The 72,089-nt window shown below is 34.0% G+C and overlaps 1 protein-coding gene, 1 long non-coding RNA gene and 1 other non-coding gene across 3 annotated transcripts; 1 reads left to right on the forward strand and 2 right to left on the reverse strand.

The window, feature by feature from the left end:
• Window positions 1–16,342: 16,342 nt before the first annotated feature.
• LOC148762390 (small nucleolar RNA Z266) lies at window positions 16,343–16,447 on the reverse strand. The gene has a single exon (XR_016026841.1). It is a non-coding gene; the product is annotated as a small nucleolar RNA Z266 (small nucleolar RNA).
• Window positions 16,448–18,823: 2,376 nt separating this feature from the next.
• On the reverse strand, window positions 18,824–20,609 carry LOC148762391 (uncharacterized). The gene is made up of 3 exons (XR_016026224.1): window positions 20,506–20,609; window positions 19,767–19,852; window positions 18,824–18,926 (listed from the first exon to the last, which is right to left on the reverse strand). It is a non-coding gene; the product is annotated as an uncharacterized LOC148762391 (long non-coding RNA).
• A 29,454-nt stretch (window positions 20,610–50,063) lies between these two features.
• LOC18598295 (NAC domain-containing protein 90-like) lies at window positions 50,064–52,230 on the forward strand. Its single transcript, XM_007027768.3, has 3 exons — window positions 50,064–50,384; window positions 50,884–51,176; window positions 51,482–52,230. The coding sequence occupies exons 1-3, from the start codon at window positions 50,219–50,221 to the stop codon at window positions 51,803–51,805; spliced, it is 783 nt and encodes a 260-aa protein (XP_007027830.3). The 5' UTR covers window positions 50,064–50,218; the 3' UTR covers window positions 51,806–52,230.
• The last annotated feature ends 19,859 nt before the right edge of the window (window positions 52,231–72,089 follow it).

The raw sequence follows: 72,089 nt of genomic DNA on the forward strand, positions 1-72,089 counted from the left end.
GAGATTAGCAAATCAACTTTGTATAAGGCAAAAAGTAAAGCTTTGGACATTATAGAAGGAGATTACAATGGGATTACTGTGAAATGATCTAGAAAGCTAATCCAAGGAGAACTGTTAAAATGTCAACTAAGCCACAACCACCAATTATGGTGGTTGTGATACCCAATATGATGCCTCTAAGTTTCAAGGGTTGTATCCAAGTTTTCATGCTTTGAAAGAAGGGTTTAAGGTATATTGCATACCAATAATTGGTTTAGATGAGACACATTTAAAGACTAGTCTTGGTGGTCATTTGCTAATTACCATTAACAAGGATGGAAATGAAAATCTGGTGTTAATTTCCATAGCATTTTTTAGTAAAAATCAAGAGAGACTTGGACTTACTTTTTGAAGGTATTGTTTGATGACATAGGGAATCCAAAAGAGAAAGAGTGGGTATTTACTTTTGATCAGTAGAATTGTCAAATAGGATAATTCTTTTTATCTTTATATTCATGTAATTTGTTTTGTTTTGTTTTTATTTAGGGTTTACAATAATCATTTGATGAATTATGGCCAAGTGTAGAACACTGTATAAAGAATTTGTATGAAAATTTCAAATAGAGTTTTAAATGGGAAGCATATAAAGATACTTTTGGGCAACTGTGAGTGCTTCAACTATAAAGGGAAGGGAAAAGGCAATGAAAATGCTTAAAAGGATGGACAAATGTAAGTCTTATCGATGGTTTATGAACAATACTCCTCACTATTGGACAAGATCAAATTTTTTCGAATTATATCAATGTTAGAGGGGATTAGGAGAAAGCCAATGAAAAGAATATATGTTAAGAGGGTGGGTATGGAAAAATATGAAGCCTAATCACTCTTACTATACAAGAAAGACTTGAGAAACGTAAGGTATAAAGTAAGAATTATTTGATCACTCCATCTAAAAAGAAAGTATATGAGGTGAACTTCAACAAGTCATGTACTATAGATTTAGCTTCAAGAACTTGTTCATGTAAGAGATAAAACCTTATTGGTGTTTTATGTAAACATGTTGTGGTTTGCATATTCATGAATAAGGAGAAGTAAAGGAATGTGAAGATGAATGCTACACCAAGAAAACATATAAACATACGATACATCCAATGCCAAGCAAGGATGAATGGACTCAAACCAATTTGACTCTAGTTGAAGCACCAATTGTGTTTCAACCTCGAGGAAGGCTTAAGAAGGTTAGGAAAAAGGCACCGGATGAGAATAGGAATCCATATAAAGTTTCAAAGGCAAATGGGCTAGCAAATTGTGATAATTGCCATAAAAAATGTCATAATGTTAAGGGCAAAAAGATCAATTTGATAGGGGAAACACCAGATCAAAGAAGAATGAGGAAACAAAGGGAGCAAACATAATTTGCAACAATAGTAACTATTGTTTCTCAAAACACCATATCTCATAACTCTATTGCAAATGTTTTGTCAAGCTCGTCCAATCCTTCAAAGGTAATATTGAACAAAACTATTTACTAGTCTTCTATTAATATACATCATAAGTGCATTTTTATTTTTACTTTTTATTTCTGTAATATCACTTTTAAGTAAACCAACTAAAAGGGCAAAAACATAAGCTACAACACAAGCTTTTTCCATAAGAATTGTAATTCTTACATATAAATTAAGATTATACTTATTCAAACAACAAAGTACTCAACTGCTCTTTCATTGGTTAAACAACCTTTTATTGCAACATGTCCATCATCTTCAATTTATCCTTTATCATTTACTTCAATGTAAACCATAAGATCTAAAGCTTCCAAAGCAATCCTTTATAAAACATATTTGATCACATCTTTTATTTTTAATATTCAATAGCTTATCTTCACTTTCATAGCTAATTTTTTGTGTTTAAAATGCAGTCACAACCTTTGACACCAACAACCAATGCAAGGAATTGCGAAGAGGTAGTTAGCTTTGATTAGCTTATATTTAGCTAACTGTGACCTTTTTTGTATAAAAGATGTGACTTTTAATAGTTGTATGATGTGTTTTGTCTACATGATTTGTATTAGCTAAGAAACTGAGTTTTTTGTATGTCCAAATTGATATTACTTACTTAGGATGATGACAATATTCTTACCCAATACCTGTTAAGGTGAATTTTGTATACATTTGATACTTTTAACATAATGCAAGATTTTATTTTAATTAATTGATTATGTGCTAAAATTTTAAGGTCTATAGAAGACTCAAGAATTGTTTAATCCAAAGTATCATTATTTTATGGCTTGCTTAACTTTGAAATATATATTTGTAATTTCAACCCAAATGTAATCTTGTGGGCATCTCCTTGCTTCTTTCAATAGTTATATATCTTAGTTTTTTAAGCATCACAATTTGCAATTTTTTGATGAGCAAATGCAAGTGATAAATCTAGAAATTATTGGGCTTTGATAATTAAAACAAGTTTATAACAATTGTTGGCTCCATTAGTTTTTGATGATAATAAAACATTCCCATTTATTTGTGTCTAATTCCTTTATTTGAGTGTGCAAGAAATTAATATATGAAATTAATTTAATTAACTCCTCAAAGAGTATTTTTTAAAGAAAAATAGGGATAAAATCAACAAGATGTAATTGAATAACAAGGAGGAAGCTTATTGGTGAAATAAGGAAGAACATTGGTTGACCAAATTTCAAATTGGAGAAATGGCGGGTTGAAGAGTTTGAGAAGCAGAACCAACTTAGTCAACCAAGTTAGTTGACTAAGTGCCCTCTACCAGAATCTATAAACCAGAAACAAAATCAACTTAGTCAACCAAGTTAGTCGACTAAGAGCTCTTTGTCTGCAATTTGAACCAAAGCACTATAAGATAGATTAACGGCTAGAATTCATCCTCAACTATTTCAAACGGCCATAAACTATCAAACTACCATAAGAGTTTCATCTCCAAGTATAAAAGGGTCTTCCAACAATGAGAAACAAGTTTTTTAGAAGCCTTGAATGAGATTTGAGCTGTAGAAAGTTGAAAAATCAGAAAAGCTTCATTGCAGTTGTCTGCACTTAAACGCCTACTCTTTGCCATTGTATTTAGCACTCAATCTTGTACCATTCAGATTAACTTGTGATCATAAGTACTTTCTTTAACTTCTCTTCTTGTATACTTAGAGTGAGGGAGTCACTCTAAGGGGTTGTTCAAGCTTGGGAAAGCTTGAATGTTATAGGTTGTGGTTGAGCCTTGGGAAACCACTTTGGGTTTTAGTTGAGCCTGTGAAAAACTAGTGTAAAGGTTTTGGCTGAGCTTGCGAAAAGCCATTATAAAAGCTTGGTGAAAGCTTGTGAATTTCACTGAATTCTTAGAGAATTGTTGGGAAAATCCTTGGTTGGATAATCAAGGTAGTAGATGTAGGTCTTGAACTGAACCACTCTAAATTATTATGCATCTTATACTCTATTTTTAGTTTCTTGAGTTCTGAAAATTAGTTTCACACCTTGTCAAGAGCCAAATTGTGCTATTCAGCCCCACTTTAGCACATATTAATGGGACCAACAATTAGTATCAAATCTAGTTCTCTATTATTAAGGCTTAACATCCTTTTGGAGGATTCAAATGGCTCAACAAAAATCAATAGTGGCTGAGGGACAATCAACAAACAGACCACCTCTGTTTGATGGCTCGAATTACCCTTATTGAAGCACTAAAATGTTAATCTATATTAGGGCTATAGATTATGAAATGTGGAACGTCATAACTAATGGATCCTTTATGCCCTCAACCGTGAATGTAGTGACAAATGAGTTAATGCTCAAGCCAAGGTATAAATGGACTGAGGCTGAAACTAAGAAAGTTCAAATAAACTTTAAGGCCATCAACAAATTACATTGTGCCTTGACCCCCACTGAATTAACAAAGTCTCAAGTTGTATAACAGCTAAACAAGTGTGAAAAAAATTTAGAATAATCCATGAAGGGACTTTTCAAGTAAATGAGTCCAAAATTTCTCTTTTAACACATAGTTATGAAATGTTCAAAATGGAGCCTGGTGAAGACATCACCAGCATGTTTGATAGGTTTACAAACATTACAAATAAATTAAGTCAGCTAGGCAAGCCTATCCCTGAACGTGAATTAGTTAAAAGACTACTTAGATGCTTACCAAAATCCTGAAAACCAAAAATGACTGCCATTAAAGAGGCTAAAGATCTGAACATCATCACTCTCGATGAGATTTGTAGTTCTCTTCTCACTCATGAGCTGGAGCTTAAGGAAAAAGAAGAAGAAGACCGAAAGGAAGCAAAGAAAAAGAAAAAGAGCATTGCACTTAAAGCCAACATCTTTGAAGAAGAGCTAGAAGAGCTTTCCTATGATGATGATGAAGAATTAGCTCTAGTTGCAAGAAAATTCAAAAAACTAATGAGTAGAAGAAATCGAAGGCTAACTAGAAGAGGTTTCAGGAAATACCAAGGTGCTTCATGGAAAATAAGAAACAAAAATGACTCCAACAAAAAAGGAGGAAATGATCTACTATGAATGCAAGAAATCTGGTCACTTCAAGTCCGAGTGTCCATTGCTGAAAGATGAAACCCTAAAGAAAATTAAGAAATCAAATAAAGCAATGGTGGTTGCTGCATGGTCGGACAATGACACTTCAAGCTCTGAAACTAATGATGAAAAATCTGAGGAAAGAGCAAACATCTTTTTAATGGCACAAGAGGATGAATCAGAGGTATCCTCATCCCCCTACATTAATTCTTATGATGATTTACAAGATGAATATGAATGCTTTTATGATGAATTTGAAAAACTTTTTTCAAAATAAAAATCATTGAAGAAAAAGGCTGCATTACTTGAAAATGATTTGGAACAAATCAAACAAGAGTTCACCTCTATTTTTTAGCAAAGAAATATTTTGCAAGTTGAGTTAGAACACTCAAAAATAGACTTTGAGTTTTAAAACAAGAGCTGGAAAACAAGTATGAAGCTTTGCAAATAACTCTTGATGAAAACACAACTCTTAAATGTTTGAAAAATGAATCTTCAAAAAGATATGCATACCATAATAAATATTCAGCTAAAGCATTACCTAGATGTTATAATTATGGTATATATGGTCATTTGTCATATGACTGTTTTAAGAAAAGAAAAGTGTAGAAAGTTAATAAAATTTGGATTCCTAAGGGATCCTTTGCTGCAACTAACACTCAAGGACCCAACAAAAATATGGGTACCTATAAAGAAAAACTGAAATTCTATTTTGTAGGTTGAGCTAGACTTAAAAGAGACATGTTCAAGAGCTCAACTCAAGAAGAAATAGCCTTGGTACTTGGATAGTGGCTGTTCACGGCACATGACAGGACATGAAATGCTGTTTGCTCAGTTGGATAAGAGAAAAGGAGGAACTGTATCCTTTGGAGATTATTCAAAAGGCAGAATCCATGGTATAGGTACGGTTGGTAAGAGTTCCCAAACTCAAATTAGTCATGTGTTGCTAGTTAAAGGCTTAAAGCATAATCTACTAAGTATTAGTTAATTATGTGATAAAGGATTTAAAGTATGTTTTGATTCAACTACGTGTGAAGTGATTGATATGAGTACAAATAAAATCTCATTTATAGGAAAAAGGTTGAAGAACATGTATGTAATTTTTCTTGAAGACCTAGATGTGAATAGTGAAGTATTTCCTGTTACAAATGCTGAGAATGATAGTTGGTTATGGCATAGGAGATTAGGACATGTGAGCATGCATACTATGTCTAAATTAATAAAGAAAAATCTTGTTACTGGACTGCCGGAATTGAAATTTGAAAATGATAGGATATGTGATGCTTGCGAACTAGGAAAACAAGTTAGAACATCCTTTAAGACTAAGAAAATAGTGTCAACATCTAGACCTCTTGAACTATTGCACATTGATCTATTTGGTCCAATAAGCATAACTAGCTTAGGAGGTAAATCTTATGGCTTTGTAATAGTTGATGACTATTCTAGATATACTTGGGTATACTTCCTTGCTCATAAGAATGATGCTCTACAAGCATTCTTAAGTTATTGTAAGAAAGTAGAAAATGAAAAAGGACTAGCCATAGTTATCATAAGGATTGATCATGGAGGAGAATTTGAGAATGATGAGTTTGAAAAATTTTGCAATGAAAATGGGTTGGATCACAATTTTTCTGCACGTAGAACACCCTAGCAAAATGGAGTTGTAGAGTGAAAAAATAGAACATTAAAAGAAATGGCTAGGACCATGTTATGTGAGAACAACCTACCTAAATATCTTTGGGCCGAGGCAGTAAATACAACAGCTTATATTCTTAATAGAGTCTCAATAAAACCCTTGATTTCAAAGACTCCATATGAACTTTACAAAGGTAGGAAACCAAATATTTCTTATCTTAGGAGTTTTGACTGTAAATGCTTTGTATTGAACAATAGAAAACAGCCCCTAGGGACATTTGATGTAAAGAGTGATGAAGCAATATTTTTAAGATATGCATTAAACTCAAAAGCCTATAGAGTTTTTAACAAAAGGACCCTAACCGTTGAAGAATCAGTCCATGTAGTTTTTCATGAGTCAAATGCTTTACAAAAAGAAGTTCATGATGATGATGATGATATAGAAATCCTAGAAAAACAAATGAAGGAAATGAGCTTAGAGAATAATAAAAATAATGAAGAAAGCTCATCTAGAAGAGAAAATAAAACTCCATTTCTAGAAAATCTGTAAAGAGCAAAAAATCAGCATGATGATCTACCAAGGAGTTGGAGATTTGTAAGAGATCACCCACAAGACCAAATAATAGGTTACATTTCACAAGGAGTTAGAACTAGGAAAGCAATTAGAGAAACTTGTGAGTTTTCAGCTTTTATATCTCAAATTGAACCTAAAAACTTTGAAGAAGCTGAAAATGAGAAAAGTTGGATAATGGCCATGCAAGAAGAACTTGATCAATTCACTAGGAATCATGTACGGTCATTGGTACCTAGACCTTCAAATCATCCTATTGTTGGTACTAAATGGGTATTTAGAAATAAAGTAGATGAGCAAGGAAATGTAGTTAGAAACAAAGCTAGGCTGGTAGCAAAAGGATACAACCAAGAAAAAGGAATAGATTATGATGAAACCTTTGCTCCCGTAGCTAGGATTGAAGCCATAAGGTTGTTGCTAGCTTTTGCATGCTTCATGAATTTTAAGTTGTACCAAATGGATGTAAAAAATGCATTCTTAAATGGATTAATTCAAGAGAAAGTTTTTGTAGAACAACCACCTGGTTTTGAAGATTTTGAAAAATCTGATCATGTTTTTAAGCTTCACAAAGCATTGTATAGATTAAAACAAACTCCTAGAGATTGGTATGGGAGGCTTTCAAAATTTTTAGTTGAAAAAGAATATGATAGAGGCAGCATCGATACTACATTATTCATAAAAAGATTCTAAATGATTTAATTATTGTGCAAATATATGTGGATGATATTGTATTTGGTGTAACTAATGAAGCTTTATGCAAGAACTATGCAAAGAAAATACAAGGTGAATTTGAGATGAGCATGATGGGAGAGTTGAAGTGTCAAGCCCTACTCTATAATATACTTGCCATGTCATTCATGTATTTGACAACATGTTTGCATACTTGAATACCTCGAAAAAATCGTCAAAAGTCAGTAGTGTACCTAGCGGTACAACTAAGTTGATTTAAGCCTCGAATTAGTTCAAATAGAGATTTTAAGATGTATTTGAGAGTTATTGAAGCTTAGAATGTCTTAATATGGTGATTCGGAGTTCGGGGATTGATTTAGAGTTAAATTGAAATTTTCATAACGTAGGGGTAAAATGGTCATTTTTCCACCCAAGGGCAAATTTGGGATGGTGGATGAAATTTTGATCAGGTTTGACTATTTGGAACATAATTTGAGCTTGAGAAGTGAAAAATTTTAATTTCGACAATTTTTTGAACATAAGGGCAAGAAGGTCATTGCACGTGTCCATAAGGACGTAATTAGAATTTTTAGAATTTTACACCACCTTGACACTTTTCAAACCCATGAAATTCATTTTATACTTTGGATAATTGAGGGATTTTATGTGGTGGAGAAGAAATGCTTAATTATTAAGTTTTATGTATGGACCAATCACATGGTGACAAGTGTCAAGCTTTAATATTATTGTATTTTCCTTTATAAACACAACTAAAACTCTCCCATCTCATTTCTCTTAGCCGGCCAAGGCAAGAACAAAAGGATAAAAGCATAGAACAAACCCTAGAGAAGAAAATCAAGAGAAAATTCATTGGATTTCAAGGAATTAAGTAAGTAAAGGTAAAATTTCTTAATTCTAGCTTGTGATCTACCTTTCCTATGCATTCTTTTTCAATTACCATGGTTAAAATTCAAGATCTCATGAAGGATTCATGGCTGACCGAATTTAGGGAGAGAAGATTTGATGATTTATTTGGTTAGATTTCAAGGTATCTTAGTGTTTTTAGTTGTTTGGTGATGTTTAGCATGAAAAACAAGCAAGAAATTTTATGCCCTTCACCCACACTCCTTGGTTGAAATTTTCAAGAGAGAAATTGGATAATGGACTTTGATGAATTTCATGCTATTTAGGTGTTTTTAGTTGTTTTATGATGTAAGGTGTAAAAATCAAGCATGAAAATTACATGTTCTACACTAAACCTTCAATGGCCGAATTTTACAAGGAAGATATTGATGATGGATTTTTGTGATATTACATACTATTTAACTTGTAATTGATGATTTGGAGTGTTGGAAGTGGAATCAAGTTAATTGGAGTTGAATTGGATGTATTGGCCAATTAACCGGTGTATAGATCGAGTTAGGCCAATACCATTTTATTCCGATACATAATTGAAGCTACGTAGAACACCATATTTAGATAATAATCTGAACATTTTGCATCCCATTTCATACATTCATATAGAGCCTAAATTAGTTTTATAACGGTTTAGTACAAATATAGTAAATTGCTTGTTGTGCATTATGTTTAGGTGGTAAAACTTTCGATAAAGGTAAGGAGATTATACCAGAAGACTGGGACTAGGAGTACTTCGACTCCCGATATTGTGAGTAACCTTATTATCGTCTTAATTATCTAAAGTAGTTTTTATTCGTTTTTGTGATTTTTTAGAAAAATGAGTTTAAATGGTAAATCCTTATGTTTTATAAGTAAAATGTGATTAAATGAAATGAGTTTTATAAATCATTTTGAAATTGAATGATGATTTTAGAAATTGAGTAATTGGAGACTGTTTGATCGTGTTGTAAATTTAAGGTTTGAATTGAATGGCTTATGGTGATATTGGTATGAATGGCTAAATTGGAAATTGTGTTGAAATTGTATAAACTGTTTGTTTTGCCTTAACAGGCTAGGTAGTAATATAATTGTCATGTCATGCTGTCAAAACTTTTATTGATTTGGTGGGATGTTGATTAGTCACTGCAGTGGTGGGTTTCCGTAGACCAGCCTATTAGAGAGGGGCACGGTAAACTCGGTTATAATTTACCTCGGTACGAGAGGCGTGGAGGGTATCTCTTGAGGTAAAGCTTTAGAGTTCACTACACGTTAAACCACCACGTAAAGATGAACTCAGCCAATGCCAAGGAACAGCTATGCTTTTAAATGTAAAATTGTGTTTTATGCGTATATGAACTTTTCTTTAACAACCTTGACGGACTCGGTTGGATGCCCCGATCAAGGTATCCCCGAGAATGAGTTTGGCACAAGCCAAATTGTTAAGAAACTCGTAAGCCATGTTGATTATTTGAGTGAAATGAAATTATTTTATTTAGTTGAAATGAGTTTGAAACGTTATGAATCATAGTACGATGAACTATTTTAAGTTGTCTCCATTTACTCGACTTTAGATATTTTAGATGATGTTTGTTTACTCACTGAGTTTATATAAACTCACCACCCTTCTTTTCACTCATTCCAGGATTAGGATAGTCCGTAAATAGTTGATTACGTCGAGGGTTATTATTGAACTCACCTCCTCAGAAATTGTAGGTCCACAGCCTTTATTACTTTTGGTCATTCGGGGGCCCACACGTCATTGTAAATTAAATTACATACTCTGGTTATCTGTGTTACTATATGTATGGATTTATTTTGCTTTTATGCTACAAAAATTATTTACACAGAGTTCTATAAATATTATTTTTTAAGAAAATAGAATATTTCATTTAATATTTTTATTTTATTCTATTAGTTACAATTTCACCCTAAATGAATGTTTTAGACATAAAAACTTGTTTTTAGTTATGAAATGTGTATTTTCCCCTATATATTATATTTTCAGCAGGTTTCAAAATTTTTAGAAAAAATGACCAAAATGCCCTTGTGAGATAGAAAATATTTTTATTTTTCTTTTGATTTGAAAATAGCTTATAATCTTTTAAAATATGATATTTAGTAATTATTGCTCACAGGGGAGGTGCAAAAACTGATATTAAGCCTTGCGAGGCTTCGGTTGGCGTTCAGGGTAATGAATGTCTATCGAGACATCGCGACGGTTGTCATAGGCTCGAGGAAAGTACCGGGTCGTGACATGAAGTACTTCCTTGGTCTTTAAATAAAACAAAGTGAGGAAGGAATCTTCATCAACCAAGAAAGATATACTCATGATATGCTCAAGAAATTTGATATGCTGAAGCTGGAATCAATTTCCACACTAATGAGTACATCTATCAAACTTGACATAGATGAAAAAGAAAAAGATGTAGATCAAAAGCTCTATAGAGGTATGATCGGCTCTCTTCTTTACTTAACAGCAAGTAGACCAGATATTCAGTTTAGTGTGTGCTTGTGTGCTAGATTTCAATCACAGCCTAAAGAATCACACCTAACAGCTGTTAAGAGAATTTTTAGATACTTCATAGACACTCAAGAATTAGGAATATGGTACTCTAAAGACTCAACTCTTAGCTTAGTTGGATATTCAGATGCTGACTTTGCTGACAGCAGAACTGATAGGAAAAGCACTAGTGAAACATGCCAATTTTTAGAAAAGATGCTTATGTCTTGGTCTAACAAGAAGCAAAACTCAGTAGCATTATCTACAACAGAGGCTGAATATGTATCATTAGGTAGCTGTTGTGCACAAATCCTTGGGATCAAGCGATAATTAAAAGACTATGAAATAACTATGCATAATATACCGATATATAGTGATAATACAAGTGCAATCAATATATCAAAAAATCCTATACAACATTTTAGGACAAAGCACATTGAAATTAGACACCATTTTATTAGAGACCATGTAGTGAAAAATGACATTAAAATAGATTTTGTGAATACTCTACATCAATTAGCAAACATTTTTACCAAACCACTGAGTGAAGATAGATTTTGTGAGATTAGAAGAAATTTGGGGATGGTTAATGTGAAAGAATTATAAGAAAATCTTTGGCTCTCACATTGAAAACAGAATGCATTTAGTCGACTAAGGAATTCTTAGTCAACTAAGAGTGGTCTGACATCCTTAAATAATAAGACTTAGTGAGTTTAAAGAAATAGGAGTAAATTGTGGTATAAATTTTGATTTACTGGGTGTAAAGAGGAACAGAGCAGCTGCCAAAGGTAAATAATCAAAATTTTAGAGGGAGATTTGAAAATATGAAGAAATAAAAGTAGGGCAGTTCTTAAAGGAAGATGAGAAGTTTTCTGAGCAATAACTACTGCCAACCTCTTCTCCCCTCTCCTCTATCCCGTTGCTCTAAAAACAAAAACCTAAATATTCCTAGTTGCCTCTAAAATAGACTCAGACCTTCAAAAATTTCTATAACCAAAATGGCTAGAACATCTCAAAGTAAAGAAGTATTAGAAAAGAAGAAAGGAAAAAGGTCAATGGAGGAATAAACTGGAACAGAAAGTCAGAAGAAGAAACAGAAAATCGTGCCTGCTTCAGTGAATGAAATAAACGAGAAACTAAGAGAAAAGAAGCAAAAAACATATAAGAAGAAAGATACAGAACCCTCACTCCAGAAAGGTATCAGTTCCTCTTCTTCTTCAAAATTTAGAAATAAGCTGCATGAGTATAGATTCAAGAATATAGAAAATGCACCAATCTTCTAAGGAAAGTTTATTGATTGAAAGAGTTTTGAGGAAAATGTAGAAATTCAGACCAGTCTATCTGAGTACTTTGATGAGCTAAAACTTAAAAGTTACAGCACCTTTAAGAATAGGTCATATCGTCCAAGTCTGGTTAAAGAATTTTACTCTGGCATTGCTCTGAAAGAAAAAGAATTAATAAATTCTGATGACTATGTAAAAGATGGCTTGAATGTCTATTTGAATGGAAAAGAGTTTGTTGTGACTGCTGGAGATTTAGGAAACCTACTGAAAATAGAGGGTGAAATAAGTGAATTTGAACTTCTAGAAAAATATGATCCGTCCTCACTGTGGGAAATCATCACTAAAAGGAAAGAAAAATACTCCTCTAAAAGTAATTCAGGTCTGATAATTAATCCACAGATTAGGATACTACATTACTTTATAACAGCAAATATTCAAGGAAGGAGTGGAAGTCTTAGCTACATCAGCCTCTAAGATCTTTGGTTAATGAAGCATGCTTTTAATGGAGTGTCTCTAAATCTGAGGAGATTTATGATTAAAAAAATGAGAAGTGCTTGCAGACTTGATAAGGTCAATCTGCCATATGGGAATGTGATTACATCCCTTGTGCAGAAGAAAGGAATATGGGCTAGAAGGTATGATATGGACCTGTTGAAAACCAAAGACCAAGCCATTTATTATGGAAGCTTAGTTAAGATGGGGTATGTGCTCGATGGAGAGAAGTTTATTAAAACCTTCAAAACGGATCCAAGAAAAGAACACAGTCTACCTGGTCAGCCTATAGAGGCTTCCTTTAGATTTTCAAATGAAGTGATTTTTAATTTGCTCATGAAGATTGATGGTAAGCTAATTGACCAAGGAGTGAAGTTACAGAAAATTGAAGATAAAATTACTGAGTTGGAAAGCAAGCTGAAGGAGAAGGAAAACATGGCATCTAAACTTGTGGCTGCAGACAATTCTACCATATCTAGCATTGCACCTGCACAGTAAGGTGCTGAAGGTTCAGCAGAGAAGTCTGTCCCTCATATTGAAAGTTCTGTCACTCAAGCTGAAGGCTCTACCTACAAGTCTACCAGTCATGTTCTACAAACTGAGGACTCCCCACAAGGAGTTGATCAACCAGCCAAAACACCCTCCCTTAAACCTCAAAGCAAAAATGACTCAAAACCAGATACTGAAGTAGCTGGTGCAGAAACTGAGAAACATTAGGCCTCTTCTCCAAATTCAAAGAAAGTTTCCATTATGGACATTTTTCACTAAATGGTCAGAGAGGAACAAGCTGAAAAAGACACTGTCAAGACAACAACTCAGAAGGATGGTGCAAATGTAAGAAAACGAAAGAAACCTACTTCAACTCCTAAACTAAAGGCAAAAACAGGGAAACCAGAAGCCACCACAACACCACCAACTGAGGCAAAACAACCAACCAAAGGCAAGAAGACAATGACAACCAAGATAACTTTTCTTAAAAGAAGAAAGTCTTCCAGGTTGGCAGAGAAATCCAAACCAATTCCAGCCTTCTCTTCAATCCTTGTCTCAAACAAGTCCTCTCTAAAACCTTCCCCAAGACAGTCATCACCTCTTTGAAAGCCCTCTCCGTTTCCTCTCAACTCTTTCTACAACACTGAATCCTCACCCTCCGACACATCAGATGAATAGAAGCCCCTCCTTTTAATGCTAACAAAAAGGGGGAGTAGAATAGAATGGGTGTAGGAACCAGGAACCAAAAGAGTATAATTATTTAAAAAAAAATGTTAGGGTAGAAGAACCAGGATTAAACCTAGGAAAGGAAAGAAAGCAGAACCAAGGGTGCATGAACTTAGAGAAATAGGAGGTAAGAAGCAAAAATAGTCCAGAGGCAATTTCGGAATGTTTTTGATTAATTGTTGTTTATGTCATGGTGGCACTTGAACACTTAGTTTTAATTCTGTTGTTTATATGGCTGTGTGTGAAACATGAATACTGATATGGCTATGTTGCTTAACTGCTATAAATTGAAGTTTGCTAATATTTTGCTATTTTGGTATCTTCACTGTCATGAACAAAAATCTGCTAATGATATGTTAATATTGATTTACATGCTGATAAGTGATTTTTGTTATGACACAGTAAATAATCTCTGGTTGTAAATAGATATAGATGTTGTGCATAGAATGTCAATTGAATCATGAAGGGAGTAGATAAAATTTGATAATTATATGAGTGTTGACAGAACTCTGCTGAATTCTTTATGAAAATCTGTCAACTTTCATTGTTGTAAATCATTCCAGATTTCTGCACAAATGCATACTCAAAATGTTTAATATCATTCTCTCTTATGACAAAAATGAAATTAACTGGAGTAAAAGTAAGCAAAGTTTGCACAAACTAAGGGGGAGCTTATACTTAGGGGGAGCAATCTTCATTTTCTATAGAAAACTAAAAAGGGTAAAAAGACACCATACTATTAATCAATGAATGTTTTGTTATCATAAAAAAAAAAAAAAGAGATTGTTAGCTCCATTAGTTTTTGATGATAATAAAACATTCTCATTTATTTGTGTCTAATTCCTTTATTTGAGTGTGTAGGAAATTAATATATAAAATTAATTTAATTAACTCCTCAAAAAGTATTTTTGAAAGAAAAAGAAGGATAAAATCAACAAGATGTAATTAAATAACGAGGAGGAAGCTTATTGGTGAAATAAGGAAGAACATTGGTCGACCAAATTTCAAATTGGAGAAATGGTGGGCTGAAGAGTTTGAGAAACAGAACTAACTTAGTCAACTAAGTCAGTCGACTAAGTGCTCTCTGCTAGAATCTGCAAACCAGAAACAGAATCAACTTAGTCAACCAAGTTAGTCAACTAAGAGCTCTCTGTCTGCAATTTAAACTAGAGCACTATAAGACAGATTAACGGCTAGAACTCATCCTCAATTGTTTCCAACGGTCATAAACTGTCAAATTGTCATCAGAGTTGCATCTCCAAGTATAAAAAGGTCTTCTAATAATGAGAAACAAGTTTTTTAGAAGCCTTGAATGAGATTTGAGTTGTAGAAAGTTGAAAAACTAGAAAAGTTTCACTGCACTTAAACGTCTACTCTTTGCCATTATATTTAGCACTTAATCTTGTACCATTCAGATCAACTTGTGATCATAAATACTTTCTTTAACTTCTCTTCTTGTATACTTAGAGTGAAGAAGTCACTCTAAAGGGTTGTTCAAGCTTGAGAAAGCTTGAATGTTATAGATTGTAATTGAGCCTTGAAAAACCACTTTAAATTTTAGTTGAGTCCGTAAAAAACTAGTATAAAAGTTTTGACTAAACCTGCGAAAAACCATTATAAAAGCTTAGTAAACCACTCTAAATTATTGTACATCTTATACTCTGTTTTTATTTTCTTTGAGTTCTGAAAATTACTTTCACACCTTGTCAAGAGCAAAATTGTACTGTTCACCCATTCTAACACATATTAACGAAACCAACATCGATGATATAAGTTTGCCACCATAAATGGTTTTTTTTTTTTTTTTTGAGAGGAAAGAAATACATATTAAAATAATAATCAATTTTTCCCAACCTCACAAGTGCGTGAACAAGGTATAAGATTCAAATGCAAAAAATGAGACTTTTAAATATAAAGTTGTTACTATCTTTTACTGAAAATTTAATACTGTTACTTATTGTGATAACAGTAATAAAATATAAAATTTTACTTGAAAAGATAAAAACTCCATATGGTACGTGAGAAAATATCCTGTAATGTTTATCCTAAATTTTAAAATAACTTGAATATTAATCTAAATCAAAATGAAATCGTTTTGAGTTAAAACAATTCTAATCAAATCAATCCGATCCAAACTTAAGCATTTGGCACATGTTTGCATTTTAGAGATGTTATTCTATGAAAAAGGATAAAAGATTTTGTTAATCCAACTGAACAATGATGGAAATATCTGAAATTAGTATCCAAGCGAACAATTTGTTTCAACTACGGCTTGAGGCTATCAGCCTATAGTTAGCTTTTTTGGTTTGCACATTGTTTTGTGTTTGGATTACTACATCGAGTATGATTTAAGCTTTCAAACAGATTTAGTTATACTAATGGATTGGGGCAGCAAAACCCGAAGCTTCTGAATTGATGAAAACAGACACTCAAAGCTGAAGCAAACAAGAGCAATTCTCTTATCCAATCTTCTTTTTACAAGATTTCAAAGTCAGACAGCACCAATCTAAGAGAATTCAATAGCATCTTGCAGGTTGAAATGTGGAATATGAATGGTACATGGCAAGTCAGACAAATTATATTGCCTCAAAAGTTGAGCTCAAAATGGAAAAAAGATCAATTCCCATTCACACATCTAATTGATTCATCACCCTTGCCATTCCCGCTTCTCCACTTTTAACTTCAACCAAAATCACAAAAAGAAAGAAATCAAATTATTCACCTACAAGGTTTGTCTCCCACCTGCAGTAATTGAGACATCTACAATACTGAACTGGAATTTGAACTTTTCTACCATAGCTGAAACCACACAAAAGATATAAAATAGCATAAAACTACTTAATTCTTAAAGGGTTCCAAAATATGAGAGAAAGCCACAAACCCAAATCCAAGAAGTGCCTCAAGAATAAAAGCCCCAGGAGGAAAAAGGGGGAAACTCGAGGAAAACCCTCAAGAAATCCCCTGAAATGAATTCACTTTACTTTTGCGCAGCTATGACTCGAGACGCTTCCATGGTTTTCAAGAGGAAGGCGATCTTAAGGGCTGCGCTTCTACCTTATCAAATCGCAAAATAAAAAGATGAAACTGAAAAGCAAACTCCTAGTAAGAGAGCTGAGCATTGAGAAAAACGAAACGAAACCCTAATTGATCAACGCATGGAACGGCAGATGAGAAAGGAGGTATTTATAGGCCATCTTTTCCACTCTTCGGATATTGATTTTGGGCCTTCCGCTCGGCAGGATGATTGGGTTCCAACAACACTTGGGCCCGGTTCAGAGATCCAATAGCGGGCTTGATGTGAGAATGAGCTTGTTTTGATGGCAAAAGTTTAAATAAGTATTTCGTCATTGAAACTGAAATTCTTGACTAAAAATAATTAAATGAAAATTCAAAATCATTGGATTGGTAGTGCTTATTGAAGTTTAGACAATTTTAATATTTTATTTAATCATACGTTTTGTATTAAAAAATTAGGATTAGGATGTACTTTTTCACCATTCCATATTACTAATATTTTATACTTAATTTTTGTGTATTAATAAAATTTTTAATTACTTGTCTATGTATTATAGATATAAATATTAATAAAATTCCATTTGATTTTTTAATTGCAGTTTTAATTTTTAAATCAATTTTAAGTTTAAACTTATGAAAATAGAAGGGGATTTATCGCTAGCTAGGCGTGAGAAGTGAGAAGGATGTTGAGATGCAAGCATACGGATCGATGCTTTCTTGCCTTACATCATCTAAAGCATTTTGCAATACGATTTCGACCAAGAGATTAAAATTTATTACTATGTCCACTTTAAATTACTTGATATATTATATATGAATTTTATTATTTAATATAACAAAATTTAACCAATTAATATTATATAAGACTTTTGTTACTGGAACAAAAGTTCTTGGTCTATATATATCTTAAAGAGAAAATTGCAAGAAATAATCTTTCTCAAAAACTCAATTCAAAAATATCATTTCTTATAATTTTAACTATTTTTAGTCAAATTTTGACGTGACTTAACCACAATGCCCTTTAAACAATTTCAGATAAATTAAAATGATTTCAGTTTTCTCTATTTCGTCATCCAAACAAAAATTTTAAAATTAAATCTCGATTTTTCTCTTTTATTAAATACTGTCTATCTCGCCATCCACCTCTTTCTCGCTATTTGAAAGAGCAGAAATGATATCAAGGTATGTATTTTAGGTTATCAGATTTATTGGTTTATATTTATAGAACTCTAAAGTTAAGGAGTTGAAATTGAATAGGCATATTTGTAAATTAGAACATTGTATGACTTTGGCAACTTAAACTTGACTGCGATCAAGTAAATCAATTAGTTATTAAGTATTGCAGTACTCGTTTTTAAACATTGTGTCACCAATTTTTGGGTATTGTGAGACTGATTTTTAAGTATTACGTGATTTAATCATTGTGTCTTTGGTTTTTTAGGCATTCGGTGATTAGTTTTTAAGTATTGCGTGATTGATTTTTTAGCAACATCTAAGTCACACTGTCACGACCCGGAACCTCCCTCAGGCCCATGACAATCGCCGCGACGTCCCGATTGATACTCATTATCTAGAATGCCAACCTGAACCCCGCAAGGCTTACGTATCAGTTTCTTTCCTTTCCTGTGAGCAATCATTGTTAAATATCGAGTTTTTAGAGAATATATACTATTTTAAATAAAAAACAATCAAAATAAAATTTTCGTCACACAGGGGTATTTTGGTCATTTTTTTCTCAAAAATTTTGAAACTGGCTAAAACGTAATATACAAGTACAAAACACATAATTCATATTCAAAATGAGTTTAAAAGTCCAAAATCTTCATTTAAAACGAAATTACGGTTATTTGAATATAATAAGAAAATAAAAGAAATATTAAGGAAAATATTATATTTTCTTATAAAACAATATTTACAGAGTTATACGTGAATAATTTTTATAGCGTAAAAGCTAAATAAATTTATACATACTGAAATACAGTAAGCCAAAATATTTAATTTAATTTACAATAACAAGAGGGCCCCCGAATAAACAAAAGTAAAGAGGACTGTGAACCTACTGTTTGGAAAATGCAGATCCAATGATAGTCCTCGATGAGATCAGCTATCTACAGTCTATATTGAACCTGAAATGGGTGGAAAGGAGGGTGGTGAGATTATAAAATCTCAATGAGTAAACAAACATTATCATAAATATCTAAAGGCGAGTAAAATGGAGGCAAGTTTAAACAACAAATTTCAACCCATTTCATAATGTTTTCAATTTGTTTCTTAAACCATAAAATATTTATAATTTACCAAAACAGTTGTTAAGGCTTATGTCTTTTATTAAAACAAGGCTCAAGCCAAAACTAATCATCGGGGATACCTTGGCCGAGGCATCTAACCGAGTCCGCCAAGGGTGTTAAAATATTCACACGTGAAACATATTTTTATTTTTAAAACTAGTTGTTCCTTGGCGTTGGCCGAGTTACACATTCACGTGGGGGTTCGATGTGAAGTGAGCTCTAATACTACCCCGGGAGTCACCCTTCTCGCCTCTACAACCAGAGTAACTATATAACTGGGTTTACCGTGCCCCTCTAATAGGCAGTCCACGAAAACCCGTCACTGCAGTGACTAACCCACCAATTTTAATAAAATTTCGACAGTATAACGTGGCTTTTATTTATTTATCCAGTCTGCATAGTAAAATCAACTTACATAAATTTCCCAAATGCACTCACAAAATATAGCCACATATACTCATTTCTCATAAGCCATTCCTAGGAAAATATATATTTTTCAAATCAATTTGCAGCCTCCAATTACTCAATTTCATAATCAATACAATATATTTTTATTTATCACATTTATTCATAAAACATCAAAAATCTAGTTTTAATCTTGTTTTCATTTCATAAAATATATAAAGGGCATTTAAAAATAAACTCTAGATAATTTACAATAATAATAAGTTTACTCACCGTTTGTACAAACTAAAAGCTTTCTAAGCGCCCCGATCACTACTCGTCGGATACGACTTCTTTGCCTTTTCCGGAAGGCTCTCCTCCTAGACACATTACAAAAATTTACACAATTCGTCACATTGATGCTAAATCACTATATAATTAACTTAAATCCTATACTAATGCATGGTATGAAATGCAATAGCCTAAAACGGCTTAAACGCGGTATTAACCTATTTTTGGCACTTTGCTCGATAAATTGCTAACGCGCTCCATTTTAGCTCTAAATCATCCCATTCTCTCTCCAACATTTCTAACCATTAAATATCAGGCAATAACCTTCTAAAAACAACAAAATCAGCTCACTCCCTTCCTTGGAAAATTCGGCCAAAAATGGGACATTAAGTCGGTTAATTTTCTACTTTGTTTTTCTATCACGTTTAATCGTTTTTCATCATTTTCTCTTCATTTTCCTTAGAATATAATCAATTCATCATCATTGTACAGCATTGAGCATCCAGCCAAGAGTGGGTATTGTGAAAATTCAATGATTTCTTGCCCAATTTAATTTCTAAACACATTTAACTAACTAAAACTATCAATTTAACTAAAAATCAAAACCTAAAAATTTCAATTTCTCTCCCCTAGAATTTCGTCCAGCCCTTGATATCACTGTTTGATCTCTCTCCTCAAGCATGCTAAATGGAAATAAAGGCATAGGAAAGGTAGAAATCAAGCTAAAATCGAAAAATCTTACCGTTAGAGGCGTAAACAGTCGAAAACCGCGAATTTCCCTTTGAATTTTCTTGTTTCTCTTTGGTTTTTCTTTTTTTCTTCCTTTCCTCTCTATTTCCTCTCTTGTTCTTCCTTATGGCCGGCCAGCACTCAAAATTTGAGTTTAAATGGGCTGACTTTTCATTAAAATAATATTATTTCATTAAAAAAATACCACGTGTCACTTTCCCATTGACCCATTTTTAAAATTTCATCCATTTGTTTCCAAATTTTCACCATACACTTGTCCCACATATCCATAGCTTAGATAAAATTCTCAGACTTATCCAAAGTCTCGGTGGAGTAATTTTTGAAATTTACACTTTTGCCCCCTTTAAAAGTGAAAAATTACATTTTTACCCAAAAAACTGAAAAATTGCCCATAGACATATTTTTCATCCCTTATACTCATACCATTCTCCAATTTGTCAAATTTGATCTAAATTCTCTCAAAATCTCAAATTTTGTCCGTGGGTGGCAAAATTAAGATTTTGCCCCTACACTCCAGAAATCACCAGAATTAAACTTTTTCGCTCTTATCATTAAATTATACTCCAAATAGTTAATCTTGGTCAAAAATTTCACTCCATGATCAAATTATTATCTTAGGTGGCAAAATGACGATTTTACCATTGAATATCAAAATTTCCAATTTTACCCCAAATTAACCCTCGAACTCTGAACAATCATTTTTTAGTCATTTCTTGACTATAAAATATTAAATTTCATCATACAATTCCTATTTGAACTAGTTCGATGTTAAATCAACTCAAGTGTACCATTAGGTACAATACCGAATTTCGTCTATTCTTAGGTGCTTTTCCTAGCATAATAACATACTACTCAGTGCATGTATGTCATGACATATATTTATAGGGTCAGGTTTTACACACACAATGCCTAAAAACTAATCACGCAATACCTTAGTAACTAATCACGAAATGCCTTACTAACTAGTCACGTAATGCTGATCAATTAGTCACGCAATGTTATATTAACCAATCATGCTTTACCTAAAAATCAGTCAACAACACCTAAAAATTAGTCACACAATGCTTAAAAATTAGTCACGCAATACTTAAAAACTAGTCACATAATGTCCAAAAATCGATTACGTAATGTTTAAAAATCACAAAACTACTGAATTTTATTTAACAAAATCAACAACTTTAAAAAACACACTATATTCTATTTAACAATATAATCAACGAATATACCTACTTTACGAAGAATGTTCAAAATGTTCAAATATTTTTATTCATATATCAAAAATCACTCAAAAATACTTAAAATGTTCAAAACGCTAAAAGGTTTTTCTTCGTATATTAAAAATCAATCCAAAATGCTCAAAATGCGTAAAACTTTTTCTTTCTAGCAAGAAATATTTTAGAAATGAATGATTTGGCGAAAAAAGTTCAAAAGATATGAGTCGATTTGAGGCACGAACTTAAATATATAGGTCGATTTTATTAAAAATAATTTTATTTAAAATTAATTTTTTTTGACTAAAAATAATTAAAATTATAGAGAGAGTCATTTTCAAAAATACCTTATTTATGGGAGGTTTCAAACTCCTCCCCTGCATTTCTTAGCTCTTTTAATGCATGGAATGCACAATCCGTTGCTGGTACCCAAAAGAGATGATTAAACCGCCGTGCTTGACGGCCCCAGTGTCATTGTCTCCATTTGGATTGTTATCTATATATGCCCTCAGCCAATCCCACAGGCCACAGCTGTGGCTGTAAACTTCTTGACTCTTGACTCTTGTCCTTTGGCGGAGGAGAAAAGGCATTGATTCTTTGAAACCTGTAAAGCATTATGAAGTCCTTGATTTCTCCTGTTATATATGTCCTCAACCAATCATAAACTCTTGCTGTTTATAGAAAAAAAAAAAAAAACCCTCGCTGTTTGTAGTTGTAAATTTGGTGACTACCTCTGAGGAGAAAAAACACATTGAAAACTGGAAAAGCATCATCCAGGGTTTTTGAGTGAAACCGACATGCATGGTAATACCTGGAAGGTTAAAGTCACCAATGACAGAAGCAAAAACAAAAACAAAGGACGAAATTCTTAAATGCTATGACAGCGTCCTCCCTCGTTCCATTTACATCATATCATTAGCTCATTCCAATCCTTCTACCACCGACCAAGGAAATGAAAGGTGCATGCTTATTGCACCATTCCGTTTCTCTCTTTTATTTTGAATCACAAAAATAATACCTCTGCACCGTCTGTGCCGTCTCCATATCGAATTTATTGACTAAAGAGTAAAAGCTGGGACCAACAGCTTAAAGAAAATGTAGTTATTCTATTATTCTTGATCAAGTTTTGTCCTTTTTAAGCTGAAGAACATGCAACGAAAAGTTGAGGAAAAGCATCAGCAAATTCTTGAGTGAAATAGTTAGATAGATAGTTTAACATCATGGTATTATACCTTTGAAGCTGAAATAGTTATTCATTCCATGAATTGAAAGTGGTTGAGTTTGCTTCTTGGGCTAGCTTAACTCAAGTGATAAAAATAAGAGCTTAAATTGATGGAGCAAAAAAATAAAGCAAGCTTAAATTCACGTCGTGGTCTAAGAGAAAGGTGGAGTCTTGATATAACACTATTGCTGCTCCTTCAATTTCCTTACTAGCGATCATGCATTTAAACCAACATGCATGCTTCTCTTCTCAATGAGACATTTGATAATTTGATAACATGTTAATTTCCTCCATTTCTCTTTAAAATCCATCATTTTTTTTGGTGGGGTTTGCCTTAATTATATATTTGTTACGTTTTCAAAGATTTCTTTATCTAATAGGCTTGATATTTTGATGGACACAATTTTGGATATACAAATATCCCTCCTTGCACATGTTTTGAACCTCTTACCTTGTTTGACACGGTTTTGGAATATGGAAAATTATGTTAGTATTGTTGTTAATGCACCCAGAATAATAGAAAATACTATAATAATTAACAATAAAAAATTATATGTTGAAATAATGTCATCGAATTTTGTGAAATCTATGGATTAAGACTGAGATAGACCACTCTTTCTAAGATGCTTTGTGTTACTGGTGTATCTTCATCACCACAATACTCAACCTTTTCATTGTATAGCCTACAAATTATATGGTAGGTTTGTATAGTAAATCTTTATCACTACCAACTTTTTGACCGATGACAATAATATAGGAACCAGAGGCGGAGCCTCATATAGTCTCCCAAAATTTTTAAAATATTCTCTTAAATGGTCTCCTCAATAATTTTTTATTTAATAATTTATATAAATAAAAAAAAATATCCCACATGCCTCACTTAATTTTAATTTTTTTTATTTTTTTCAATTTATATTTATATTTATATTTATATTTTTCTATACTATTTGCTCATATATTTTAAATTTTTATAGATTTACTTTGCTGAATTTTTAGGAACCATCAATCATATTCTTTTTTTTTGTTATGTCATATATAGGTTCCATCGTCTACTTATTATGTTCCTCTTTCTTCTGTTCTGTTAATTTTTTTTTTCATTATTGTGATATTAAAGAATTAATAAATTATTATGTAATTTTCAAATATAAGTTGTAGTATTGCATTGTTACTTAGAATTTTATCAATGTATCATTTTGTAATTAATTTTGATTATGTAAGTGAAAATTACCTTAAGTATATCTTTTTTTTTATATACTTTATGTTTTATATTTAGTTGAAAGGAAATTATTTCGAATATTGTAGACACAAAATTACAAATAAAAAAAACAGAGTGAAAAATATAATGAAAAAAATGAAAGAAGGAAAAAAGGAGAGAGGTACGACTGGCAGGGTGCGGACGCACCCTGCCAGGCACCTCTCTCACCTGCCAGACGCGAATTTTTCGCGTCTGGCAGGGTAGTGGAGCGCCCCCTCCAAAGCCCAGAAATCGGGTATAAATGGGAGGGGGGAGAACCTGCAGCAGGGGGGAGTTTTTCTAAGCAATGGAGAGCAACCAAGGAGCAGAAAAATAGAGAAGGAGGGAGAATCGTTCTGCTGCCGGCAAGGAGAGCTGGGCAGAAGAAAAAATAGAGAAAGAGGGGGGGAGTTTTTCTAAGCAATGGAGAGCAACCAAGGAGCAGAAAAATAGAGAAGGAGGGAGAATCGTTCTGCTGCCGGCAAGGAGAGCTGGGCAGAAGAAAAAATAGAGAAAGAGGGGGGGAGTTTTTCTAAGCAATGGAGAGCAACCAAGGAGCAGAAAAATAGAGAAGGAGGGAGAATCGTTCTGCTGCTGGCAAGGAGAGCTGGGCAGAAGAAAAAATAGAGAAAGAGGGGAGGAGTGTTTGCTACCGGTAGGAGGAGAGAAATCTGGGCTGGTTTGCCGCCGGTAGGAGGAGCAACAGCTTGGAGGTTTGCCGCCGTTTAGAGAGGAGCAACAGCTTGGAGGTTGGCCGCCGGTAGGAAGACTGAAATCTGGAGTGTTTGCTGCCGGTAGGAAGAGTGAAAGCTTGGAGGTTTGCTGCCGGAGAGAGGAGTAACAGCTTGGGAGGGTTTGCCGCCGGTGAGAGGAGTAGTAGCTGGAGTGTTAGCCGCCGGTGGGTAATGATTTGAGAAGAGAAGAGAAAGGCAGCATTTTTAAAGAAAAAGAGAAGGTACCGCCGGCATAGAGAGAAGAAAGAAAGTTGAAAAGTGAGGAGAGAAAAATAAGAAAAGGGAGTCCGTCTCCCCTGAGCCGTACGACGTCGTTTGGTACTCCAGATTGAACTAATTTAGTGGGATCAGGTAAGGAAAGCTTCACTCCTTTGCCTAATTGATTCATAATGATTTAATAGCTTAGGTTATTATGGTTTGATTTGTTTGGATCTAATCTATAAAATTCAATTTAAGCTTCATATGATTAATCTGAAAATATTTTAATACAATCCCCTAGAAATTTTTGAAGAATGTCTTTCAAGATTAAGATTGGTTTACTTTAGCATAAGGTTCAAAAATCTTTTAGATACTATTTTTAGGACAAAGAAGATAATATACATAGAGAGATATAAATCTATATATAAAAATACAATATAAAAATAAAAATATATACATATAGCTAATAAAAAAAATTAAAGGTAGGAGAATGTTTAGCAAGGGTGAGAGAAGTAAATATGCAAAACATAAAAATAGATTGCTAAATAAATATATATAAGTGAATGAAATAAATAGTAAGTTAAAGAGCTACATATAGAATAAGTAAGTGAAATTGAAAATTATTAGGCTATTAGTGAGGTATTCTTAAATAAAATATATAAAAGAGCATGGGAAATATTTATGTACATTAAAATATATATATATATAGTGAATAGAGATAGATGAATAAATATAAATAAATATATTATGTTAAGTATCAAAATAATTATGATAAAATAGATATGGGAATCAATCTAAAAAATAATTAACTCTTCAATAAAAAAAAGATAATGAATAATAAGATAAATACAAAATACTATAATGTTAGCTATAAGTATAACATGCTGATGATGGGATAATCGATCGAGATGCGAGAAGTCGCAATCTCGAGTTTATGTTCCCTAGGCTCGGAATTCAAACCAAGGCTCCACCAGTATGATGGGAGGGCCTCGTTTTTAAGATCCCGAAATCCTTAATAAATAAAGAGCCTGATTATACCACAAAAATTATTACTTGATAAAATTACTTGATAAAAATAAATAATAAGTGATAAAATGATGATGAAGTGATAACAATTCAAATATATAATAAATAATTAATTTGCGAAAATACAATATATATGACATTAAATAAATTAATAATAATAAAAAAATAATAACTAATTTAAAAGTAAGCATCGAATATTAAGTGGCATAAAGAAATGTGAAAATAATAAATAAAGACCTTAGACATTAGGTCTGAATAAAAATCGCTTATGGAAAATATAATAATAATAAAAATATAAAATATATATAAAATAGTACGATAAAAAATATATATAATTTTTATTCATTAAAATAACATAGAATTATAAATAATTTGTCTAACTATAAATGAAAAACAAAGAACTTAGAACAAAAAATATAAAGTATATAAAAAATAATAATAAGAAATAAGAATAGAAAATATGATAATAAAATATATAATAAAATAAAAATAATTAATAATAACAAAAAAACATAGATAATTGCATTAGCATGGCATGTATGTATTGCATCATACATATCATTGCATATAAATATTTCTGTTTCCGAGTTTAAGCCCCGATGATGGGATCTTTCGGGGATCTTGCGAAGGCGGGTATTTCTCGAAAAGTTCCTTAGGTGAAAAGATGTCCTCGGGTCCCACCAGTATGATGGGAGGGCTCGAGAACCATCTTTAATAAAAGGCTTTTGCCCGAATTAGGTTCATTATGCACAAAATATTATTTTAAAAAAGAAACGTACGATGACCCCGAAGACGGGAATTATTCGTCGAATTTGCGAAGGCGAGTTTCTCGGATAATTCCCTAGGTGAGAGAATATCCCGAGTCCCACCAGTATGATGGGCGGATTCGGAAAATATCCTCGATAAAAGGTTATTTGTCCGGCATTTTTATCTCACGCCATGCATTTCATCTCGCCACTCATTTGCATTCCATTTTAGGTTAAATAGGAGATAAAATAAAAATAATAATTAAGGAAATCTAGTGAAATTAAAAATTAAAGCCCAATAGGATAATCTAAAATGGTACCGTTCATGGAACGGGCGTCCGAGGGGTGCTAATCCTTCCCCGGGCGTAACCGTACTCCCGAACCTAGATCCAGAAAATTGTAGACCGGTTTAAGGTTCTTTTCGGTGGGCTTAAAATTAATTTGAGTTTGCATCGATTAGAATCGAGTCAATAGGTGGCCAATCGCACCTAGTAAAAAAAAAGATTGGTGGCGACTCCTAGTTAAATTTTTTAGTGAGTTTTCACATTCACCACGTCTAGCGATCGGGTTCCCGGATCCGCACGTTACGACAGCCGGCGACTCCACTGGGGACCAAATAGAGAGTCGAGCCATAAAAAATAATAATAGGTTATCCAAGGCTTTAAATAATTCACTGTTTTCTTAATATTAATGATTTGTTCTGCATACTTTGTTTGGTACATTAGTTTATTTCGCATTTATTACTTTATTGCTTCTAATACTTATGGGGATTTAAGGTAGAGGGATGTGAGATTGTTACTTTGAATTAATGATTTCCTTCACACACACAACACATTTTACATTCATGCATAAACCCTCCACCCGGGTCATGTCCTTTTTAGGAGGGAGTTTAGTAGCTACGCTCTCGTGAGGTGATAACCTCCGCACGGGATAGTGAAGACTCCCACTCAAATCGAACCTAGTCCGTTTGAAGCCTGTAATGGGTGAGGACCGAGGTGCCTTACTAGTCCATGTGGACAACAGTGAGGAACGATTTGGGAACCTTAGCTCTGTTTATAAACCCCGCTCAGCATATAGAGTACCAAGAGCAGCTTAACCTTAGAAAGAGCCATACCCGTGAGAACATACCTTATAAATAGGTACACATGAAGGAATTTATTCCACTCCCTCTATTTTAAATTATGCCCCGAGATAATAAAGTATCGTGGAGTAGACAATAATACCCATGATATTGCTTGTTATTCTCTTATTATTTTTAACACCACATTATTTCTTTTTACCATACTAACTCAAGTTTATTTTGCTTGTCATGCGCATGTTACATGTTCATTTGCATACATCGTAATTGCATATAGGAGGAATATTGGCTACACAACATTCAACCTAAGAGATCCGAGTTGTATCCATGGCATCGTCATCAGCCGGCCCGCTCAACATATACAGAAATGACTATGAGATAGAGTTACAGATGAGGCAGATTCAACAGGAAAAAGGAGACTGTTTGACCCAAGGACATATCTCAAATTTACCCGAGAGAGTTCACTTGGATCTTCAGCAGAATGACCTTACAGAGATGGTAGGGATTTGGGAACAATGGAGACGTGATCACCGAGATAATTTTCAGAACAAGTATGGACACATTGCATGGCTCCTATATGTACCAGTCGATGACCAGATGCTCCGAGCCATTGTCTAGTTTTGGGATCCCTCATATCGTTGCTTTGTCTTTAACAAGGTGGACATGACCCCTACTATAGAAGAGTACTCCTCTCTGCTCCGGATAGACCATATGCAGCCTGACAAGATCTATTGGAGGGCCCAGAAGACGGGACACCGACGAAAGTTGGCCAAGTTATTAGGAATGACTACGGTGGAAGTGGATCAGCATTTGAAGAAGAAAGGAGACACAGAATGCCTTCCGTGGAGTTTCTTGAACGGATATATTAAAAAACACATGGAGGATGAACAAGGTATCTTGGCTTTTGCGATGGCAATTTACGGCTTAGTGGTCTTCCCGAAGGTTCTAGGTCATGTGGAGGTATCAGTCATAGACTTCTTTGATCAGGTAACAAGGAGCATCAACCCGGCCCCATCCATCTTAGCTGAAACCTTCAGATCCTTGAATTTCTGTCGACGCAAAGGTGAGGGACGATTCATCGGATGTGCTCAACTCCTAACCATATGGATCAAAAGCCACTTCGAATGCAAAGAGAGCAAATTTCGAAAGCTCTATCTGTCTGCGAGTTGTCCTATCCTTGAGTTCTGCGAAAGTGAATGGCCCGACTACAAAAGGAAAGAAGAGTGGGTCGCAAGGCTCCAGAGGTTAATGAGCATTGAAGTGACTTGGAGAGCTCCATGGATGCCACGAATGCAAGTAATGTATAAATGTGGGGATAAGCCATGGGTACCACTGATGGGACCTTGGGGAGCCATCAGCTATGCCCCAATAATGGTACGGAGACAGTTCGGATCTGAGCAGTTCGTGCCCATGACTCACCAGCTCGACCAGTTAGAGTTTACATATGGAGAGCCAGAGACGTTAAAGAAAATTGAGGAAATTGCTCAGGACTGGAAGAAAACTTGCCGAGTAGATCAGGGAAGGGTTACTGATGAAGTCACCACAGGATATCATACTTGGCATGACCAAAGGGTGAAAAATGTCATACATCCCCCGAAGAATCCATCCAAACATCCTGTAAACCCAGAACCTCAAGACGTCCTGTTGGAGAGTGAGTTAACGAGGAAAAGACTTGAAAAGGAGATGATGAATATGAAGCGAAGACATGAGGATGAGCTAGAAGAAGTGAAGAAAGAGACTGCAAGAAAGGTACGGGTGGCTTTGAAAGAGCGGGATGAGTGGCAAAGCAAGTTTGAGGAAGTGAGCGGGGCAAATTCTTCTCTGTTAGCCAGAATACAGGAACTCCAAAGTGCCAACAACGCTTTGCAGCACGAGGTACGAAGACAATGACAAACCATCCAAGAGTTGAAAAATGACTGCGACATGTTGGAAACTGCCATGGAGGGCTATAAGGCACAGTATGAAGCAATAAGGCAAGAATATTTCCAAATGAGGGAAAGAAACAATTCATGCACACAAAGCCTTCAAAGGAAAGAAGCTGAAATGCAATGGATACTGAGACAGATGAGAGAAGTGGCATTTAGAGCTCGAGTAATGGCAGACAAGACTGAAGAACTCAGGCGGGAGATCCTTCCCAAGGATGAATTGAGTGAGCGGTTGATCAGTCACCTCAAGATGGTTAGGGACCAATATGACAAAGTCGGTTTTTCTTTTTGATAGTTATGTATGGTTTTAGACAATGATGTAATTGGATATTTAAGTTTTATGGATGCGGATTTTCTTATGGTAAATGTTGGATGGCCAATATTTTTCCTATTCAAATACATTTCATTTGCATCATAATGCATGATTCAGATAAAAATAATAAATAATAATGCACTCAATATAAAATTCTAACTTATTCCTTGAACTAATAGAACAAAATTCCAGAAAAACAAATTCTCCACAGATACAATACAAGAGCCCGTTCTAAGATCATGGGGGACGAGCATTCAGAGAGGATGGATCAGATTGAGAAGAAGCAAGAAGAAATCATGAGTCAGTTATCAAAAATTTTGGAGTTAATATCTACAGATAAAGGAAAGAAAGTGGCAGGGAGTTCTGGTACACCAGAAGCCGTTCAACAGACAGAAACCAATACAGACCCCGTGTATCCACCAGGATTTACACCTTCACCTGCAAGGAATGCTTCTATTCCCATGCCATCCATGGGTCAATATCCATTTTTTGGGATGCCAATAGGACCACCACCGACTTATGCTCAACAAAGGCCAATTGGAGGGGCAAGTCCTTCAGATCCCATCTCTGTGCCTGATTTGGATGATCCAAAGGAACAAGAGAAGCTCAAATGTGGATCCGTTGAATCGAAAGATAATCCCGATACTCATCAAAAATTTGACCTTTTTGAGGAAAGACTACGCATGGTAGAAGGAATGGGAATGTATTGTTCTATGGATGCAATTGAGCTTTGTCTGGTTCCAGATGTGGTTATACCCCCAAAGTTCAAAGTTCCAGACTTTGAGAAGTATGATGGAACCAAGTGTCCGGTCACACATATCACCATGTATTGTAGAAGGATGGCCGCATATGCTCATGATGACAAACTCTTGATACATTGCTTCCAAGATAGCCTTACTGGTGCTGCAGCAAAATGGTACGTCCAACTGGACCGCAATCGAATCCACACGTGGAAAGACCTTGCTCGGGCGTTTGTAGCTCAGTATAAGCACGTTACAGATATGGCTCCGGATCGCCTTTCTTTACAAAACACGGAGAAGAAAACCACTGAAAGCTTCAAAGAATACGCTCAAAGATGGAGGAATGTGGCCTCTCAAGTTCAGCCACCATTGACTGAGAAAGAAACCACTGTAATGTTTGTCAACACCTTGCGAGCCCCTTACTATGAACGATTGGTTGGTAGTGCCACAAAGAACTTTGCTGATATGGTGATTTCGGGAGAAATGATAGAAACTGCCATTAAGCAAGGGAAGATAGAAGGAGGTGATATGGCAAACACAAGGAAAGGGGGAACTTTCAAGAGGAAAGAAGGAGAAGCCCAAGCCATCACTTCAGGACAACACCAAGGAGGAACATACAACCCTTACCAGCCATACCTACCATACCCCTACTACCCAGCTGTGCACAACACTTCACAAAACCCATACCCATACCCGCCTATGCCAAATGCCTTCCCTAACCCGTACCCATATAATCCCATCCAACGGACACCTTACCCACCTGCTTCCACACCTGTTACAGCTTCAACCACACAACAAACAACACCTTCAAACAACCATACTACCGGTGAATCAAGAGGATGGCGAAACAAGCAAGAGAAAGTGCAGTTTGACCCTATCCCAATCCCTTATGCTGAACTCTTCACTCAGTTGGTTGCAAACCATCTAGTAGCTCCCTTATACATAGAGCCATTAAAACCTCCGTTCCCGAGATGGTATGACACTTCCGCCCATTGTGATTATCATTATGGAATCGAAGGTCACTCGATTGAGAATTGCACGGCATTCAAGCATAAGGTGCAAGGGTTGATCAAGGCAGGAATCCTGAACTTTGAAAAAAAGACAGAACAGAATGTTAACAACAACCCACTGCCAAATCATGCTGGGGCGGGGGTAAATGCGATCGAAAGGGAAGTGTATGTCAAAAGGAACATTCGGGAAGTGGAAACCTCTATGGAGAAAGTATTTGAAGCCTTGGTAAAAGTCGATATGCTCGAGGTGTGGCCTGAATGTCCCAATGTGAATGATTCACGAGATATCCAAAGACTATGTTGCTTGTACCACAAAGGATGTGTGGGGCATTCAATCCAGGATTGTAGTTCTTTTCGGAAAGAAGTGCAAAGAATGATGGACGAATCAAAGATCGAGTTTTATACGGAAGCTTCAGAATCAGCAGTAAACATGATATCCAAGGAGTCCACTCACCCAATGAAGATAAAACCTTTGACCATTTTCTACGAACCAAAAGAAGAGTTTGTGGAGGACAAAAACCGTGCCAAGATGATCATCGAAGTCCCTAAACCCTTCTCCTACAAAGACAACAAAGCTGTCCCATGGAACTACAACTGCAATGTACAAGTGTCAGAAGCGAAGAAATGGATAGCTGAATCTCAAGATGATGCTGCCAATATAACTGACGTTGGAGGGATTACCCGCAGCGGACGCTGCTATTCACCGAAAGCATTCGAGAATCTCAAGAATGAGAAGGGAAAGGAAAAAGAGCAAAGTCCTAGAGGAAAAGAGGTACAACCTCCGGAATCGACAGATGGTTCAAAAAGATCGGTGACAGAAAAAGAAGCTGCAGAGTTCCTCAAGTTCATCAAACATAGTGAGTACAATGTAGTCGAGCAATTGAACCGGTTGCCCGCTCGTATTTCACTACTATCTTTGCTCCTCAGCTCAGAACCACATAGGAACTCTCTGATGAAGATTCTGAACCAAGCATATGTGGATCATGATATCTCAGTTGAAAATTTGGACTACATTGTTGGGAACATTTCAGTGGGTAACATAATATCCTTCAGCGACGAAGAAATCCCCTCTGGAGGTAGAGGAAATTACAAAGCCTTGCACATCACTACCAAGTGTAAAGGTTGTACCGTCGCAAAGGTACTGCTTGACAACGGATCGTCCTTAAATGTGATGCCCATGAGGACCTTGGCCCGTTTACCCATCAACATGTCCTACATGCGAAAGAGTCAGATGATCGTAAGAGCTTTCGATGGAACAAGGAGAGAAGTAGTAGGGGACATTGAGATACCGGTAGAAATTGGCCCATGTACCTTTACCATTGAATTCCAGGTTATGGATATTGCTCCTTCATACAATTATTTGTTAGGAAGACCTTGGATACACATGGCTGGGGCCATACCTTCATCTCTTCATCAGAAGGTCAAGTTCATCGTGGAAGGGAAGATTGTCTGTGTTAACGGGGAAGAGGACTTACTCATAAGCAAGCCAGCAGATACGCCTTACGTGGAAGCGGCGGAAGAAGTGCCTGAATGTTCCTTTCGATCCTTCGAGTTTGTTAACACCACGTATGTGGGAGAAGGAACCACACCGCCTATTCCGAGGCTTTCCAAAACCACCAAGATGATTGTCAGTCAGATATTAGGAAAAGGATATCGAGCGGGGGCAGGATTGGGAAAAGAACTGCAAGGTATTAGAAGTCCCATACGCACTACCAAAAATGAAGAAAGGTTTGGCCTGGGATACAAGCCAACTAAGAAGGAAAGAGAAGAAATGATAGCCGAAAGAAGAAAAGAAAGGTTGGCTCGCTTTAAGGGGCATGAGTTGGAAATCCGAGGAATGACATATCCTCATCTTTACAAGACATTCCGATCTGGAGGTTGCATCTTTCCTGAATCACTCACCGTTGAGAACCAAGAATCAGTGTCAGCTCTAGGAGGGACTTTTTCTGATTTATCAATATGTGCAACGGAGGAAGGTGAAGAACAGCCAAGAAATACGGATGAGATTCCTACTACATACCTTGGGCCACCGAATCTAAAGCTAAGCAACTGGACCACCATGAGTTTACCAGTCACTTGTGATTCAATTTCAAAGTAATGCAAACTAAACATCCATGCTTATGCCCAAAAGCATTGGAATTTTATGTGTCGGGCTTTTTATCATTTATCATTTTAATAAATTGACATGCGTAGTGCATTTCTCATATCTCTTCTCATAATTACTCATTTCCATTAGTATCATTTCATCCCTTTATTTTAACTATTTACCTATACAATAGCTCTACATATTTCAATTCCCTTTACCTTCCAGGATTCCAAATAATGAATGCAAAGATGATAATGACAGTGGTTTTGAAGTTGATTTTGAAAAAGGTACAAGTGTCAGTGAACTTGACAGTACAGAAAACGTGGAGGATTATGATTTAACTCCGGACTTGTTAAGACTAGTAGAACAGGAGGGGAGACAAATTGTCCCACATCAAGAGATACTTGAAACAATTAATTTGGGAGATGAAGAAAATAAGAAAGAAGTTAGAATTGGTGTGACGTTGGTGTCAATGGAAAAAGAAAAACTAATAAAGCTACTTCATGAATATGTAGATGTGTTTGCATGGTCTTATCAAGATATGCCAGGACTCAACACAGACATTGTAGCCCATAAACTGCCTTTGAAACCTGAATGCAAACCGATTAAGCAAAAGTTGAGAAGAATGAAACCTGAAATGTTGTTGAAAATTAAAGAAGAAGTGAAAAAGCAGTTCGATGCAGGATTCTTGGAAGTAGCTAAGTACCCTGAATGGGTTGCGAATATTGTCCCAGTTCCTAAGAAAGACGGGAAGGTGAGAATGTGTGTGGATTATCGAGACTTGAATAGAGCTAGCCCAAAAGATAATTTTCCTCTTCCCCACATTGACACCCTTGTTGACAATACTGCTCGTCATTCCATGTTTTCCTTTATGGATGGCTTTTCAGGGTATAACCAAATTAAGATGGCACCAGAGGATAGAGAGAAAACTACCTTCATAACTATGTGGGGAACCTTTTGTTATAAGGTAATGCCATTTGGTTTGAAGAATGCCGGGGCAACTTATCAGCGAGCTATGGTGACTCTCTTCCATGATATGATGCACAAAGAGGTTGAGGTGTATGTGGATGATATGATTGTAAAAGCTCGCAAAACAGAGGACCATGCGACTAATCTTGAAAGATTATTTAAGAGGTTACGAAAATTTCAGCTCAGATTAAATCCGGCAAAGTGCACTTTTGGAGTCACTTCGGGAAAACTACTGGGTTTCATCGTCAGTGAAAGAGGAATAGAAGTTGACCCAGATAAGGTTCAAGCAATCCGTGATTTGCCTCCTCCCAAGACGCAAAAAGAAGTTAGAGGATTTTTGGGGAGATTAAATTATATAGCCCGGTTCATATCACAACTCACACTCAAATGTGACCCGATCTTCAAACTCCTTCGCAAACACAATCTGGGGGCGTGGAATGAGGAGTGCCAAGTTGCTTTTAACAAAGTTAAAGAATATTTGTTGAGTCCGCCAGTATTGGCACCACCTGTGGTCGGGAGACCCCTCCTCTTATACTTAACGGTAAATGAAGGATCCATGGGATGTGTGTTAGGGCAACATGATGAAACTGGTAAGAAAGAAAGGGCAGTTTACTACTTGAGCAAGAAGTTCACTGAATACGAGTCCAAGTATTCCTCGTTGGAAAAGATGTGTTGTGCTTTAGCATGGACGGCGCATCGACTCAGGCAGTACATGCTATATCATACCACTTGGCTCATTGCAAAGTTGGACCCGATTAAATACATCTTCGAGAAACCTTCCTTATCAGGTAGAGTGGCAAGATGGCAAGTGTTATTGTCTGAATATGATATTGTATATGTGTCACAGAAAGCTATCAAAGGAAGTGCAATCGCAGATTTTCTTGCAGAAAGGGTGGAAGAGGATTATGAACCAATGGAGTTTGAGTTTCCAGATGAGGACTTGATGTCAATATGTCAAACAAGTGGGGAGGAATCAGAGAAAGAGAATTGGAAGATGTTTTTCGACGGAGCTTCGAATGCCTTGGGGCATGGCATAGGGGTCGTGTTAGTATCACCAGAAGGAGATCATTATCCCGTTATAGCTAAACTCAACTTCTATTGCACCAATAATGTAGCTGAATATGAAGCTTGTGTCATGGGCATTCAAGCAGCAATCGAGAGGAAAATTCACATTTTGAAAGTGTATGGGGACTCTGCTTTGGTGATTTATCAATTGCGAGGAGAATGGGAGACACGTGACTCAAAGTTAGTTCGGTATCACAAGTATGTATCAAAGCTGATTGAAAATTTTGATGAAATTTGCTTCAATCATTTACCCCGAGAGGAGAACCAAATGGCCGATGCATTAGCCACGCTGGCGGCAATGTTCAAAGTTGGTACCAATGTCAAGATCCAACCCATCATGATTAATCTTCGAGAGTGTCCCGCGCACTGCTCTAGTGTAGAAGAAGAAATAGACGGGAAACCGTGGTACCACGATATTGTGCACTATCTCAAATTTCAGCAGTACCCGGATCAAAGCTCAGAAAATGATAAGAAAACCATTAGAAGGTTGGCAATGAATTTCTTCTTGGATGGGAACATTTTATACAAGAGAAGTAGGGATCAAACACTTTTGAGATGCGTGGATTCAACCGAAGCTCGGAGAATAGTCGAAGAAGTTCACGAAGGAGTTTGTGGAGCACATGCAAGTGGACATAAGTTGGCAAGACAGGTCATGAGGGCAGGGTATTACTGGCTCACGTTGGAAAAGGATTGTATAGACTTTGCTCGAAAGTGTCACAAGTGTCAGATATATGCGGACAGAATCTACACCCCTGCTAATTCACTGCATGTATTGACATCACCATGGCCATTCTCAATGTGGGGCATGGATGTGATTGGGTTGATAACTCCGAAGGCATCAAATGGGCATCGATTTATTCTGGTGGCAATTGACTACTTCACTAAGTGGGTAGAAGCATCATCTTATGCCAATGTGACCCAGAAAGTGGTGTGTAAGTTCGTCCAAAAAGAAATAATATGCCGCTATGGTCTCCCAGAAAGGATCATCACGGATAACGCTAGTAACCTCAATGGTTCGATGATGAAAGAGGTTTGTGCCAAGTTCAAGATCAAGCATCACAATTCAACACCTTATCGCCCAAAGATGAATGGAGCAGTGGAAGCAGCCAACAAGAACATCAAAAGGATAATTGAAAAGATGACAGATATATACAAAGATTGGCATGAGAAGTTACCTTTTGCTTTGCATGCTTATCGCACAACAGTCCGAACTTCCACGGGAGCTACACCGTTCTCTTTGGTATATGGGATAGAAGCAGTTTTGCCAATTGAAGTGGAAATCCCTTCCCTTCGGGTCCTTAAAGAAGTACAGTTGGAAGAAGCCGAATGGGTTAATGCTCGTTATGAGCAATTGAATCTCATAGAAGAAAAAAGGTTGACAGCACTTTGCCATGGGCAGTTATATCAAAAAAGAATGATGAGAGCATATGACAAGAAGGCACACTCTCGACAGTTCCGAGAAGGAGAATTAGTATTGAAAAGAATTCTCCCGAACCAGCATGATCCTCGCGGGAAATGGACACCGAATTGGGAAGGACCATTCGTGGTGAAGAAAGCTTTTTCAGGAGGAGCACTAATTTTGACGGAGATGGATGGAAGGGAGTTTTCCAACCCGGTGAATGCCGATGCTATCAAGAAATATTTTGCATAAAAAAAAATATAATAATAATAAATAAATAATAAAAAAAAAAAAAAAAGAAAAGAAGAAAATTTTCAAGTTGAAAACCCGAAAAGGCAGCTTGAATTTGGGAGATGTGTTTAGGGCGAAAACCCGAAAGGGCGGTCTAGACACGAAAAAGGTCCAAATACTACAAAGGCTTAACACAGAAAGGGTGAAGATCATGATCCGAGATGTTCATGCAAAAGACAAGGGAGCTGACAAATGTGCCTATTTCGGGATAGAATTTTGAGACTACTGTTAATATCTATCGAAACAGTCATTAAGAAGGAACTGTATCCCCTTGGTATTAATCAATTTTCCCTTGTTCCTTGTCATTATACTTGATTGTAGAAACTTCACTTTTTTCTAATGAAAAGTAGCCTTTTGCTCCCAATAATGCCCTCATTTCCATTTTGTCAAAAGAGGAGATATGAGTACATTGCATTGCATTTGTCATAAAAATGGAATGATACTTAATAAAAAGCGTGATAAAGTAAGAAATGTTTGCAATATTTTGAAAAAGGATCGTAATTGACAGGGAATGAAATGGAGTCTAAGAAGAGAAAGAAAAGAATGGAATTAGCAATAGAATGGAGCACAGTAAAAATGTGAAGAGTGATTGGAACATGCATATGATAGAAGAAGAAAACAGTTATGAGCAATGAATTGAGGAAGACGGGAGATCAGAAATGTGATCGATTCATCCCCCATTGATTAAAGAAAAGGCTCTAAAAAACACTAAAAAAGGGAAAAGGGTTTCGTTGCCTCAAGTTTGAAGAATTCATTTTTTAAAGGTACGTTGCCTCAGCTTTGAGGAGCTCATTTTCAAAATCTCGTTGCCTCAGTTTTGAGGAGTTCATTTTGAAGTTTTAGTGCCTCAGTTTTGAGGAGTTTATTTTTAAAATCTCGTTGCCTCAGTTTTGAGGAGTTCATTTTGAAGTTTTAGTGCCTCAGTTTTGAGGAGTTCGTTTTTAAAGTCTCGTTGCCTCATTTTTGAGGAGTTCGTTTTTAAAGTCTCGTTGCCTCATTTTTGAGGAGTTCGTTTTAAAAGTCTGGTGGCCTCAGTTTTGAGGAATTTATTTAAACTATATATATATATAATAAAAATTTGGTAAGAGAATTAAAGAGTTTAGCCAAATACAGTGTCTACGTCTTTGCACTATTTCGAATTTTCGAAATGTTCAAAGAGGGGCAGCTGTAGACACAAAATTACAAATAAAAAAAACAGAGTGAAAAATATAATGAAAAAAATGAAAGAAGGAAAAAAGGAGAGAGGTACGACTGGCAGGGTGCGGACGCACCCTGCCAGGCACCTCTCTCACCTGCCAGACGCGAATTTTTCGCGTCTGGCAGGGTAGTGGAGCGCCCCCTCCAAAGCCCAGAAATCGGGTATAAATGGGAGGGGGGAGAACCTGCAGCAGGGGGGAGTTTTTCTAAGCAATGGAGAGCAACCAAGGAGCAGAAAAATAGAGAAGGAGGGAGAATCGTTCTGCTGCCGGCAAGGAGAGCTGGGCAGAAGAAAAAATAGAGAAAGAGGGGGGGAGTTTTTCTAAGCAATGGAGAGCAACCAAGGAGCAGAAAAATAGAGAAGGAGGGAGAATCGTTCTGCTGCCGGCAAGGAGAGCTGGGCAGAAGAAAAAATAGAGAAAGAGGGGGGGAGTTTTTCTAAGCAATGGAGAGCAACCAAGGAGCAAAAAAATAGAGAAGGAGGGAGAATCGTTCTGCTGCCGGCAAGGAGAGCTGGGCAGAAGAAAAAATAGAGAAAGAGGGGAGGAGTGTTTGCTGCCGGTAGGAGGAGAGAAATCTGGGCTGGTTTGCCGCCGGTAGGAGGAGCAACAGCTTGGAGGTTTGCCGCCGTTTAGAGAGGAGCAACAGCTTGGAGGTTGGTCGCCGGTAGGAAGACTGAAATCTGGAGTGTTTGCTGCCGGTAGGAAGAGTGAAAGCTTGGAGGTTTGCTGCCGGAGAGAGGAGTAACAGCTTGGGAGGGTTTGCCGCCGGTGAGAAGAGTAGTAGCTGGAGTGTTAGCCGCCGGTGGGTAATGATTTGAGAAGAGAAGAGAAAGGCAGCATTTTTAAAGAAAAAGAGAAGGTACCGTCGGCATAGAGAGAAGAAAGAAAGTTGAAAAGTGAGGAGAGAAAAATAAGAAAAGGGAGTCCGTCTCCCCTGAGCCGTACGACGTCGTTTGGTACTCCAGATTGAACTAATTTAGTGGGATCAGGTAAGGAAAGCTTCACTCCTTTGCCTAATTGATTCATAATGATTTAATAGCTTAGGTTATTATGGTTTGATTTGTTTGGATCTAATCTATAAAATTAAATTTAAGCTTCATATGATTAATCTGAAAATATTTTAATACAATCCCCTAGAAATTTTTGAAGAATGTCTTTCAAGATTAGGATTGGTTTACTTTAGCATAAGGTTCAAAAATCTTTTAGATACTATTTTTAGGACAAAGAAGATAATATACATAGAGAGATATAAATCTATATATAAAAATACAATATAAAAATAAAAATATATACATATAGCTAATAAAAAAAATTAAAGGTAGGAGAATGTTTAGCAAGGGTGAGAGAAGTAAATATGCAAAACATAAAAATAGATTGCTAAATAAATATATATAAGTGAATGAAATAAATAGTAAGTTAAAGAGCTACATATAGAATAAGTAAGTGAAATTGAAAATTATTAGGCTATTAGTGAGGTATTCTTAAATAAAATATATAAAAGAGCATGGGAAATATTTATGTACATTAAAATATATATATATATAGTGAATAGAGATAGATGAATAAATATAAATAAATATATTATGTTAAGTATCAAAATAATTATGATAAAATAGATATGGGAATCAATCTAAAAAATAATTAACTCTTCAATAAAAAAAAGATAATGAATAATAAGATAAATACAAAATACTATAATGTTAGCTATAAGTATAACATGCTGATGATGGGATAATCGATCGAGATGCGAGAAGTCGCAATCTCGAGTTTATGTTCCCTAGGCTCGGAATTCAAACCAAGGCTCCACCAGTATGATGGGAGGGCCTCGTTTTTAAGATCCCGAAATCCTTAATAAATAAAGAGCCTGATTATACCACAAAAATTATTACTTGATAAAATTACTTGATAAAAATAAATAATAAGTGATAAAATGATGATGAAGTGATAACAATTCAAATATATAATAAATAATTAATTTGCGAAAATACAATATATATGACATTAAATAAATTAATAATAATAAAAAAATAATAACTAATTTAAAAGTAAGCATCGAATATTAAGTGGCATAAAGAAATGTGAAAATAATAAATAAAGACCTTAGACATTAGGTCTGAATAAAAATCGCTTATGGAAAATATAATAATAATAAAAATATAAAAATATATATAAAATAGTACGATAAAAAATATATATAATTTTTATTCATTAAAATAACATAGAATTATAAATAATTTGTCTAACTATAAATGAAAAACAAAGAACTTAGAACAAAAAATATAAAGTATATAAAAAATAATAATAAGAAATAAGAATAGAAAATATGATAATAAAATATATAATAAAATAAAAATAATTAATAATAACAAAAAAACATAGATAATTGCATTAGCATGGCATGTATGTATTGCATCATACATATCATTGCATATAAATATTTCTGTTTCCGAGTTTAAGCCCCGATGATGGGATCTTTCGGGGATCCTGCGAAGGCGGGTATTTCTCGAAAAGTTCCTTAGGTGAAAAGATGTCCTCGGGTCCCACCAGTATGATGGGAGGGCTCGAGAATCATCTTTAATAAAAGGCTTTTGCCCGAATTAGGTTCATTATGCACAAAATATTATTTTAAAAAAGAAACGTACGATGACCCCGAAGACGGGAATTATTCGTCGAATTTGCGAAGGCGAGTTTCTCGGATAATTTCCTAGGTGAGAGAATATCCCGAGTCCCACCAGTATGATGGGCGGATTCGGAAAATATCCTCGATAAAAGGTTATTTGTCCGGCATTTTTATCTCACGCCATGCATTTCATCTCGCCACTCATTTGCATTCCATTTTAGGTTAAATAGGAGATAAAATAAAAATAATAATTAAGGAAATCTAGTGAAATTAAAAATTAAAGCCCAATAGGATAATCTAAAATGGTACCGTTCATGGAACGGGCGTCCGAGGGGTGCTAATCCTTCCCCGGGCGTAACCGTACTCCCGAACCTAGATCCAGAAAATTGTAGACCGGTTTAAGGTTCTTTTCGGTGGGCTTAAAATTAATTTGAGTTTGCATCGATTAGAATCGAGTCAATAGGTGGCCAATCGCACCTAGTAAAAAAAAAGATTGGTGGCGACTCCTAGTTAAATTTTTTAGTGAGTTTTCACATTCACCACGTCTAGCGATCGGGTTCCCGGATCCGCACGTTACGACAAATATATAGTCTTTAAACAATTCTAATTATATAAGAGAAAATGATTAATCTTGTATATTGTATTTAACTATTTATATTTTATACATTATAGTTTTATATTTAGTATTATAAGTTTAAATAGAAATAAAATAAGAATATTGAGTGTTGAATATATTAATTTTTTTTCAAGTTTGATTTAAGTATGAATAGGTTGAAAATAATTAACAAATTCTTTAAAAGAAAATATGCAAATTGTCCAAATGATTTTGTCTACACTTTAGCCATCAAGCCTCAATACTTCAACTTGGTAAAAAAAAAATAAAGCCTCAATGCTTCAACTTATGAACAAAAATAATGTGAATCAAAATGTCCAATATTCAATCCTAAAGAAATAGATTTTTTAAATATATAATTTTTAATTGATGAATTTGAATTCAGAAAATACAATTGAGCGCAACTTTCCTTAAAAACTATTATAAATCTTTCTTTTCTTGACTTACATGTTATATAAAATTATTTTCTATTATCAATATTTTGATTATGGATTAAGTTCAATATATAGTTTTTAAAATTTTTAACCTTTATTCGTCTGTATTTGAACTCCCTAACAAAAGTTGGTTAACTCTGCCCTAGCAAGAACATATATAACAAGTAGCAAAGAACAAGAGAAAGAGTTATAAAAGAAATGTGTTGACGGTATTCTCATCAAAAGAAAAGAAATTGGTATAATTAATGTTTTATAACATACAGTATGGAGACCCAAATGTGCGCTCATATGTAACCCCTTCCCCCTATTAAAAAAAGAGAAAAAAATAATACTAATGGCTAGTTGGTGTACTATATCAAATGAGGCATCTTATTACATTATAACATGCACTAAAGATTTAACGCATTTTACACTCACATATAGTTACTAACCCATTACAGAAAGCATATATACATACAAACACTCAAAATAGAATAAATTTATTTTTATTGAAAGAATCTCCAACAAATATTGCCTTTAATTTGAAGCTATTCTCAATACTCTATAAATTTATTTTAAAAAAATACTCTATAAATTTAATTACATACAAGTACTGGACCTATAAATTTAATTATAGGATCAACAAATAGGGTAATTATGAGTACTTTTTCCATATTTTTGTGTTGTACAATTTTTTCATAAAATATGATTATTGAAAGAGAGGGATTTGAACTTAATTTTTTAAATAATTATATATTATTTTTATCACTGTGTCAAATGCCCAAATGCTTGCTTTATACAATTCATTTCCCCTAACAAGAGATTTTTTGAGCATTGGTTGTTTTTACTGTTTTTTTTTTTCTCTTTTTAAAAACATTTTAGTTTGCGGCATCAATTAATAGATTGAACTTCCACCATACTATAAACTTAAATATAAATAAATCACAAAAATATGATGTAGTTGAACATTATGTTAAGTCTTCGTGTTTATTGTTGATTTCATATTCTATGGTCTCGTCGCTCAACACTCATGTATATTCCTTCTTGGTTCACCAAAGACACGACTTCTTTGACTCTTTGGCTTGGATTAATAGAATAAATCTTGTTAATGTTTTGCGGTGGCTTTGCTCGCCCCTGAGCTTTGGGCTGTTGGGTTGCTGTGCATGGATTTTTGTATACAGGCTGGGTTTATTGGGTGACTTAGAGTTGTGTTCTTGGTTTAAGGACGGATTTACGAATTTTTTTGGAATAGTGTTATAATTAAAATAAGATTTTATACGATAAATTATCAGATTTAATAATTAATAGTATTACAATTTTTTATTTATTGATCAAAATTAAATATAAACATCTACAAATCACAAAGTTAAATACAAAAATCAAATAATCAATCTACAAAGTAAATAAAAAAATTTATAATTTCAAGATATTATTTGACATGTAATATTGTTTTCTATTAATTAGATTATAATTATAAATGTAAACTATCAAATTAATAAAAAAAATAGATATGAAATATTTAAAAACTTAATTTTAATTAAAAATTACTTATAATTGAAGTTTAGATAAGTTATTTTGAGAGAATGAAAAACATAGCCAAGAATCGAGAAGAAGAAGCCTTATTATGGGTCTCAAGAGTAAGACTCAAATTTTTAAGAGAGAGTATTTAGGTTTTGATTTTTTTAAAAAAATTGTAAATTACAGTGAAATTTTTTTTTATCTTTTAAGGTAATATTTAAATATTAATATATAAATTACTTTTTGATAAATTTACTGTGATTTAGAGTTTTTGACTCCATTCTCTATAAAACTGACAAAAAAATTAATAGATTCATTAGTATCATTAACTATATAAAATTTTAATTTAACTAATATAACTAAGCAGAAATTTTTGAAATAAGTGGTGTCATGTGACAGTATAAGATAGGTCCACCCCTGGTTGGTCCCAAAGCGATTTTGTTGTTGTGGTCAGGTGTCTGCCATTTTGTTAAGTGTACAGTTGTTGAAGTGAATTATTTATTCCCTCTTTATAAAAAAATCTCTTACTCTTATTTTAAAAAAAAGGTTTACAATTAAAAGATACATTATAAGGATACCTTATGCAACGTAGCTTATGCCTATTAGAAATTGTGTCTCGTATTTCAAAATTTTTAAAGGTAGACAAATATGCGCTTGATGTGCAAGAAAACTTGTTCCCAAGAAGAAAAGGATTTTTGGTTAAATTTTTTTTTCAATTAATTAGTAAAATCAATGCCTTGGCCCAAGGAACTTGAATTCTTGGTCAAGGTCGTTTTGCCGTAATAAACAGGCACGGATTCCCTACGTTTTAAATTTCCCTTGTCAACTTGTTTCTCTTTCTCTTGCAAGGGATCAAATTTTCATGACCCACCGCACAAACCATTATCAAATTGCCTTTTGCCAAGCTTTTCTGTTGACTTCTTTTGACTTCAATCTTGGTTTTCTTCCGAGTTTCAACCTTTTCATACGCATCTCTATAGAGAAAAGGACCAATTTGGGCTTCTGCTTGTGTGGAAATGAGAATATTGTATTTTTATAGGATTGACCATGCAACAGCATACGATGATATTTGTCATCACAAATGTCTTGAGGACCAAGCTATCCGTACAAACTATATGTCTGGTTAGACTTGAATCCAGTTTGGACATAGAATTTTTTTTTTTTGACTCCAATGCAAGATTATTATATTAATAAATAATTTATTTTTATTTAGTTTTAATTTAAAACTGTTTTTCCTAATAATTAATATTATATAATGGGCGGGTTAAGTCCAAGTCTGAACTTGGCTGTTAAAAATGATAGTTTGGTAACACCCGACTCAACACGTGGGCATTTCTATATATGATTTTGAGTCATATATTAATTCAAAAACTATCGACATTATTTATTTTCACTGTATTAATTTTTTTTTATATGGGAAAAGGGTGTTTTATTTTTTTTATAACATATGATTTGAACTACACACAATGAGAGATATTCTTCTTAATTTCATCTCATAAATTAATCCCAATATATATATATATATATATATATATATGTTCATGGTAGGATTGAGTTCTTTTTTGATATAGCGTACTTAAACTTATAATTTTAATTTAAAGGGCTTCTACTTGAATACCTCAATGAAAATGTGGGACTTAACTACGGATTAAGAGAAGACTATACCTAATCCGTACTTACTATTACGCAATTCAAAATCATATTTACAAAAAATAAAAAAGTAAAACATTGAGAAATAAAAATCTTTATATTAAGTAAAGATGGACGATATCAAAATATTATAGTTAATCTTCATTTTTAAGAGTCATGTAAAATATACTTCTACGATTTAGAAACATTATAAATTATATTCATTCATGAAAATAATTTGTAATAAGTACTTAAAGGAGTATATACATACATACATACATACATACATATATATATATATATATATTGTTAATTTCTTCTTTATCTGGAATAATCATCTTTAATTAATTGTATGACAGTGATACTAGTATTTTTGACATTGTTAGCAGTTGTCATTGTTGTTGTTATTGGATTGTATATTGAGTTAATGGAGAGTCAATGGCCGAAGAGAAAGGAGAATGAACAAAAGAAGAAGAAAAAAAGAATAAAAACAAAACTGTTAATTATCAAAGAAAAAATCTATCAAAGTCCATCGACAGACCCTTCCCAGCAGATTCCAATTCCAAACTTGTCAATAAGAGCAATGTGAATATACTAATTTTTCTTTGTTAATGCCGTCTTGCTTAATTCCATGCCCTAATATCCTAGCATTCTATCATAGAAAAATTAAATAAAGAGGTCAACACCCTGATCCTTTAAGCCAAATTAGACTTCTTTGTGTTTTTTTTTTCTCGTAAATAACTAAATGTAAGCAAATTTAGTCGGTGCAATAGAGATTTCGTCAACTCTTTTTGTGGTACATAGTGGAATACGTACATTTGAGTCCTCGCTGGAGCCTTCTTCAAATTCAGACCCCTACATCATTGACATAGTTTTACGTTCACACTTAAAATATAATAATTTAATCAGAAACTTCTTTAAACATCCTTGTAGAGTAGAATTAAATTCCAAATATTTAATTAAGGGTTTTAATTGTTTATTAACAATGCCTACGATCAGAATTTTTTTTCCTTTAATGCACTATATATTTATTATGATTTCCAATTATAGGCATTTTGATAACCTGTTTTTTTTTTTAATTTGGAGAATTACTTGTTAAATCTTAAACCTTAAACCCTAAACCTTGATTTACAACCTTAAAAAAGAAAAGAAACAAATAAAAATGTTAAAAATGAATTAGCATTCTGTTTTTCCATTTTTTTTCCAGTAAAATGTCAAAAAAGGGCATTCATGAAATGCTACTGACATTGAATGCAGTAGAAATGCAGAATAATGATGAGTAACTTAATTGATGGATTAGTCGGCATGACTTGCCCAACTGACTCGTCATTTAATACTTTGGTCCAGATTGACATAATGAATTGAAATCGTTAAGGTCTAAATTCTACAAGTCTTGGTTAATTACTGCAGTAGAAAATTGAGTTTTTTTATTTATGGTTTTGTCAAATTTTTGAGTTTTTATTGTCCAGATTGACTTTTGTAGTACAATTTGAATCTAAAATCTAAAAATTATTATCCAAATCCTAGCTAGCCTATAAACAATTAATAAAAATTAAAAAAATATAATATTAAAAAGAACTTCTAAATTATTTTTAAAAAATTTAAATAAATTTTTATTTTTATTATATTTAATTAATTTTTTTAAATTATTTTTAATCAAATAAACTCTTGTTATTAATAATTAAATAACTGTCATGTCTACAAGTGGTGGAAACCAAGTGGGAAGTTCTACCTGCAATTTTCCAGAGCTATCAAGTTCACTCCTATATGCTTTTGGGGAATTTTTGGATCTCCATTACCCTATCAACATCCAATGCATGTGGTGGTGGGTAAACCTAGTGACGTGATGAAAAATCCACAACCCACTGTCGAAGAGGTCATTGAAGTACACAATCAATTTGTCCAAGCACTTGAAGATCTCTTTGAGAGACACAAAGCTCAGCTTGGATTTGCTGATTTTCCATTAAAGATTCTTAATTTGATCTGAACTTAGTTTGGGTTGGGTCGTCTTTACACTTAAATCATGTCCGTTCATGTCCCAATTTCTTGCCTGTATGGTCCTATTCAATTGGAATGTGAGGACAATAAAAGAACTACGTACCCAGATAATTGGTCAGGAGATATTTGATTAATATAGCACATAGTTATATATATATATATATTTATTTAAAAAAATATCACTTGTCAGTTTATATTAATGTAATGTTGATGTGGATGATGAAAAATATTAAATAATCATGCTATAATGTTTAATCAACCTATAATATCATCAATTATTATGATATGTCAATATATTATGTCAACACTCAATGGTATAAAATGATATGTGATATTTTGACTAAATCAACTATTAATGATAAAAATTTATTTGATTTAAAATAAAAGTATAAAACCTTATTTGTTTTAAAATAAAAAATTTTAATTAATTGTTATAAAAAATAAAAATTTATTTAAATTTTCTTAAATAATTAACAAATTTTTTTAGATATTATGTTAAAAACAAACACTATATATATGCTCTAGGAGAGTTCCTTAATTTGTTACTATTAGAAGAGATCGGGACTTGGGAGGAGGGCTATTGGGTTTGTTCCCAAAACTTAGTTCTTACCGCCAATAGCTTAACTGGTTCCAAAATTAATAAGAGTTGATGCAATTAGCTGATTCAGATAAGCAGCAATTCATTCTCATAACTTGAGGGAGAAATAAAAAGCAGTATTAAAGTTACAATAAAAAAAAATCTGATATTGTTAAATTAAAGGTATCTTGAATATGTTAATATAATAAGAGACTATTTACATATTATCAATTATTTTTACATTAAATGTTCGTCTTCTAATATTTAACATGATATCAAACTAAGAGTTGTCTTATTGGTTGGCTCTTCTATGGGTTTCTTTTCCATTATTCACGATTTTTGCATGTAAGTAGATATATTGAAATAGTAATAAAAGAAATCTCATATATGTTAAATTAAAGATATTTTAAGCACATAAATATAACAATAACCTATCTACCCATTATCAATTGATTTTAGATTTGATGCAAAAAATTTAACAAGTAATACATAGTTGAAATTTATTTATACTAAAAGAATCAATTCTATTTTTTTTTTGTTGAAATGCAAGACAAATAAAGGTCTTTTAAAAAAGGCAATTAAGTATAAAGTAAGTGGGAACCGAAAATTCAAAAAACTAGATAAAATTAATTATATATAACAATTCGTTATGGTTTGTATGAATTCCTCGTTGTGTCGTTCAGACTCAACTATGCTCCGACCGCGTCTTACACCATCGTGGACAATGTATTGAAATCCTTCCTTACATACATAAGATGCAATAAAATGAAAGTTTAATTAATTAAATAAAAGAATTATCCTGCTTTAATGGTGTTCTTTGCCTCTGTTTCCTCGAAGAAGAACATGAAAAGTGATATGAACTTAAAAGAGCAAAGGTAAAAGATGTTTGCCTTTATTCAAAACAATGCCTAAGCGCGTCTCTTCACAGTCTCTCTCACTTGTATAGAAAATTCCCGCGTTAAAAACGCATGGTTTCAACACATCAACAAACGCGTTGCTAAGTACAGCAATCAGAAAAGTTTCATCTTTCTTAAATGTAACTCGAGCCTTTTTAATTTGATGCTAATCTTCCTTTTCATCGTTCCCATTTTTATTTGGGATTGGATTTAAGTGTTACTATTATAACAATCGTCATAGAAATTAAAATTCTTAGACTTTATTTATACGACCGAATTGGTTATAATTAATTTTTGTAGCAACAATTTTCATTTCCGCTCAAAAAGTTAAAAAATTCTAAACTTAAAATGAAAAAAAGTTTGAATCTCCCCGTATTAATAAAAAATAAAAAGAGAAATTCAAGTTTTAAAGACGTATAGCTAAAATATTGAAATATTCACAGTTATAAAATTGTACATGGAGCATCTGTATTAGGATGATATGTTTAATGTTTTTTCTTTCCATATATATGGAACTAAAGTTGGCAATTTGATATGAAATATATGTGAACTAAATTTAGTAATTTATTACCACTTGATAAATATGTTGATAATACGATGAAAGATGTATGAACCAGTAATGTAGCCGAGCATGAGAGAAATCAATCCAGTAGATGCAGAATAAGAAGCGTAGGGCGTGCCACACAGGAATAGAATTGACTGATTCCGATTAATGTTAAACAAACAATACAGAAGCAGAACGAGACACTTTCTTCCAAAGCGCGTGGAAGTTTCGAAGCAAAGTCCACGTCCCCTCCCTTTTTTTCTATCCCATTTCTGCTCTCTTGCCTAACCCCTGATAATCAATCCTCAAGAAAGTAGAAAGCAGAAGAAGCCTGCTCTCTCTTTCTCCTTATAAATATATTATAAATATACCTATTGACAGCTTAACACCACGAACATACAATATTTATGAGCAAACATATTTGATCAGAGAGAAGGAAAGGATAGTGAAAATGGAGGATATGCCACCGGGGTTTCGGTTCTATCCAACTGAGGAAGAGTTGGTTTCGTTTTATCTCCATAACAAGTTAGAAGGAAAGAGAGAGGACCTCAACCGTCTTATGGACCGAGTTATACCAGTTGTCGACATTTATGACTTCAATCCCTGGGATCTTCCACGTAAATAGAATCTTCTCCTTTCAGTGTTAATTATCTTAGGCCCTTTCTTTTTCTTCCCTTTGAGTTTCCATAATTATGCTACTTGGATCTTCAGTCAGAGAGATCACCCAACTACAGGTTCCTTAATTTACTATTTGCTTGCCTACCGTTGTTGTGCCTCCGGTCATGCAGCTTGACCTACACTTGAGATCAATGTTTCCTTTTGAGCGGAAAGTTATTTATCTTTTCCTCCGTATTGCCCATATTGAAAGTTTTCTTTCTTTCTTTTAATTCATAGTGGAGTACTTTATTCTTTCTCTTTTGGCATAAAGTTAATTTTTCTTTGATAATCTTGGAAACAGATCCAGCGAAAGTTTCAAGGGGAAACATATTTAAATTAATGAAACAAAAAAGGGGGAAAATGTACAAGTTACGATCGCAAGGGTCAATGGTTACCGCTATTTTATGTTACTCTTTTTGTTTTTTGCATGTTTTCCTAATGTAGTTTTTGTTGATGCAGATTTCTCTGTTTACCTGTGCCATAAGGACCCGGAACAATGGTTTTTCTTCATTCCAAGGCAAGAAAGTGAAGCTCGAGGAGGGAGACCAAAGCGGCTAACAACGTCTGGGTACTGGAAAGCAACTGGTTCTCCTGGTTATGTTTACTCTTCTAACAGTCGCCCAATCGGGGTGAAAAGAACCATGGTTTTCTACAATGGAAGGGCTCCAAGCGGGAAAAAAACTGAATGGAAAATGAACGAATATAAAGCTATTGAAGGAGAAGCATCCTCACCTAATGCTGCACCTCCCACTGTAAGACAATATTCACTTATCATAATTCATTAGCTCTCTTCTTCTAATTAGCTTCTTAATTACTAAGATGATTTCATGATATTATTGGATTGCAATAATCCTCTCAATGACAGATATATACTCGTTTTCTTATTTCATTTGATTTTCCTTATTGCTTTATAAATTGCACCAAGTGTAACTTTAACATAGTTCTTAATTTTTTCCTCTTGCTTTTGTTGTTTGATCTTGCTGTTAATAAAGTCAACTAAAAGTTCTACTATGTATAAATCTTATTTCCCCATGTTTTTCCTTTTCTTTTTACACAGCTAAGACAAGAATTCAGCTTGTGCCGGGTGTACAAGAAATCAAAATGCTTGAGGTCATTTGACAGGCGGCCACCACCAGGAGTGAAGATAGGCGAGGCAGTGCCTCGGCATGGGAATGGTTTTGGGGTAGGAAAATCTGATCATCAGGGCACTGAAATAGCAGATAGAACAACCATTGCAAGCTCACCAGAGAGTTCATCTTCAGGAGATAATCATCATGCCAATCGGCCTAATCAAACTCGGGAAAGCAACAGCTCGAGAATGGTAGTTGATGATGAATGTTCCTTCTGGGATCTTGATGGGTTCTGGGATCCTGTGAATTAGTAAAGCAGGCGGAGGACTTGAAACTCAAATCAAGTTAATTTGCATGGATATATATGGTGCATGCAGTCACAATCTGCATGAACTAAATTAACCTAGTAACAGACATGAATAAAGTTCCCTAGCTATGTAGTTTAATTTGGTGTAAAGCCAAGCTTTGTTTAGTAGCTTTCGTCCTTATGTAGTTGTCTTGACTCTTATATCTTCATCTAGCTGTTTCATGCTTCCAAGCAACTTGAAGAGAAGGAAAAGAAAAGACAAGCACCCAGGAAGCTTCAGGGATGGGACGGAAGTGAATAGTAGCGAGCGATAGTGCATGGAAGCTTAATTTGTATCATTAAGTACAGCCAAACTTTGTACCAGCTATCTATAATAAGTACGAACTTTCTAGCTTTTAATTATGAAAGCTAAGAATCCCTATTTGGCAACCTCTGAGTTATAATTAATTTGTACAACCAATTCTCTATATATAGCTTACACTGATAGTAGAATAAAGTATTATAGACATGCAATATATTAGTAGAATAATTTTGGTACAAACGGAAATTCATTGAGCTTGGAATAATATTATAGATAGGCAAATGTATAGTTCTCTTCCATATGGCATAAACTCTATCTTTTCTTCCTTAAATTTGAATCTAATTAGACCTCTAAATAAATAGATTGAGTGCTGAACTGTCTCCAAGCAGGCCCTTCAAAGTTTTTTGGCTAGGGAGATGGTGGGGATGAAGTAAGAACCGAGGACTTGCAGCGGTTAAGGTAAAAAGTGGAAAGATTAGTGCAATCAGCAGGAGCAAATATGATGATATGAATGCTCGTTTTAACGTGACTAGTAAATAAAAGTTCCTTTAATTGCTGCGATGACATGTGTGGTGCTGTCTCATTTCGTGTTTGGATGCAAGAATGGTTTGGACCTGAATTTTGAAGAGTTGCAATGGAGTTAGGTGTGCAGCTTGGCCTTGGATTACTTAATAGGTTATTTAGGACAAGAGACGTTACTTTGTATAGGTTTGAGCTGAAAATTATGGCTCTCCTCTCCATGATTAACAATTAGTTGGATATGTTGATTTTATTACAGTTTTATTGATGGAATGCCCAAATTTTTGTTTTGGGGCTTAGGTTGATTTCTTTTGCTCTTTGGCGTAAATCGTCTTTTTTTTTAAAAGGCATGTGATTTCATTTCATATTACATTTCTTTCAAGGCAAAGATAGTCAAGTTGCCTGTACCAAAAGAGGGAGTCAGCATAACCTCCCTTCCATAAAAATCCCTAGAAACATCCAAACAAAACCTGTACAGTAGCTCTATCCCAAAATAGCAGATAGCCAGCGGAGCTATACAACAAAAATAACAACTCCAAACAGCCAACTCCAAGTCATAAACCACTCAACAAAAGAGAGCTGTGCAATAATTCCAGCAATAGAAGTTTTTACAACAGGGATCGCATGCATAAAGTGTAAATTGTTTTAGGTAGCTTTCTTTGCTTTTTTCTGTAAATCGACGTGAATAATACCCAACAGCTTTTTGTGCAATAGTTACCTTTTAAGTGTACGGATTATCTATACCCTGACTTAAATTTTTATACCATAAGAAGTCTTTGGCAGACTAGCTTTAAACTTACAATGGCATGTTGATTGAAAGGCTAATAAAATTATTTTTCAAAAAAAATAAAATGCTTGTGACCAAACGGGTCATTCACATGGAAAATATCAAACTTAAATCATTAGAAATTGGGATATCGCCAAGTACTACACAATCCACTTTTCATTTGGCTTAGCAAAAATTGTAAAATTCCCCATGATTCAGTTTTTTTTATGAAATACTATATCTTCTGTAAAAAAATGATGACATATATCACTAGATTTAATTAATGTTATATTTTTTTTGGCTTAGCAAAAAATTATAAAGATGCTTTAACTTCATAATTAATTTATCTAGAATTAATAGACATATCTACCTGATAATAGTATATATGTTCTGCATATATATATATACACATATACATACCTGATAAGAGTATATATGTTTTATGTATGTACATTCGTAGGTACGTATATGTAAAAAGTTTTACATTTTATACTAAGAGTGAATGGGATAATAATTCAAAGTATTTAATTTAAGTAAAAGTCTGGTACCTTTTATATTTTTTTCTCAATTAAATGTGGTATTTATTTAAGAATGAAGGTGAGTGGATACATCTTTTCAAATATTTTAGTATGTAAAGCTAGATTTATTGAATTGTTTGTCTTGCATGATTTAAATGCTATTTCTATAACGATAAACAACATGTTAAAAACCAATATTTTCAAGGAAGTTTTCGAATCTACTATGTATGTAAATATCTTATTATGCATTAGTTTTTAATAAGGAGGAATAAGCCCTTTTAAATGATTTCCTTCAAAATAAATTCAAGATAATATGACCAGAACGAAGTGCATGAACCATTAGATGAGATACTTAGGTGGATGCATGTATTCCCACCCTTATGCTTATGGAATGATTATGTGAAATGTACATGAGCTTGTATAGACTGAAATTAAGAATTGTATGTGAAGTAGTACCACATATACCTCATGAGAAAAGCATGTTTACGAGTATCAGCTATAGTGTAATATATTTATGAGACACTGATGATACCATGCATGAATATGTGAAATCCTATGATTAATAGGGCCATGATGTGGGGTATCATACCATACATAGTCATATATAGGCACAAGTTAAGGCGGAATTCCACTCACTATAATTCAAGATAGTGGAGATTGTACCCTATCCTCGATTGTCCAAGATAATGGGGACTATACCATTATCCTCGGTTATCATAGTTATACATAGCCATGAGTCAAGGTGGAATACCACTCACAGTATGTCCAAGATAATGAGGATTGTACCATTATCCTCGATAATCCTAAACAGTGGGGGTTGTACCATTGTCCTTGGTAGGTTTCTAGATGACTTTAGCATGAGTAGATATGTTAGATTATATCCTCCTTCCCCCAATTATAAAATAAAAAATAATAAAAAAAGATATGTTAGATTATAGGAAAATTTATGTGCAAGTTGCGAATGTGAATTTGATGTTAAGTAGTTGAGGAAATAACGAAAAATAGTTTAGTACAGGTGAATTTTAGGCTACATTATTGTTCCAAGTGTAGAGAGTATAATAGAGATAGAACGGGCAGAAATGTATCTAGGAATTTGAGTTTTATGAGTGAAGTATCGATACTTGAAGAACAAGTATAGATAATCAGAAGACAAATTGCCTTCAGAAGCATTCTATTTAGAAAGTATCGATACTTTGTAGGAATGTATCGACACCTAAAGTCCAGAAAGCATTTTGGAGTAAAAGTATCAATACCTCACAAGGAATTATAGATATTTCAAGTGCAAAACAGAGATTTTACTCTTTTTTCACAAGGTTTTCACGTGTTTTCAACTTTCATTTCACTCTAAACTTTTATGCAATTTTAGTTTCAGTTAAAACATCATGAAATGGTTTGAATAATATTGTTTACAAGGATTTGCAGGAAATGTATGAAAGTCATAAGTGTCATGATTATGCAAAAGCTCTTCTCTTTGGCTTATCGCCTTCCCATTTTCACTCATAGAGTTTTTGTGTCTTACTTGTTAATTTCCCATGTTTTTGCATGCCAATGATTAGCTTGCTATCTTTATCATGGAGAAGAGGTCCTAATTTTCCTTTGGTACCTGTTTTAGAAGCCCACTTGAAGTCTAAAGAGTTAGGTCATGTTTCGCTGACGAGTCAATCTTATTTTATGTTTATATGTTGATGAACATTTCTTTTATGAGGTTGTAGCCAAGACTGGCACTATGTTTTACTTGTTTTTAACAATTGAATGCTTATGACAACTCAAGAGCCTAGTTAAGCACTTAGAGTGCCCATGCTTGTTTTGGTGAGATTTCATGAGTTATGGTAAATACATTTTCGATTTAAATGTCGCTTTTTCAGACGTCATAATGTAGAATTCCACAATGATGTGATGACACACAAGAGAGCATGATTTATGTATTGAATGTTATTGTGAATGCACGTTATGAATAGTTAATAATATTGTCAATTGAATGTTTGGATGTTAATTATTGATGTTGATATGATTAAAATTCTTTACAACTAGTTGATATTTTTTTCTCTTTTGTAAATGTAGACAAACTAAAGTACCAAACCTTATGAAATTCTTATTTTTTGTGTGTATAATTTATCATTTTATTACGTTTCTACTTGATTAGGTATTTCAACTCATTAATTTGCCTTTGCCATCTTCCAATTGATATATATGGGATAGCTTTTTCGCAATCTTGCATGGCCACATTATTATCTTTTGAAAGAGAAACTTTTTGTGTGTGAGTAGATATTGTTCGACTGGACACAGTCGCATAACATGTAATTAAATCAAACTTTTAAAATAAAGGATATTTAAGTTGACCTACTAAGTCAATTATATATATATTGCTAGGATTCGACCTATTAAGTCAATTATCATTTTATGTCTATATAGTGTTGACATGACACTGATGTGAAGGTTGAAAATACCACATGACCATTTCACCATAGTACGTCAACATGTCATGCCCTTATTGTTATGACATATGCTGTTGATTTTTTACGCAAACACACGTATAATTAACAACTAATATAATAGAAAGTAAAATTCATTCTCACGGAGAATTGAATTAATTCCTAATTGCTAACTATTAAAATTATAACACTCTAATCTTATCGAAACAACCTAATTATTAAAAAGAAAAATTGAAACTAATAACTAAAACTAATCTAAAATCTATCAACAAAATTAGTTTATTAAATTCGAGTGACTACTAGACTTAATATTATGATATCCCTCAATACTTATTTTGATTATTATCTCTCTCTCTTAACTTAGTTTAATGGATTAAGTTGTTAACCTAGAATCCTAATTTATTTACAAGTCTCTGTCGAGTTTCTTACAAAAATCTCTCTCCCAATTAACTTACTATATGTCTATACAAATTAAATTAAAGACAGATTTATTAAGTTTGTGCTCGAATTTTGACTACATATGACTTATAGGTGTTTGTCTATCTTATATGCAAATCAAATCACCTAATCAATTAAGTGTATTCGATCATATACTATTCTATTCTAGGTTTACCTAAATCACTTTCGTCAAGGTTTAACTTAAGTTTTCAATTCAATCTAATTGTTGGCTAGTTAACTAGAAGCATTCAGATAGTAATAAAATAAACAACTTAAATCCATAAAATATAAGCAAAAGAGAGATAAATAAATAAAACTACGTATTGAGTTCAATAATATTTTTAGATAAACAATTTAGTTCCTTTTCCAGTCATACATTGTCATCAAAATAAGTTTAAACGTTGAAACTAAACCAAGAAAAATAAAGAATAAAGAAACTCCAAGAGTGAAACTCTTGATCTCCAAATCTTCTTTAATCCTTCAATTTCTTTTCAACTCCAATGAGATTTTTTTTTTTTCAACGATTTTGTGACTTGAATCTTAACTGTTAATCTGGTGTCTCATTCTCCTCTAAAAGTCTCCCAAAAGGTTATTTTTATAGGGTTTTGAAGTTAGATCAACTTGGGTGAAGAAAGAAGTTCATTCTAATTAGAATTTTCTCATCAGACTACGTGAGTCGTAGCCTCGACTAATTAATTAGCAAAAACATAATTGCTCTAAGACTATTACAGTGCTTCAACTTCGACAATATTTTTGATCACCTTCCAAGTCGAGCTAGGTGAAGTAGTAAATATAAAAGTTGCACCTTTTTCTCTTAGCTTTCTAATGGTCAAAGAGTCATCTATTTAAAGCTTTGTAGAGAGAGTTATGATCGAAATATCAAAATATATGCAATGAAAGTTTGTACCTCAAAATTGCTCTTCTTCTTCCATTAAAATTCTTCATTCATTAATCACCTAAAAAAGCACAAATAAATTAGCAACAACCTATCTTAATCACATTAATACCAAATTAAGCATAATATTAACTAAAATTAGATTAACTCACCTAAATTAACTAACCTGAAATAATTTAAATAAAATCTACTAATTTTTATATATTATTACAAGAACTAAGTTAAATTACTATTAAAATTAAATCCAAATAACTCTATATCATAAAGTTATCAACATGTCAACATGCCAATTCATCATTATATAATATAAAATGATAAGTAATACTTTCATTAACAATATTCAGTAAATAATTAATTATAAGGGCTTATAAGGCTTTAAAAAAATAATGGATTTGATTGAATAAAAAAAAATAAAAATTTAGTTAAAATTTTTAAAATAATTCAAAAGTTGTTTAGATATTATATTTAATATTTGAATATAAAATATTTATATAATATACGCCATTATTCACTACCTAACTCCAGTCCGAGAGTTGCGTCATAGTAAATTTCGTGCCAAATTCTTGTCCATTAAGGCGAAGAAAGTGAAGAAAATCTATGAAACGGCACGAGAAATTGTTTTGAGTGAGATAACGCATTCCCATAGGGGTAACCTAACAGTCCTAACAACCAGGAAAGTGCGAGCGTCCAGCTGGCATAGGGAAAGGGCGAGCAGGACGAACGATCTCAGCTGAACGCTTCACATCATCGGCTCTTTTCATTCCTCTACCAGCTCCAAGGAATGTTACTAGATACCTACGACTAAAATCTCTCAAGTGTAAACAGCTTGGAATAAAACATCTAAAACGAAATGTGTACTTGCTGCGATAAATTTCGTGTCAAAGATCTTTAAAGAGGAGAGAGCGTACAATAAAAGTTCAATATTTATATATTTATTGAACTTATATATATATATATATATATATATATATGGAGTTTATATCAAGTACAAATTTCTTTTATTATAATTTCATATAACTATTCAATTTATAGATGTTGAGGTTCATATTGAAGTCCACATTTTTCAAGAACGACAATTTCGAAATTCATGATGATTAGATATAGAAAAATTTTAAAATTCTAATAAAAAATTGTCGTAGACATAAATCTTATGGTAAACGTAATATCCTGGAAAGTCTCAGCAATGAAAAAGGTATTCTCGGAGCAATTATAGTGCTATCGCAGCCCTTCACATCACAAAACTCTTTTCAATCCTTTTGGCCCCTTTCCCCACGCCGGTGCTCACTACGTGTGTGGCCTTCATTGCCTCGTTGAATCTTCCTAAAGCAAGCCTAAGTGGATGGGATAGTTTTTTTTTTTTTCATAGTTGAAAGAAAGAAAATTTAAATGTTATTATTTAAGTAGGGTATCATATATTAATTAATAAATTAAATTTTTGAATGTTTAATGAATGAGACAGTTGATAACATAGTTTAATTTTTCTTTTTTTTAATAGACAGTTTAACTTTAATCCTTTTTTTTTATCTAAAAATTACATGCTTGGCACATTTAGTCATCTAACATTGAAACAAATATAATAGTTCCTTAGTTTAATCCCCTCCTTTTGCTTGCATTGTTGCAAGCATAGTAAAAAAAAGAAAAAGAAGTTAATATTTTATAAAACAAAATTCACCTTAGAGATGGAAGTTAGTGGCAGACCCAGATGTTTACATTTGAGGCAACCAAGTTAAAATTGCATAATTGTAAAATATTGTCATAACTTTTGTTGAAATTTATTTTTTAAATAAAATACTAACAAGTAATAAGTTAACATTTATAAAAAAATCAATTCATTTAAATAAGCTAACAAAATAAAATATACTAATAAATTATTTTACTACCCAAGATTATAAACAACTTTCATCTAGGAAATGATAAAGTTTGAATATACCACTTTACTTAAAATAATAAATCAAATTTATAATTCATCTTTGAAAGAATGTATCATTATATTTTGTAGATTTGCTTCTGGGGAAGTGTATGTAGGCTGGGAGGTACAGGTCAAAGTAAACGAGCCTCTAACTTGGGCTTAAATATTTATGTCCATGTCAGTCTTAAATTCTTAATCAAGATCAATTAATTTATTTTAATCTATATTAAATATTTTTAATTTTTAAAGTATGAAAAAATAATTTAATAGCAAAATAGGGTCTTTTTTTCTTTTATTTCTCCATTTATTTCATGTAAATTTTTTAACCAAAATTTTTTTTGAAGGTAAAAAATAATTTATTCATTATGCCAAGAGATAACAACAATGTATAAAAGGACTAATAAATCCTACCATCAGTAGACAAAACCCTTGAAAAAAAGGGAAACCTAATTAATAAGCATATTTGGTTTAAAAATAAGACCCAATTTGTGAGACCCCACCTCATATTAAGAGGTTAAAAATGTAACTTAACTTGGTAAGCTAGTAATTCAAAATCCTAAAAAATGATTTTAAGCATTTTTAACTTAGAAACATGCATTGTGCGTTCCTAAATAAGTTTATTGAAAAGTTGGGACTTTAAAGAGGGCTAAAAGATTTTGTTTTTAACTTGAAAATAGCATTCTAGACCAAAAGTCCTGATACTGGTTCATGTAGTATCAAGACATGATTTTTCTAGAAAAATATCGATACTTTTATTAAAGTATCGAGACTTTTGATTGAGACCTTTCGAGAAAATCTCTTTGTTTCAGAAGTATTAATACTTAGGCCCAAAGTATTGACATTTCAACATTAGATTTCAAAAAAAGAAAAAAGGGCAAAATTATCTTTTCTCGCTAACCCTTTAAATATGTCACCATTCCCCGAGGCCTTAACAGTTTTCTTCACTACTCAGCCACCAGCCACCGGCCACCTTTCCTTCAACCCTTTCAACTCTCTTTCACCTCCCAATCCATTTTCTCTCAAGACCAACAAGCACTACAAAAAATTTCCTTTTTTCCAACGGAAAAATTTCCGTTGGAAATTTCTAAGGAAATTTAAAAAATTTTCGATCAATTTTTTCCAACGAATTTCCAATGAAAAAATTCCGTTGGAAAAATTTTTGACGACAAAAAAAAAATAATAGACAAAAATTTTTCCAACGAAAATTTCCAACGGAAAACTTTCCGTTGGAAAAATTTTTGACGAGCAAAAAAAAGGAGAGAAGCATTTTTGACGGAATTCCCAATGGAATTTTAGTTGGAAATCCGTTGGAAAAATTTTTGGGGAGCAAAAAAAAAAAAGAAACCACTATGTCCGACGGAATTTCCAATGGGATTTTCGTTCAAAATCCGTCGAAAAGTTCTAGGATTAAAAAAAATTGAAAACCCGGTTGAAGTTTTCAATGAAAATTCCGTTAGAACAAGTTATTCCCAACGGAATTTTCCGTTGGAAAATTCAGTTGGTAATAATAATTTTTATTTTTTATAATATTTCAAAAATTTTATAAATTTTATTAATCTTTATTAAAAAATTGATATTATTAAACTCAAATATATTCATATGTGAAGTTTATAATATTTAAAAGTTTAATTATCTTTTATTTTGCTAAATTTTTTACTTTTTTTAAACTTTATTGAATCATAAATTATAAATTAACAATTTCAAATTAATTGATTCTATAACATTAAAAAATTGATAAAAAGAAAAAAATAAATATTTAAAATTTAAAAAAACACATGATAAGATCTAATAAGAAATTTTAAAAAAATACTAATACTTTATGTATGTTTTAGGATTAATTAGTTAATATATATAAATTAAGAAGATAGATATAATGAACTTATTAATTTAATATATTTAAAATATATTAAGTTATTATATCTATGTATACAAATTAGAATGATAGCTATATTAGAGTATAGATATAAACCTGCATTATTAAAAGGAAAAAACTTATTGTATTAATATTAAATTACAAGTTATATTCTTTAACTTATATAACTTTATAAGTTAATATATATATGTATGTATATGAGATATTTAAATATCCTACATAAATATATATTAATATGTTTTATATGTAAGCTTATAGTAATTTTAGTTATATGATTATAGTTATTAGTTTTATTAGTTATTATCATATTTTTCATAAATTATATTGATTAGCAATTATACAATTTTTTTAATATATTTCAAATTATATTACATAATATTTGTATCATTAATATATATAATAAATGTAGTAATATACCATTATGTTTTATATTGAGTAATTTTTAAACATTAATTTATTGATAAAATTCTAAATATTTAAAATTTAAATTTGTGTTTGTAACGACCCCTCCTCAGTCGCTACCGACGTCCGAGACCTCCGGGAGAGCTCGTCAAGTCCCAAACAAGCCTGAAAGAAATTTCTCAATAACTCATTGTACACTTTTACTAAACCGTATTAATGTTTGATCCATATATATTTATAACATGAATTCAATAATAAGCATAGCCATTAAATTTTAACTTTAAGTCATGACATCACAATTAAATACATTGAGTTCAAAAATCTCAAATCTTCGTTTATATCAAAACTAATATTTGTTTACATAGTAAAACCAGAGTACTACAACTCAACCTTTAACAGCGGAGCGACTCGGGATAAAATGCTATGAGATGCCTTTACCTATCTACGGTAGACCGTACGTGCCGATGATTACCTACTAGGCTGATCACTGTCTGCAAAAAGGGAAATAAAAAGGGGTGTGAGTCTCACAGACTTAGTGATCATCGGCTCCGTGAGTAGGGCGTATATGAGAAACAAATAAACAACAGATCAGTTGATATTAAAAATACAAGATTATAAAAATAATTTATTTCAAACGGATGTTTGTGCCTTATATGAAAAACAAAAAATTTCTTAGGCATTGTAATCATTTCAAGTGGTAAATCAACCAAGTAAATAAAAGTTTCCCCTCAAAAACAATTCAATAACCTTTTTCAAGACAATCATTTGAAATATTGTTTTAAAACAATCGTACATAAAAAGATTTCTGCCATCAAAATCAATTGACATTATACTCAAATCAAACCAATAAAGTTGGTCAAGCTCTCGCGAAACCAGATAGTAACCAGATTTATACACAGTTCGCAAATAGCCTCGCACGAGAGTGTAAAATTCATGTAATAATAAATGTGAGGGAACTACAGGAAACTGTATAATTTTGTTTCACCATGCCAGAAATAAGAGTCTAAAAACCCAAAGAGATTTTTGTCTCGAGTAGGAAATCAAATAAAATTCGTGGTCCCGCTACCACGTAATAACCTCCGGGAGCCTCGCTCCACCGGATCCCACATGTCATGGCAATCTCACGATGTTGGCCGACATTAGAGAATCAAGCAGTTGCAACCGCGTAATCATCTGGTGGCCTAGCCACGCATACATATATCACAGGTCGTGGCCCCAACCACGCCTAACAGCCCATCGGCGACCCAATGGTTCTCTAGCTAGAGTTCACTCGTGCACAAGAGTCACACTTAATCGAAGTGACAACCGACCTACTCTCGAATCTCTCGGCTTGTAAAACCATTTTGAAATTGTGTTATGTCCTTAAAAGTTCGTCTCAAAATTATTTTCAAACTATTCAACACAGGGTATGATAAAATCTATTACCATGTTCATAAAATAAAATTTGTGCATGAATTTCAAAACAACAATTCGCGTGGTGAATAATCATTATAGTCATGGATGCACACTACACAACTATAAGGCACGGATTTTGAGGCAAAACAGTGCGAAGGGCTTGTTCCCGATTTTCAAAACTCTTTACATATAATTTATAGATATATATATATATATATATATTCAAAATGACTTCTAAACATAATTTGCAACCACAATTTCCTAAGATTGCTACCAGCACATGCTATCCATAATTTTCACGTTTAAAATAAATCATACATATAGGTATATATTTACGAAAATTTTAAAATAGACAACCCTTACTCACCTCATAATAGCGAGATGTTACGTCGCTATTAATTCGTAAATGTATCTAGTTATTTCTTCCTACCGGCTGTTCGTTATTTTTCTTCGACCTTTCTTTCTCCTTTCTTTCCCGATTCTTTGTCTCTCTTTTTCCTCCTGAATCGGGCAGCAAAACTCTTTCTTTTTCCCTCTCAAAACTGGCAGCAAGTCTCTTTCTTTTCCCCTTTCAAAATCGGCAGCAATTTCCCTCATTTCTCCCTCTCAAAATCGACAGCAAGTTCTCTTCCTTTTTCCCTCACAAACCAGTAGCCACACTTTTTCTTTCCTCCCTAAAAAAATCAACTTCTTTCTCCCTTTTATTTGCCTCTTAAGTGGTTGTTGGCAGTAGCTATGAGAAAATAAATTTTACTCCTTCTCACCAGCTCTCTCTCCCTTTTTCTTTTCTTTTTACTCGGCTGATACAAGGCAAATAAAAGAACATTAAATTGTGTTTCTATGTGCTGCAAATTTTGGGGAAGAAAGTCGGACATGACAAGCTTCTTGTCATGTCCCCCCCTTTCTTTATTTTATTTCTTTTCTCCCTCTTTCTTTTGTTTTGGCCGACCCCCTACATTTCTTCTTCCTTTCTTCTCTCTCTTTTTTTTATTTATTCCTTCGTTGTTTCATTAGCCGGCCCCTACACCCTTCACATGCTTTTAAAAAAATATATATTCTAGCTCTTTTATTTCCACATGGGCAGCTGCCCAATTATTTCCTTTGTCGCATTTTCTTTTAAACACATATTGCACATAATTCTCAACTTCATTTATTTACAACATAACTCTCTAACTTTTGTATTTTAAAATTTGGTTCTTCTAACACGTGTAAAAATTCTAATTTCCTTCTATCTTCCTTCTCTTACATGTGTACAACCAAAATATCAAAGTTACATTTCAACGCAGTGTCACCATAATATTTAAATATTTACTTACCGCGCTAGCTCGATTTAATAAAATCACGTAGGTACAATGATCGTTGTTTTTCTCCAAAATTCTTCCTTACTTATTCTCCCTCACTTAAATTAGTCATATACCCTTTTTTTTCAAACTAATTTTCATAATTAATAAAATATTAATATTTTAAAATATTCTTTTCACCCGTAACCACTCTTTGACCTTTAAATTTACATCAAGTGACCCTTCATCTTATCGATAGGGTCTTATTGACTGCTAAACGAGGTTACGGGGTGTTACAGTGTTGATAGGGTGATTGGAACCTTTGCCCTAATGAAAAATGAGTTAAACTTTAACCAAGTCTACCACCCATCCATTCTAATTTTAAAACGCACCATTTGGTGCTTATGCGGCAATTTCTCTAATAGTCAAAACTACGCCGTTTTGACGCTAGCAACCCTAGGTATAAAAACATATTCTCCTCTCCCTTCATTTTCTTCTTTCCTTTTCTCTCTCGACTCGCAGCCACCCTCTGACTTCTTTCTAAACTTTTCCCTCCGTCAGCAGCTTTCTCATTCTCTCTCACCTTCCCCTCCACCGGTGGCTTGAAGCTCGGCCACCCAAAACCCTAAATATCTCTTCCCTCCACCGACAATTCCTCCCTTCATTTTCTTATTTCCCTTTCTCTCTCTAGCCGCGGCCTCCCTCTCACTTTTCTCTAAACTTTTCCCTTCGTCGGTCGCTTTGTCTATCTTTGTCACCTTCCCCGCCATCGGTGGCTTGAAGCTCGATCACCCAAAACCCTAAATATCTCTTCCTTCCACTGACAATCCCTAGATCTGAAAAAAAAAAGTTGAATCTTTCTCTTAAGTTTGCCGGCCAGTTCTTGATAGATGTGAGGAGCTCCGATTTCTCTAGAAGATTTCGATCCTTATCTGTTCCCTATTGGTTTTGTACTTAATTTTATTATTTTTTAATTAATTTTGTTTAATGTTCATTTTTATTATTTTATTTGATTTTTTTATTATTTCTTGATAATTTTTTATATATATATGTGTTTGTAAATTTGAGATAATGATCCAGCCCTATTATGAATCTGCAGGACGCGATTTGAGTGTGCCCAGAAGCCTTTGGATTTGGTTTATGTTCATATTTTACTAATGCTTCTTGTAGACACTAAATTATAAACAAAAAAATGAATTAAAAAAATATATAATAAAATTAAAAAAAAAATGAAAAAAGAAAGGAGAGAGGTACGACTGGCAGGGTGCGGACGCACCCTGCCAGGCACCTCTCTCACCTGCCAGACGCAAAAAATTCGCGCCTGGCAGGATAGTGGAACTTGCCCCCTGGTGCCCAGGGACAAGGCAATGGAGCGTGCCCCCTCCAGAACCCGGGAATCGGGTATAAAGGGGAGGGGGCACTGTAGCATCCGAGGGAGGATCGGAGCAACGAAATTGAAACCAAAAAAACCTTAGAGCCTAGCAGCAAAGGAAAACCAAAAAATATATCAATGAATACCAAAAACAATACAAAAAAAAGAGGGGTGTGCAGTGAGAGTTAAAGCTGGGGTATTTACCGCCGGTTAGGAGGAGTTAAAGCTGGGGTATTTGCCGCCGGTTAGGAGGGGTAAAAGCCTGGGTGTTTGCCGCCGGTGAGAATGGGTAAGCTTGGTTTATTTGCTGTCGGTTAGGAGGGATAAAGCTTGGACTATTTGCTGCGGCAGTAGATAGAGGAAGAAGGGCTCACTGTCGACGAAAGGAAGAAGCAAGGGAAGAGAACGACGACAGCTGTGAGGGGGAGAAACCTGATCGGCAATAAAAGAGAGGAAAAGAGGGAAGAACCAGTCGATTTGCTGAGGTAGGCTTTAAGGCGAGCCCCCTGATCGCTGACGAGGAGCTGTTTGACAGTCCAAAGAGGGAGAGAAGAAAAAGGAAGAGAAAAAAGACAAAGATGATGAAAGAGTAAAATGGAAGGTTCGGGAAAGAAGAAAGAAAAGTAAGCAAAAAAAAAGAGAGAGAGCTTTTCTCCTCAGGGCCGAACGACGCCGTTTGGTGTCCCATAGAAGGCTGTGCAAAGCTAAACAGTGTGTCTAGCAACAGCCGTGGTCAGCCTAGTTGTGTTGGGGCTCATTCAGCTTAATCAAGTAAGGAAAATTTAATTTCTTTGCATAATGGATTTGTGATTATTTAATTGTTTGGGTATTATGGTTTGATTCATTTGAGTTCAACTCACAGTATTTAATCTAAGCTTCATAACTTGATGCTAAAAGGTTGATTCGGAAATATTTTTTTTTTACAAAGTCCTAAAAAGAAAATTTTCTAGAGAATGTCTTTAAGATTAAGATTAGATTACTTTATCATAATGTTCTAAAAGTTTTAGATATAATTTGCAGGTTTAAGGAGATAATATAATTAGAGGATTATAAATATGTATAAATAAGAATATAAATAGGGGCATGAGAAATATTTATGTACATTAAAATATATATATATATATATATATATATGTAGTGAATAAAAATAATATTGTATCAAGTATGAAAATAATTATAATAAGGTAGGTAAGAGAATCAACCTTAGAGAATTAACTCCTAAAAAATATCATGACATTAAGGACAAGTAAACAATGCCGATGATGGGATAATCGATCGAGATGCGAGAAGTCGCAATCCCGAGTTTATGTTCCCTAGGCTCGGAATCCAAATCAAGGCTCCACCAGTATGATGGGAGGGCCTCGATTTCAAGATTCCGAAATCCTTAGTAAATAAAGAGCTTGATTATACAAAAAAAAAAATTACTTGATAAAATTACTTGATAAAAATAAATAATAAGTAATAAAATAATGACAAAGTAATAACAATTCAAACATATAATAAATAATTAATTTACGAAAATACAATATACATGACATTAAATAAATAAATAAATAAATAAATAATAATAAAAAATAACTAATTTAAAATTAAGCATTGAGTATTAAGTGGCATAAATTATAAAAAATGTGAAGATAAAGATAAAAAAAATAATAATAATATACATATGAAGTAAGATCTTAGGCATTAGGTTTGAATAAAAGATTGCTTATGAAAAATATGTAATAATAAAAATATAAAAAAATATATAAAATAAAAAATAGTATAATAAAAAAATATATAATTTTTGTTCACTAAAATAATATAGAATTATAAGCAATTTGTCTAAGTATAAATGGAAAACATAAGAACTTAGAACAAAAAAATGTAAAGATAAAGATAAAAAAATAGTAATAATAAGAAATAAGAATAGGAAATATGATAATAAAATATATAAAAAAATAAAAATAATTAATAATAACAAAAAAATAGTTAATTGCATTAGCATAGCATATATATATTGCATCATACATATCATTGCATATAAATAGTTTTGTTTTCGAGTTTAAGCCCCGATGATGGGATCTTTCGGGGATCCTGCGAAGGCGGGTATTTCTCGAAAAGTCCCTTAGGTGAAAAGATGTCCTCGGGTTTCACCAGTATGATGGAAGGGCTCGAGAACCATCTTTAATAAAAGGCTTTTGCCCGAATTGGGTTCATTATGCATAAAAATATTATTTTAAAAAGAAAACGTACGATGACCCCGATGACGGGAATTATTCGTCGAATTTGCGAAGGCGAATTTCTCGGATAATTCCTTAGGTGAGAGAATATCCCGAGTCCCACCAGTATGATGGGCGGATTCGGAAAATATCCTCGATAAAAGGTTATTTGTCCGGCATTTTTATCTCACGCCATGCATTTCATCTCGCCACCCATTTGCATTCCATTTTAGGTTAAATAGGAGATAAAATAAAAAATAATAATTAAGGAAATCTAGTGAAATTAAAAATTAAAGCTCAATAGGATAATCTAAAAATGGTACCGTTCATGGAACGGGCGTCCGAGGGGTGCTAATCCTTCCCCGGGCGTAACCGTACTCCCGAACCTAGATCCAAAAAATTGTAGACCAGTTTAAGGTTCTTTTCGGTGGGCTTAAAATTAATTTAAGTTTTCATCGATTAAAATCGAGTCAATAGGTGGCCAATCGCACCTAGTAAAAAAGGATTGGTGGCGACTCCTAGTTTATTTTTTTTAGTGAGTTTTCACATTCACGTCTAGCGGTCGGGTTCTCGGACCCGCACGTTACGACAACTGGCGACTCCATTGGGGACGCCGAGAGTCGAGCCATTAAAAAATAATAGGTTATCCAAGGCTTTAAATAATCCACTGTTTCCTTAATATTAATGATTTGTACTGCATGTTTTGTTTGGTACATTAGTTTATTTCCCATTTATTACTTTATTGCTTTTAATAATTGTGGGGATTTAGGATAGAGGGATGTGAGATTGTTACTTTGAACTCATGATTTCCTTCACACACACAACACATTTTGCATTCATGCATAAACCCTCCACCCGGGTTATGTCCTTTTAAGAGGAAGTTTAGTAGCTACGCTCTCGTGAGGTGATAACCTCCGCACAGGCTAGTGAAGACTCTCACTCAAATCGAACCTAGTCCGTTTGAAGCCTGTAATGGGTGAGGACCGGGGTGCCTTACTAGTCCGTATGGACGACAGTGAGGAACGATTTGGGAACCTTAGCTCTGTTTATAAACCCCGCTCAACATATAGAGTACCGAGAGCAGCTTAACCTTAGAAAAGGCCATACCCGTGAGAATATACCTTATAAGTAGGTACACATGAAGGAATTTCTTCCACTCCCTCTATTTTAAATTATGCCCCGAGATAATAAAGTATCGTGGAGTAGACAATAATACCCATGATATTGCTTGTTATTCTCTCATTATTTTTAACATTCCATTATTTCTTTTTACCATACTAATTTAAGTTTATTTTGCTTGTCATGCGCATGGTACATGTTCATTTGCATACATCGTAATTGCATATAGGAGAAATATTGGCTACACAACATTCAACCTAAGAGATCCCAGTTATATCCATGGCATCGTCATCAGCAGGCCCGCTCAACATATACAGAAATGACTATGAGATAGAGTTACAGATGAGGCAGATTCAACAAGAAAAGGGAGACTGTTTGACCCAAGGACATATCTCAATTTTACCCGAGAGAGTTCTCTTGGATCTTCAGCAGAATGACTTTACAGAGATGGTAGGGATTTGGGAACAATGGAGACGTGCTCACCGAGACAATTTTTAGAACAAGTATGGACACATTGCATGGCTCCTATATGTACCAGTCGATGACCAGATGCTCCAAGCCATTGTCCAGTTTTGGGATCCCTCATATCGTTGCTTTGTCTTTAACAAGGTGGACATGACCCCTACCATAGAAGAGTACTCCTCTCTGCTCCGGATAGACCATATGCAGCCTGACAAGATCTATTGGAGGGCCCAGAAGACGGGACACCGACGAAAGTTGGCCAAGTTGTTAGGATTGACTACGGTAGAAGTGGATCAGCATTTGAAAAAGAAAAGAGACACGGAATGCCTTCCGTGGAGTTTCTTGAACGGATATATTAAAAAACACATGGAGGATGAACAAGGTCTCTTGGCTTTTGCGATGGCAATTTACGGCTTAGTGGTCTACCCGAAGGTTCTAGGTCATGTGGAGGTGTCAGTCATAGACTTCTTTGATCAGGTAACAAGGAGCATCAACCCGGCCCCATCCATCTTAGCTGAAACCTTCAGATCCTTGAATTTCTGTCGACGCAAAGGTGAGGGACGATTCATCGGATGTGCCCAACTCCTAACCATATGGATCAAAAGCCACTTCGAATGCAAAGAGAGCAAATTTTGAAAGCTTTATCTGTCTGCGAGTTGTCCTATCCTTTAGTTCTGCGAAAGTGAATGGCCCGACTACAAAAGGAAAGAAGAGTGGGTCACAAGGCTCCGGAGGTTAATGAGCATTGAAGTGACTTGGAGAGCTCCATGGATGCCACGAATGCAAGTAATGTACAAATGTGGGGATAAGCCTGGGTACCACTGATGGGACCTTAGGGAGCCATCAGCTATGCCCCAATAATGGTGCGGAGTCAGTTCGGATCTGAGCAATTCGTGCGCATGACTCACCAGCTCGACCAGTTAGAGTTTACATATGGAGAGCCAGAAACGCTAAAGAGAATTGAGGAAATTGCTCAGGACTGGAAGAAAACTTGCCGAGTAGATCAGGGAAGGGTTACCGATGAAGTCACCACAGGATATCATACTTGGCATGACCAAAGGGTGAAAAATGTCATACATCCCCCGAAGAATCCATCAAAACATCCCGTAAATCCAGAACCTCAAGACGTCCTGCTGGAGAGTGAGTTAACGAGAAAAAGGCTTGAAAAGGAGATGATGAATATGAAGCGAAGACATGAGGATGAGCTAGAAGAAGTGAAGAAAGAGACTGCAAGAAAGGTACGGGTGGCTTTGAAAGAGCGGGATGAGTGGCAAAGCAAGTTTGAAGAAGTGAGCGTGGCAAATTCTTCTCTATTAGCCAGAATACAAGAACTCCAAAGTGCCAATAACACTTTGCAGCACGAGGTACGAAGACAAGGACAAACCATCCAAGAGTTGAAAAATGACTGCGACATGTTGGAAACTGCCATGGAGGGCTATAAGGCACAGTATGAAGCAATAAGGCAAGAATATTTCCAAATGAGGGAAAGAAACAATTCATGCACACAAAGCCTTCAAAGAAAAGAAGCTGAAATGCAATGGATACTGAGACAGATGAGAGGAGTGGCATTTAGAGCTCGAGTAATGGCAGACAAGACCGAAGAACTCAGGCGAGAGATCCTTCCCAAAGATGAATTGAGTGAGCGGTTGATCAATCACCTCAAGATGGTTAGGGACCAATATGACAAAGTCAGTTTTTCTTTTTGATAGTTATGTATGGTTTTAGACAATGATGTAATTGGATATTTAAGTTTTATGGATGCGGATTTTCTTATGGTAAATGTTGGATGGCCAATATTTTTCCTATTCAAATACATTTCATTTGCATCATAATGCATGATTCAGATAAAAGTAATAAATAATAATGCACTCAACATAAAATTCTAACTTATTCCTTGAACTAATAGAACAAAATTTCAAAAAAACAAATTCTCCACAGATACAATACAAGAGCCCGTTCTAAGATCATGGGGGACGAGCATTCAGAGAGGATGGATAAGATTGAGAAGAAGCAAGAAGAAATCATGGGTCAGTTATCAAAAATTTTGGAGTTAATATCTACAGATAAAGGAAAGAAAACGGCAGGGAGTTCTGGTACACCAGAAGACGTTCAACAGACAGAAACCAATGCAGACCCCGTGTATCCATCAGGATTTACACCTCCACCTGCAAGGAATGCTTCTATTCCCATGCCATCCGTGGGTCAATATCCATTTTTTGGGATGCCAATAGGACCACCACCGACTTATGCTCAACAAAGGCCAATTGGAGGGGCAAGTCCTTCAGATCCCATCTCTGTACCTGATCTGGATGATCTAAAGGAACAAGAGAAGCTCAAATGTGGATCCGTTGAATCGAAAGATAATCCCGATACCCATAAAAAATTTAACCTTTTTGAGGAAAGACT

The sequence above is a fragment of the Theobroma cacao genome, chromosome 5 (genome assembly GCF_053813885.1).
Source record: "Theobroma cacao isolate CCN51 chromosome 5, ASM5381388v1, whole genome shotgun sequence".
Taxonomy (NCBI): domain Eukaryota; kingdom Viridiplantae; phylum Streptophyta; class Magnoliopsida; order Malvales; family Malvaceae; genus Theobroma; species Theobroma cacao.

Excerpts from the sequence above, each read along its gene's own strand:
- LOC18598295 (XM_007027768.3), top strand. The coding sequence starts at position 50,219 with ATGGAGGATATGCCACCGGGGTTTCGGTTCTATCCAACTGAGGAAGAG. Across the intron at positions 50,385-50,883 it reads CAATCCCTGGGATCTTCCAC|ATTTCTCTGTTTACCTGTGC; the intron begins GTAAATAGAATC and ends TTGTTGATGCAG. Across the intron at positions 51,177-51,481 it reads CTAATGCTGCACCTCCCACT|CTAAGACAAGAATTCAGCTT; the intron begins GTAAGACAATAT and ends CTTTTTACACAG.